The 72,089-nt window shown below is 48.8% G+C and overlaps 1 protein-coding gene across 1 annotated transcript; it reads right to left on the reverse strand.

Annotated features, from left to right (window-relative positions):
• Positions 1-19,799: 19,799 nt before the first annotated feature.
• On the reverse strand, positions 19,800-48,942 carry LOC123361310 (nectin-3-like). The gene is made up of 3 exons (XM_045001367.1): positions 48,886-48,942; positions 32,234-32,385; positions 19,800-21,483 (listed from the first exon to the last, which is right to left on the reverse strand). The coding sequence occupies exons 2-3, from the start codon at positions 32,355-32,357 to the stop codon at positions 20,762-20,764; spliced, it is 846 nt and encodes a 281-aa protein (XP_044857302.1). The 5' UTR covers positions 32,358-32,385; positions 48,886-48,942; the 3' UTR covers positions 19,800-20,761.
• Between the last annotated feature and the right edge of the window lie 23,147 nt (positions 48,943-72,089).

The following is a 72,089-nucleotide window of genomic DNA, read 5'->3' on the forward strand; positions in this document are numbered from 1 at the left end:
AGCAGCTCACTGCATGTCCCAGAAAGGGAAGACTCGAGCCAGAGAGGATGGCCTCCTGGAACTGCTCCTTACTGAGAGAGAGAGAGGCCCAGAGACACCACAGGAGTGGGAAAGGCACAAGGCCTGACAGCTGAGGGGGGACACTCCTTTGTCTTTCCTTGCCCATATGTTTACATTCAATTTCTCAGATTAGAAGCTGATTTGGGCAGAGATTGTACTACAACCTAATCAAGGCTTTTAGGGTGCTACTGCAATACCAATCATTAATGAGAGTAGGTTTTGTAATCTGGACTGACCAGGATCTTGTGCACAGTGGACTGCTATGAAACCAATTATAGCGTTATCATTATCATAGTGTGCTGTGCCAGTCCCAGGCATCCCAAAATCACTAATCTAGCCCCCGCCCCCCCATCATGAGATTCTTTTTAAAGCAATAAACTCTGGGAAGAGGCTGCAAGAGACCTCAGGTGAGAGTGGGTCTGGTGGGATGAAGGAGGCAGGATGGAGTTGGAGGGGCGGGGCTGTAAGAGGAGGTGGGGCCTAGGACGGTGTCAGAACTTTAAGTGGGGGCCTAGGAAGAGTAGGGTGAAGGGGGCGTTGAAGTCTGGGAGGAAACCGGGTGGCACTGCAGGGACAGTACTGAGTGGTGTGCAGGGGGCATGGCAGTTGATTGGGCTGTGGGGGCCATACGGAAATGTGGGACAAATGGGCAAGAGCTGGGTGGGGCCTGATGGGAAGAAATGAAGCGGAGAGGAGGAGCCATGGTGTGATGACCCACAAGTGGCCAGCAGAACAGAGCTCCTCCTCTCTGCTGCACTTTCTGCCAGTTTTTCTCCTCTCCCCTTCACATCTCTGCTCACTTCCCCCCTCCTTCACCATCCCTGTTTGCCATCCAGGTGCCCCCCCCCCCAAACACGCATACAGCCCTTTGTCCCTTGCTGTGTCTCCCAGCACGGTTGCTTATTCCACCTTGGCTCCCCGCAGTGCTGCTGCATTGTGACCGGGGGAAACCAAGAGTGATGGTGGGGGAGGATGTGGACAGGGAGTGAGGGGTGCATGGGGAGAGGGGGAATGTTTTGAGTGGAGAGGCTTGCTGGGAAGAACGAGAGGCGAACAGATGGTACCTTGGGGGTCTAGGCAGCGCGCTTGTTGGCACTCGAAGGGCTCTTCATCTGCTGCTGCCTTGACTCCCGAGTGCATTGCGCTGGCAGTACTGTGGGGAACCCCGGTACATCACTGCCTCTGCACAGAAGCACTTGGCTCCTCTGGCTCTGCGCAGCATAGTGAGCCAGAAAGCAGAGGATGGGCTTCCCCTTTTCCTTCCCACCTAAGTCTCCCTGCTCAGTGTCAGATCCCTGCACCCCAGCTCACCCCTATAAATCTCCACACCCCTCATGCACCCCAAAGCTTCCTTCACTGGCCCTGCCCCCTGCCCCCTCCCTGCCACACATGAGCTACTCCAGAGCCCACCCCCATGTTCCCTGCCTTCCCACGGGCTGTGTGAGGAGGAGAGCTAGTGAGTTAGGGAGCGAGGCTAGCAGCAGCCCAGAAAACAGAAGCAGTTGAAAGAATTTGTCCCAGTGTTGACAGCGCTGCAGCATTTAAAGTGTAGACATATCTTGACTCAAAGAGGGAGGGAACAAAGAGATGCACCCACACATCACCAAAGCTCAGATGCTTCCAGAGTGCCAAAACTCAGTGTCCCCTACGCTGTCCCACATTCTGACAGCTCCAACTGGCCCCTCCTCCACTGTGGAAACCTCTAATTTCCCCCTCTGCCAACATCAGCTATACAATTAGGTTTTTGCCATACAAATATCTGCAGCACGTTGAAAATGAAGGGGCAGTGTAAATTCATTCAACACTACACACTGCAAATTGTATTAGTCAGTCAGAAAACTCCATTTTTAGACTTACCAAAAGGTGCCATAGACGCTTGAGTTTGCAACACCAGAGAATCACAGAAACCAGGGACACTTGCAACATAATTTAGATCTAGTTGCTAGAGAGTACGTGGGCTTTTCACATGCAACTGCAATGTGGTTCTTTTCAAAACTAGAATAGGATTATTTAAGCAGTCGGCTGGGGCATTTTGAAGTTAACCCTTTGGAAACAATGGCTAGATGATATAAACACTCAATGACTTTCTCCTCTTATTCTGGTTTCTCTCTCTGGTTTCTCTCTCTCCCTTCTGATCTTGGCTTCCCTTTCACACTTTCATATTCACTACATGAGATTTGCACAGCACTTTAACCACATACAAACTCTATCGTTCCTAAGTATTGGTGATATGTTTCTTAGAGACAGACGTACCTCATCCTACCTTCAATATTGTGTCCCCCATCATAATTCTTTCCTTCTGCTTCTATGCTCCTTGACTACCTCACCCTCCAAACCCTTTGGTCGTCTCCATATCCTGTAGTGTTTTGTACAACTTCAAGGCTCTACACTCTTTTCTCCAGTTCTTCACCCCATAGGTGCATTCAATATTTGTTGTGACAACCCAAAGTTCCTGTGAACCTCCCTTCCTGGCTTCCTAGAGGAAAACATACCATTTAATCACTCCCTAGTTTATCTTTCCATAAACTAATCTTTCTTCTCTGATGAGTGCACTTTCCATGACAGTTCTTACCATAAAATACTTCGGTGTCAGTGGCACTTTCAGTTTCCTGGTCTAAAATAAACCACGTTGCAGACCACATTATTGGATTCTCAGCCTGTGGTCCATGGACCATTGGTATTATATGGAGAGTTGGTTGGTCACATGGTGCTGGCCTTTCCTAGTCTCTAGCTATTAGATCAAATTAGAAACAGCTAAACAGCCAGCCAAATACATTCTTAATATTATACTTCCACATTACACAGGGATGTCAGGCAGTTATGAATGGGAAGTGGAGGGGGTCCACATGCCAGTGAATGAGAAAGGAGGTGTTGTGGAGGCCAGGAAATATTTAATAAGGATTTGAAGGGATCTTAAATGTATGTTAGTTAAGTTAGCATGAGTTAGGCTAGCTGTGACCCTAATGATGTGAGATTTGTAGAAGCAAGATAATGTGGAACAGAGTGAACTGTGTGAAAAGTCATTACGACCTTGCAATATGCAGTTTTGCTTTTTTTCTAGTAGTGAGACAAATAAGATAGCAAATAGGCTTATGTATAAACAAATGCAAATGTTTTCTTTTTACTGTCTCCAGGATTGCTAGCTATTGTCTGTAACAAAGGTATACATGCTTGCTGTGATTGTTTACTAATTGAGAGAGACCTGTCCGGGACAAGGGGCAACCCTGTTTCCTAGGACACTCTCTCCCTCTATTGTAATTACTAGAGAAAGAATAAAGTATTTGATTTTGCTGCACCCAAACAAAAAGCGAGAACTAAGTTTTTCTTCGACAATGTGCATGAGGCACTCTCCGTCAAGCTGTGGTCCACACAAAGACCTCAGTTGAGGACCCCTGTCTCATAGGGTGTCACTAATGTAATATATTGTACCCAGCAGTTCCCAGGATCTGTTTGCTTTGTATCTTTTCTCCATAGGGCACAATGACACCGTCATGGATCCACAGGATCTGGGCAATGCCCTGGCTTTCAAACAGTCCTTGGGAAGTGTCCCCTGAGGGCACTACACCCCCAAGGGGTCCCACTCTTCCACAAGGATAGGTCATGTAGCTTCAACACCTACGACTGAGCCTCTGGCTTCAACACCCCTATTTCAACCTGTGAGTTCTGCCAACATGCCCAGCTGAACAACACTCTTGTTCAGAGACTGTTTGTCATTCAATGCACAGAGCAAGTTTGTGCTGTGACACTGGGCAGAATTTTAAAACAGAGCAGGGTTTATTAGTCAACTGAAACACAGCATGGAAAGTCCTTAGATTAGGACAGAGAAGCAAAGAAGACAATATAGTCCATACTGGCCAATGCCCTTGAGCCACGCTGCTGTAGAAAACAGTTTGGTTTCCATTCACTGTACCTGTCCATTTGTCTTCTCTCCAATAGAGCTTCCTGCGTCTGCGAGCCCAGTTCTTCCTGCTCCCAAAACCATAACGAGTCCATAAATGCTTCACTCAGCCAAGGGGAGATCCTCCCGTGGACAGGTGACAATTATTCCTTTGTCTCTGTCAGATATTCCATTGATGTAGATTGGGTCATTAAGGACTGGCTGAGGCCATTCATATCACCCCATGACAGCTACGTGACAAAACACCTCACGTCTCCTGCTCTTTCTAATCATAGCAACACCAATCAGAGAGGGAAACTGAGGTATGTATTGGCATCATACAAGTATTACCAAAATTCCCACCTCTATCTCACACACACACTGCTCACAGCCATTGGAGAGAAAGCAAAGCACGGGACCTGGAGGTTAGTCCAGTGAACACAATGTAGGAGAAGCTGCAGTCCTCAAACCTGGTCAAAAAGGAGTGGCATGTGGGACCCTACCCATAGAGAGAGGCTGGCTAGAGGCCTGATACCTGAGAGGCCATTCCTTGAGTACACCGTGGAGGCAGGTCAGAGGCTTAGCTATCCCAGAGCTGTGATATCGCAAAAGCACATTCTGGGGAATTAGGAAATCTGGTGATTCAGGTGTAATGGGAGGGAGAATTAAACTCCCCCAGTGTGTGGAGAAGGCTGGGGAATTAAACACAAAAATTCAGGAGCAACAGCCTCTAATCCTTCTGGACAAGGAGAAGGTAAGAAACAAGAACTGGGCCACGCAACCTCAGGAGGAACAGGCTCGAAGATCAAGGAGCCCGGAGGGAAGACAGCTTGTGACTGCTGCAGATGGGGAGAGGGGGGACCAAGAGTCTCTCCAAATTCTCACTCCTATTGACCCTGACCTGATTTTATGATCTTTGACCTAGTCTCAAGTCTTGTGGCCAATTTTATATTCACTAGAGATAAAATGTCATTATCAGAAAATTGCTTATTAGCTTGGAAAATGCATGGAGGGGCAAGGAGGTGAACATGATGAGGAAGGAGAGAAAGAACTGACAGGGATTTGTAGGGGATTTTAATGCATGACAGTCTCTGCTAGCAAGAGTCAGACTAGCTGTAACCCTACTAACGCGAGGTTTGTAGAAGCGAGGATTGTGTGAGGCGAGTGGGAAAGAACTGTGGGAGAAGTTGTTGCGACCTTGTGTCGATAATGAGGGATGTAGACTGGCGTCTAAATAGAAGTGAGAAAAATAAGATATCAAGATGGCCTATGTATAAACAAAATGCAGCTGCTGCTGCTTATTGTATGAAGCAAAAAGTATAAATGCTGCTGGAATTGTTTAACTGGAGAGAGACCTGCCTAGGACTGGGGCAACCCTGTGTCCTAGTGCATCCCCTCCCTCTTTGCAATTGCTTGAGAATAAATAAAGTATCTGACTTTGCTGCACCCAACCAAAGAGTGAGAACTGAGTTTTTCTCCAATAGATAAATGGGCTATTAAGGGCATGTCTACACTACAGCCAGGATCGACGCTCTGAGATCGAGCCACTGGTGGTTGATTTTGTGGGTCTAGTTAAGACCCGCCAAATCAACTGCAGATTGACTGCAGATGGCTCTCCAGTCAACCCCTGTACTCTACCCGACTCTACCCCGATGCGCTCCCATCGACCCCCCGCAGTGCACACCCAGTAGTAACTTAACCTAAGTTATGTTTGCTCCGGCTACATTATTCACGCAGCTGGAGTTGCGCAGCATAGGTCAGCAAGCCGCGGTAATGTAAAGAGAGCCTGAGCTTGCTACAGGTAAGGGTCTTATATTAGGTTGGGGCTTTGTGGGAGTGATTCTGCTGAAGTCTGGGATTTACCTGAATAGGCCTCAGGATAAGGAGAGAATCCCAGGTGAGATATATTGACCCCACATTTTGAAAAACTAACACATACTCACCAACAGGTGCAATACCCACAGGATTCTGAAAGCAGGGGTGGGCTTTAGCAGTTAGGTTGCTATGCAGTTTCTCAGCAGTTGGACTGCATTCATGTATTAGAATTATTAATAAATAAGTGATGTAAATCATGAGTATTAATGCTTGATGCTCAATTATGGACTTCCCAAAGGCCACATATGGGTTGGGGCAGCTATTGACATTACTGTAATCAGAGTAAAGGGGCAGATATAGTATATAGCCATCCTATTACCATAAGGAAGTGGATAAAATACCTCTCTTAGTTACCATTTTGTTAGGTCACCGAGACAGTGTAAACTGAAGGAGGCCTTCTTCTGATGGACTCCCTTGCCCCTTGATCTGTTTCCAATGGTATCCGTAACTTGTAAGTATGCACAGTGCAAGACTCTCTTTACTATACTATGGTGACCAGACCACATGACTCTGAACTCCATTTTGGTACCTGTGTTTTTCCACAAACTGGACTGGGAAGTGAGTTTGGAACCCAGGGTTCCTGCTATATGGAAAAGCTACATAAGGTGGGGTGTGACATCATCTCTTGGCCTCATTCCCCACACAAGAGAACTGGAAACACCTGAGGAACAAAGACTGAACTGGGGGAAGTGCTGGTCCCAGGGTACAGGGATTTCTAGCCTGTGTATGGAAACTTGGTGTTTGTAGCATCAGTCAGGGTGAGAAATTGCTCATTCAAATTCTATCCAGCTAGTATGTTAGGCTTGGTTTGAGTTTTTGGTTACTTGCTAAGTAATCTGCTTTGATCTGTTTGCTATCACTTATAATCACTTAAAATCTGTCTTTCTGTAGTTAATAAACTTCTTTTATGCTTTATCTTAACCTGTGTATTTTGAGTGAAGTGTCCAGGGAAAATCTCAGCTGGGTTAGCACAAGCTTGTTGTGAATATCTGTCCCATATTGAGGGGAAGGTGAACTGTATTAATGAGCTGACATTATACAGATCCCTGTGCAGTATAAGTATAAGTATTTATATTACAGCAGGTGTGCAAGGTTGGGGAGCTGGGAAATTGGCTGTTGTCTTCTCTCTGTCCTTGACTGGCTTAGGTAAAGCACTCAGGTAGCTTAGCCGGGTGTATGGTACCAGCTGCTGTCGTGTTGGGTGATAACAGGGCAGAGCCACCCAGAGGATTCAGGGGGTCTGGGGCAAAGCAATTTCGGGGGCCCCTTCCCAACCCCCACCCACTTCCTGTCCCCGACTGCCCCCCTCAGAATCCCTGACTCATCCTGCTCCTTGTCCCCTCATCGTCCCCCAGAGACCCCACCCCCAACCACCACCCTGGGACCCCACCCCTGCTCCCTGTCCCGTGACTGTCCTGACCCCTATCACCCCCCGCTGAGTCCTGACAGACCCCTGGAATGCCCATGATCCAACCCTCCCGTTCCCTGTCCCCTGACTGCCCCCCCAACCTCTGCCCCCTCCCTGTCCCCGGGGCTCCCTGCCCCTTAGCCAACCCCCCCAGCCCTGGCCTCTTCCCCTGGCTCCCCTCTCACCCGGAGCCTCAGCATATTCAGGAGCCTCGCTCGACAGAAGCAGCATGTCTCCGGTGGGGCCTGAGCTCCACCCCGGTCAGAGCCACGTGGTGAGGGGGCGGGGCTGGGAGCTCAGGGGCCCCGCTGGAGCCACGCTGCAGCTGTCCGGGACACTGCTGGGTGGGCTGAGGCTCTGGGAGAGGGGAGAGGAGGAGACGGGGCCGGGGAGGGAGCCTCAGCCATGCACGTGGGGGCCCCTGCGGAGGCCGGGGCCTGGGGCAAATTGCCCCACTTGCCCCCCCCCTCTGGGCGGCCCTGGGTTTCAGAGTAGCAGCCGTGTTCGTCTGTATCCACAAAAAGAACAGGAGGACTTGTGGCACCTTAGAGACTAACACATTTATTGTAGCATAAGCTTTCGTGGGCCACAACCCACTTCATCGGATGCATGTAGTGGAAAATACAGTAGGAAGATATATATATACACAGAGAACATGAAACAATGGGTGTTGCCATGCACACTATAAGGAGAGCCATCAGTCAAGGTGAGCTGTTGTCAGCAGGAGAGAAAAAGAACAGTTTGTAGTGGTAATGAAAATGGCCCATTCCCAGCAATTGACAAGATGTAAGGAACTGGGGGGACGGGGGGAGGATAAGCATGGGGAAATATTATGCACATGCCTGCGATTTATTCATGCCTGTCTTGTGACTGGTCTACGAATGATGCATTGTTGATGTAGGGTTACCCTGCTTATAGGACTGCAGTGTACAGCTCATACCTTCTAACTCCACATTGAATCTTAGATGGGTGGACATGCCATGTTTGCACTCAAGTAACTGTTTTCTCTTGTAAACAATTCTCGGGGAAATCTTTTGAGGACAAAATTGCAAATGTTTTGGCATAGCTAAGGAGTAGCACCTATCCCAAAAGGAATGAAGAAAGCAGGCAGACTGAACCTGCGTTGATTTGCTGTCAACTTGTCTTTGGAAGGCAAGGAATACTTTTGTTCAGATAATGCTGACACATTACACTGAAAACTTCAGCCTGTAAACTTCAGTCCTGCTGTCCCAACACTGGGATTATTTGGAGTGTTACCCTTCCCTTCATTGGCACGGGGATTGGGATCTCTAGTTTTATTGAAATTCTCCAGAATTCTCCTTTGCTCTCTATGCTAGTGGTACATGCAGTTACATGCGAAATGGATATACATTTTACCAAACCCCCTATGACTTTGCTTCATTTCTTAAGTACCACTGATCACTACACTTACCAATATGCCTCCAGTTTCCATCCAGGACACACCACATGATCCATTGTCTACAGCCAAGCTCTAAGATACAACCGCGTTTCCTCCAATCCCTGAGACAGAGACAAACACCTACAAGATCTCTATCAAGCATTCTTAAAACTACATTACCCACCTGCTGAAGTGAAGAAACAGATTGACAGAGCCAGAAGAGTGCCCAGAAGTCACCTACTACAGGACAGGCCCAACAAAGAAAGTAACAGAACACCACTAGCCGTCACCTTCAGCCCCCAACTAAAACCTCTCCAGCGTGTCATCAAAGATCTACAACCTATCCCGAAAGATGATCCCTCACTCTCACAGACCTTGGGAGACAGGCCAGTCCTCGCTTACAGACAGCCCCCCAACCTGAAGCAAATACTCACCAGCATGGTAAGGGGCCAGGGCCGAGGGGTTGGATAACGGGCAGAGAGTCCTGGGGACAGTCAGGGGATAGGGAGCGGGGTGGGGGTTGGATGGGGCAGAGGTTCTAGGGGCGGGGGTGGTCAGGGGACAGGGAACGGAGGGGTTGGATTGTGGGAGTTCTGGGGGTCTGTCAGGACTTGGAGGGGGGTGGATAGGGGTGTGGTGGAGTAGGGGCTGTCGAGATAGGTGAGAGACAGGTATTCAGCCTGTAACATGAGCTAGGCCTGGGGGAGGGGAGGTCGACACCTCTGCCCGGGAGCTAGACAAAGGAAAGGAGCTGAGTGGAGAGGGTTGGGTCAGCTTTCGGTTTGGGAGCTGGGTGGTGGGATTTCAGGGGAACCTATGCTGGAATCCAGACACCCTGAACCCCCAGAAAGGCCAGAGTGAGGGGTCCTGGCGCTGAACACGAGCTCTGCTGTATCCTGTGTTCCTGTCATCCAATAAACCTTCTGTTTTACTGGCTGGCTGAGAGTCACTGTGAGTCCCAGGAAGAGAGGTGCAGGGCCGGACTCCCCCACACTCCGTGACAACTGGTGGCAGTGGTGGGATCTACTGCACCCCATGGACGGTGCTTCCTGCAGTAAGTGACTGGGGAGCAGTAAAACGAAGGGGCGATTGTAGGGGTGATTAACCCCTGGGAGAGTGTGACCAGAGAGAAGGACTTTGCAGTAACAGGGTCCCTCGGGGGATTGCAGCGAGCGGTCCCAGGGGCGGAGGAGTCTGCGGCTCGACCCTGGCAGAGAGGTGGTGACCTCAAGGACTGGCACACTAGGGGTCCCCCTGGAACCTGTGGGGAGCGGCGAGCACCTCAGCCTGCGAGCGACCAGCAGGAAGACGTATGCCAAGCGGCACAAGTGCGACCTGGTGGAGCTGTGCAAGCGGAGGGGGCTGCGCAGTGGGAAGCTCACCAAGGACCAGCTGATTGCCCAGCTGGAGAAGGGGATCGTGTGAATGAACCGATCCCTGTCTCTGAGGGAAGCAGCCTGGCAGATGCAGCACAGGCACCAGTGTCTGTCCCTGCTGGGAGTGGTCAGCCGGCCGCTGAGGGCTTCCTGAGACCCCCCATCCCTATGCCTAGGGGGAGGGGAAGGAGGAGCCCAGTGACTACCGAGGGCACCGTGACCCCCCCGGCCAGCCGGGGATCATCCCGGCGAAGCTCACCCCCCAGCAGGGGATCGTCCTGGCGACGCTCGGCATCCGTGGAGCACATGCAGCTGGAATGGGAGAGAGAGCTGAAACTGAGAGAGCTGAAGGATCGTGAGAAACAGAGAGAACATGACCGGAAGGAGAAGGAGAGACAGAGGGAACATGAGGAGAGACAAAGGGAACGTGAGGAGAGACAAAGCCAGCGTGAGCTGGAGGAGAAGGAGACCCAGTGTAAATGCGAGGAGAACCAGCGCCAGCAGGAGCTGGAGGAGAAGGAGAAGCACCGTAAACATGAGCTGGACCTGGCCCAGCTGAAAAGCAGGGAGGCCCCGGCTGCAGTGAGTGAGGGGGGACCCAAGCCTACAAAGAGCTTTGATAAGATCTTCCTGGCACGGCATAAGGAGGGGGAGGACATAGATACCTTCCTGACGGCCTTTGAGAATGCCTGCGAGCTGCACCGGGTTGACCCTGCAGACAGGATCCCGTTTCTCACCCCCTTACTGGACTCCACCGCCGTGGAGGTGTACAGCCGAATGAAAGGGGCGGAGGCAGGGGACTACAACCTGTTCAAACAGGCCCTGCTCCGCGAGTTTGGGCTGACTCCTGAGATGTACTGGAAGAGGTTCCGGAGTCAACATAAAACCCGGGAGGTCACATACCTACAACTGGTCAACCAGGCCCAGGGATATGCCCGCAAGTGGACAGCTGGGGCCCAAACTAGAGAGGACCTGCTTGACCTATTCATACTGGAGCACCTGTATGTGCAGTGCCCATCCGACCTGAGGCTGTGGTTGATGGACCAGAAGCCAGAGAACCCGCAGCATGCAGGCCAGCTGGCCAACCAATTTGTGGACAATCGGGCAGGGGATGGCAGGGAGGAGTCTCGAAGGAGCAGGCCTGCCTCAACGCAGAGAGAAAGTCACCATGGGACCTCCCAGCGGGGGCCTATGGAGAACCCCCACCAAAGGGGAACATCCAGCGTCAGGTCCATCCGACCCACTCGAGGAGACCCACGAGACATGGGCTGCTATCACTGTGGCCAACGAGGCCACATACGGGCCCAGTGCCCCAAGCTCAGGGACAGACCGAGCAGACCCAACCCGCAGAGGGTTGACTGGGTAAAGACCCAATCGGATGAGGGGCAACATTCCCAGGAAAGGGAGGCTGGCAGCGTTCCACCTGGGAAGCAGGGAGGAGGGCCCCAGGTCAGCTCCTCTGGGGGGCTGGATGCTCTGGACACAGGGTTTTTGGTCTACAGGGTGGGCACGGGGCTGCCCCTCCAGAAACAGTGCCTTGTTTCCCTGGAGGTGGATGGGAGGAAGGTCACTGGGTAGTGGGACACAGGTGCAGAGATGACGCTGGCCCGGCCCGAGGTGGTGGCCCCAGATCGGATGGTGCCTGACACCTACCTGACCCTGATGGGCGTGAGCGGGACCCCATTCAAGGTGCCTGTGGCGAGGGTGCACTTGAAGTGGGGGGTCAAGGAGGGCCCCAAGAATGTGGGGGTACACCCCCATTTGCCCACAGAGGTGTTAATGTGGGGGGACCTCGAGGCCTGGCCAGGCAATGCCTGGGGTGCCCTGGTTGTGACCCGTAGTCAGAGTCGGCGCAGGGCACTGCGCCCTGACAACGGGGAAGGTACTGTGCCCGAGCCGCAGGACCCTCACCTGGTGGGGAGGGAACGCCCAGAGACACGGCCCAGAGAGGCTGCTACCTCAGACCTAGCTGGTGAGAGAGAGCAGGTCCCCATCCCTGTCCCAGCTGCTGAGTTCCAGGCCGAGTTGCAGAAAGACCCCTCCTTGCGGAAGCTCAGGGACCGGGCTAACCTCAGTGCAGTACAGACCATGAGGAGAGGTTGCAAGGAGAGGTTCCTGTGGGAGAAGGGGTTCCTGTACCGAGAATGGGCTCTCCCTGGGGAAGTGGAGTCATGGGGGAATCAGGAGGCAGCTGGTGGTTCCCCAGAAGTTTCGCCACAAGCTCCTGTACCTGGCCCATGACATCCCCCTCACAGGGCACCAGGGAATCCGGCACACCAGGCAGAGGCTGCTACAGAACTTTTACTGGCCTGGGGTCTTTACCCATGTCTGACAGTACTGCAAATCCTGTGACCCCTGCCAGAGGGTGGGGAAGGCTCGGGACAAGGGGAAAGCAGCTTTGAGGCCTTTGCCCATCATAGAAGAACCTTTCCAGAAGGTGGCCATGGACATAGTGGGACCTCTCAGCATGTTTGGCGACCCGGTCAGGGAAGAAACACATCCTGGTGATGGTAGATTTCGCCACTTGCTACCCCGAGGCGGTGGCCTTGTCCTCTACCGACGCAGACACTGTGGCAGATGCGCTGCTGACCATTTTCAGCCGGGTGGGGTTCCCCAAGGAAGTCTTAACGGACCAGGGGTCCAACTTCATGTCGGACCTTCACCAGTCCCTGTGGGAGAAATGTGGGGTCCGGCACAACTGGGCCTCAGCGTATCATCCCCAGACCAACCTGCTGGTGGAGAGGTTCAATGGGACGCTAAAGATGATGCTAAAAACATTTATGCACCAGCACCCACAGGACTGGGACAAGTACTTACCTCACCTGCTGTTTGCATACAGGGAGGTACCCCAGGAATCTACTGGGTTCTCGCCTTTCGAACTGTTATATGGAAGGCGGGTAAGGGGGCCCCTGGACCTGATGAGAGACGAATGGGAGGGGAAGGCTGCTCCCGATGGAAAGTCAGTGGTGGAGTATGTCCTGACCTTCCGGGAAAGACTTGCCGAGCTCATGGGCCTGGCCAGGGAGAATGTGGCCCGAGCCCAGAGGAAGCAGAAGGTCTGGTACGACCGCACGGCGTGGGCCCGCGCCTTCGCCACCGGGGATCAAGTGATGGTTCTCATCCCTGTGAGGAAAAACAAACTCCAGGCCACCTGGGAAGGGCCCTTCAAGGTTATCAAGCAACTAAATGAGGTAAACTATGTGGTGGAGCTGTCGAACCGGGCGCACCACCGCCGGGTGTACCATGTGAATATGATGAAGCCATATTATGACCGGGGGAATATAGTGTTGGCCATGTGTGGACATTGGGAGGAGCCGGGGGATGACCCTTTAGTGGATCTATTCCCAGGGACAAAGGCTGGTTCCCCCCTGGAGGCGATTCCCCTTTCTGATCAGCTGACCCCGGCCCAGCATGCCAAGATCAGAGGGGTGCTGCATCTGTACCGACAGCTGTTTCCAACCAGCCTGGGCGCACTAATTTGACTGTCCACCGGGTGGAGACTGGGTCACACCCCTCTATAAGATGATCCCCTTTTCGGGTCACCAGGCAAACTTCCCAGGACCTAGAAAGAGAGGTCAGGGACATGCTGGCTTTGGGGGTGATCCAGCCATTCGCCAGCCCTTGGGCCTCACCAGTGGTGCTGGTCCCCAAGAAGGACGGGTCGATCCGGTTCTGTGTGGACTATCGAAAGCTCAATGTCATCACCGTATCTGATGACTACCCCATACCCAGGCCTGACCAGCTCCTGAAGAAGCTGGGAGGCGCTCGATACCTCACCGCCATGGCTCTTACCAAGGGCTACTGGCAAGTGCCGCTGGACGCAGATGCCAGGCTGAAATCGGCCTTTATCACCCCTCTGGGGCTCTACGAGTTTCTGACCCTGCCCTTAGGCCTCAAGGGAGTGCCGGCCACCTTCCAGCGCCTGGTGGATCAGCTACTGAGGGGGATGGAGAGTTTTGCCGTGGCGTATATTGACGACATCTGCGTCTTCAGCCAGACCTGGGAGGACCACGTGTCCCAGGTTAAACAAGTGCTGGACTGACTCCGAGAGGCTGGGTTAACCGTAAAGGCTGAGAAGTGCAAGGTGGGGATGGCAGAAGTATCTTACCTGGGCCATCGGGTGGGGAGCGGCTGCCTAAAGCCAGAACCAGCCAAAGTGGAGGTGATCAGAGACTGGCCCGTTCCCCAGACCAAAAAGCAGGTCCAGGCCTTTATTGGGATGGCGGGGTACTATCGAAGGTTCGTGCCCCACTTTAGCGCCATAGCCGCCCCCATCACTGAGCTGTGCAAGAAGGGGAAGCCAGACAAGGTGGTCTGGACCAAAGAGTGCCAGCAGGCTCTCCAGGCGCTGAAGGAGGCTCTGCTCAGTGGCCCAGTTCTGGCAAACCCAGACTTTGACAAACCCTTTATGGTGTTCACCGATGCCTCAGACACGAGACTGGGGGCGGTATTGATGCAGGAGGATGAAAAGGGGGAGAGACACCCCATCGTGTACCTGAGCAAGAAGTTGCTATCCCGGGAGCAGAACTACGCGGCCATCGAGAAGGAATGCCAGGCCGTGGTGTGGTTAAGAAACTGGAGCCATATCTCTTTGGGCGCCACTTCACTGTGTACACCGACCACTCTCCCCTGACCTGGCTGCACCAGATGAAAGGAGCCAACGCCAAGCTTCTGAGGTGGAGCCTGCTTCTGCAGGACTATGACATGGACGTGGTCCATGTGAAGGGAAGTGCCAACCTGATAGCGGACGCGCTGTCCTGGAGAGGGAGCACCCTGAACCCCCAGAAGGGGTATAGGACTCAAACAGAAGAGTGACACACTTAATGAATCAACACACCCCTGGGCTTTTCATTACAAGGTTTATGTCTCTTACCCTGTTTTGCTTTTAAGTTCTAATGCAGCACAAGGTGGTATTGTGACATACTGAAAACCTACAGTTGAATGAAAACAGCAAGGAGTCCTTGTGGCACCTTAGAGACTAACAAATGTAGTTAGACTAACATTTTTTGGCCAAATACATTTGTTAGTCTCCAAGGTGCCACAAGGATTCCTCATTGTTTTTGCTGATACAGGAACTCCTCACTTAATGTTGTAGTTATGTTCCTGAAAAATGCGACTTTAAGCAAAATGATGTTAAGTGAATCCAATTTCCCCATAAGGATTAATGGAAATAGTGGGGCTAGGTTCCAGGGAAATTTTTTTCAACAGACAAAAGGCTATGTTTTATATATATATACTGTGTGTATGTGTACATACATGCATACATACAAAAGGTTATTTATGTGTGTGTATATACACAAACACACGCTCACACAGTATAAGTTTTAAACAATTTAATACTGGTACATAGCGATGATTGTGAAGCTTGTTTTAGGTGGAGGAGTCAGAGGGTGGGATATCCCCCTGGGAATGACTTACTGCTAAATGATGAATGAGGGTTAACCTGTCGGCAAGGGAGAGGGGGGTGTTAGTCACTGTCCTATGGTTTCTTTCACATCCAATGTGACTGAAGTTATTTAAAAAGTTATGGCATGCTATTCCAAGTGAATTTACTTGGTTAGAAAAGTTAAGCTGTTACTAATAGTTTAAAAGGCTAGAAAGGTAGGAAAACATTGGAAAAGCTAGATGTTCATGGAAAAAATACCATGCAGCTTAGGATGGAAAAATACAGTGATTTATTTAAAATCAAACTACCTTAAAAGTCAGGGATTTTGTCATGGAAATCAAGGGAGTCTTGTAAATCAAGTAAGGCCTTGATCTGCAATCAGATCTACAATGCCTGGGTAGACCCTTGTGTTTATATGGAGTCCCATTGACATCTGCAGGGCTCCTTGTGGGCATAAGCTTCCTCCCACACCTATCCAGTTGCAGGATCAGATCTTAAATATTTAAGGGCTTAAATAATACACTGGCAATTTACAGCGCCACAACTCTCTTACTCAGGGGTGTGAAAAAACACCCCCCGCCCGAGCACAGCAAGATTCAGCGCTGAAGGAAAACGCCTTCTGATGAAGCAGCTCTCAAAGCTGTTGGACACTGCTCAAATGGATACATCAAAAAAGAGCTCTCCAACCTGGAGACTCTCATCTATAACCAAACTTCCATACAAACAGACTTCACTTCACTTCACTAAAATAAGATGAAGCAGCTCCCAAAGCTGTTGGACATTGCTCAAATGGATACATCAAAAAAGAGCTCTCCAACCTGGAGACTGTCATCTGTAACCAAACTTCCATACAAACGGACTTCACTAAAATAAGACAGGAGATCTACATTACTCACTTCACCTCTCTACAAAGGAAAAAGGACTGTAAGCTGTCTAAACTCCTACCTGCCACATGGGGCCACAACCGTGGTACCCCTAACCCACCCAGCAATATCGTCAATCTATCCAACCACACACTGAGCCCAGAAGAACAGTCTGTCCTATCTCGGGGACTCTCCTTCTGCCCTGCCACCCCCACCAACATGATACAGTTCTGCGGCGATCTGGAAGCCTACTTTCGCCGTCTCTGACTCAAAGAATACTTTCAGGACAACACTGAACAGCGCACTGACACACAGTTACCCTCCCACCAATAGCACAAGAAGAAGAACTCCACATGGACTCCTCCTGAGGGTCGAAATGACAGTCTGGACCTATACATTGAATGCTTCCGCCGACATGCACAGGCAGAAATAGTGGAAAAACAACATTGCTTGCCTCACAACCTAAGTCGTGCAGAACGCAATGCCATCCACAGCCTCAGAAACCATCCTGACATTATAATCAAAGAGGCTGATAAAGGAGGTGCTGTTGTCATCATGAACAGGTCTGACTACCAAAGGAGGCCACCAGACAACTCTCCAATACCAAATTTTACAGGCTACTTCCCTCAGATCCCACTGAGGAATACACTAAGAAACTGCACCATCTACTCAGGACACTCCCTACACTAACACCAGAACAAATCAACATACCCTTAGAGCCCCGACCAGGGTTATTCTATCTACTACCCAAGATCCACAAACCCGGAAATCCTGGACGCCCCATCATCTCGGGCATTGGAACTCTCACTGAAGGACTGTCTGGATATGTAGACTCTCTGCTCAGACCCTATGCTACCAGCACTCCCAGCTATCTCCGTGACACTACTGATTTCCTGAGGAAACTACAATGCATTGGTGACCTTCCAGAAAACACCATCCTAGCCACCATGGATGTAGAGGCTCTCTACACAAACATCCCACACACTGATGGAATACAAGCTTTCAGGAACAGTATCCCTGATGATGCCACAGCACAACTGGTTGCTGAGCTCTGTGCCTTTATCCTCACACACAACTATTTCAAATTTGATGACAATATATATCTCCAGATCAGTGGCACCGCTATGGGCACCCGCATGGCCCCACAATATGCCAATATTTTTATGGCCAACCTGGAACAACGCTTCCTCAGCTCTCGTCCACTCACACCCCTTCTCTACCTATGCTACATTGATGACATCTTCATCATCTGGACCCATGGGAAGGAGACTCTGGAAAAAATCCACCATGATTTCAACAGCTTCCACCCCTCCATCAACCTCACCCTGGACCAATCTACACGGGAGGTCCACTTCCTAGACACCACGGTGCTAATAAGTGATGGTCACATTAACACCACCCTATACCGAAAACCTACCGACCGCTATGCCTACCTTCATGCCTCCAGCTTCCATCCCGGACACACCACAAGATCCATTGTCTACAGCCAAGCACTGAGGTACAACCGTATCTGCTCTAACCCCGCAGACAGAGACCAACACCTAGAAAATCTCCACCAAGCATTCTCAAAACTACAGTACCCGCACGAGGAAATAAGGAAACAGATCAACAAAGCCAGACGTGTACCCAGAAGCCTCCTACTGCAAGACAAACCCAAGAAAGAAACCAACAGGACTCCACTGGCCATCACATACAGTCCCCAGCTAAAACCCCTCCAACGCATCACCAGGGATCTACAACCCATCCTGGACAATGATCCCACACTTTCACAGGCCTTGGGTGGCAGGCCAGTCCTCACCCACAGACAACCTGCCAACCTGAAGCATATTCTCACCAGTAACTGCACACCACACCATAGTAACTCTAGCTCAGGAACCAATCCATGCAACAAACCTCGATGCCAACTCTGTCCACATATCTACACTAGCGACACCATCACAGGACCTAACCAGATCAGCCACACCATCACCGGTTCATTCACCTGCACATCCACCAATGTAATATATGCCATCATATGCCAGCAATGCCCTTCTGCTATGTACATCGGCCAAACTGGACAGTCTCTAAGGAAAAGGATAAATGGACACAAATCAGATATTAGGAATGGCAATATACAAAAACCTGTAGGAGAACACTTCAACCTCCCTGGCCACACAATAGCAGATCTTAAGGTGGCCATCCTCCAGCAAATAAACTTTAGGACCAGACTTCTAAGAGAAACTGCTGAGCTTCAGTTCATTTGCAAATTTGACACCATCAGTTTAGGATTAAACAAAGACTGTGAATGGCTTGCCAACTACAGAACCAGTTTCTCCTCCCTTGGTTTTCACACCTCAACTGCTAGAACAGGGCCTCATCCTCTCTGATTGATCTAACCTCGTTATCTCCAGCTTGCTTCTTGCTTGCTTATATTTACCTGCCCCTGGAAATTTCCACTCTTGCATCCGACGAAGTGGGTATTCACCCACGAAAGCTCATGCTGCAAAACGTCTGTTAGTCTATAAGGTGCCACAGGATTCTTTGCTGCTTTTACAAATGGATACAGTCACACACTGCTTCAGACAAACATTATTGGGCACTTTTGGTGGCCCTAAACTATGACCCTCCTGGCCTTGTCATTACTCCACTTTATTTTTGCCAAAGCTTGAGATGAGTATAATTTTTCTAGGTGATTACAAGGTACCTTACCAACACACATAGCAGGGAGCTACTTTCCTTTTATAGTTAGAGTTAGTGACCTCACTAACACTTAAGAGAATGAAAACCTCCACTCAGGAATTGTTTGTTAGATAAACACCTATTTTTATTTGCAATTATTAATAACCATGTAAGACACGCAGTCATTTGGAATCTGTCAAAAGTCTAATACAGATACTGTATTTGTTACAAAGCTCTAGATACTGTCATTTTGCAGTGCTTTTACTACTAAAGGAAACATTCAAAAAAGTAGCCATCCAGCCTCCTTAAAATTCTGGTCCAAGCTTGATAATTTTTTATTTGTGTGGCAATATTCCCCCCAACCCCAGACAAGTTTTTTTCATTTCTGGACTTCAACATTAAGGCAAGTTTTGCTGAGTAAGAGTTTAACTCATGAATGCATGTCAAGTTGAGAGCTCAACATAGGATTTCACCACAGAACTATTTCTCACCTCTCATTGTTACCCTCAAACTGGATTACCCTGAATTAATTTCATTCAGATTCCATTCTATTCATTTGCAGAGATGAAGCAGTGAACCTACTACTGAAGGAGAGGCAACAAAGCAAACCAATGCAATACAAACAAACCCAACTGAGTAATACATACAACTGCTGTTCTGCGAATCCTGGGGATTCTGGTACAAATTATTTTTCAACAGCATCAAATAGCAATAGTTATTTCCCTACTTGCTTTATTTTAAACAGCACTTTTTTTACGTTAACCCCTTTCATAAATATGCTTTTTTCAAGTATGCTCAACTCTTAAAAGCAATGATGTAATCACAGAGCATCATAAAATGTGCCCTTTTACCTTTTATGTTCTGCAACCATGTTACGCTGAATTCTGCTAAAATCTTAAACTTCTATATCTTAGCTACATTCACTCCATTTGTTTCCCCCATACGCTTAGAATTTGTATCTGAAATGAGACCTAACCTTGTATTTCCCAATCCCAGTGAAAACTTTCCTGGCATCATCTTATTTCTAGTTGAAAATTCTCTTAAGTTCAAGAATCCGGTTTTGATCTCATGTGAAGTGCAGGATTACAGCTGACTAATTCTATACATGGACTGTAATCATACTTATTGGAAATGAACTGTAGTGTAACAAATAGTTCTCAAAAATCAGCTACAAGACAAAACCTTCCATATATTCATTGTTATGCCTCTAAAATGCCTTCATTGAGAATTCTAACTTTTTCAATGCAACATGTTTTCTTTTTAAAAAGTTATCACCAACTGTGCATTGCAGGAAGGCTCATTAAAACAAAGAGGTATTCATTTGTGTGTAGAAAAGTAAAATATACCTTTGGAAAAAAAACAGATTTAAGCAAATCCAAGTTCTTTTTTATCGTAAAAAATACTTTTAAGAATTGAATTTACCTCAGATTAACTTCAGTTTTGAGACTAATTCACTCATTTTTTCTCTAAAGTAAGTGTGTGTGTATACACACAAATATATAATAAAGCACGTGCTTAACACAGATTATACTTGAGCATAGTCTCAGATAAACTGTTTTTAAATCGCAAAGCCAAGACAGCTGCTTTTTAACTCTAACATTGTTGTATGGTAACTTTAATTTAGCACTTGGTTCTTACGTGTGCAGTAGACGAATAAAGCATTATGCATCAAAATTCCAATATTTTCAAAGACAGTAGTACAGCATTGAAAAATCATAAAGCAGCTCAGATACATTTAACCCAAATTTTTATAATATCAAAAGCTTGAAAATCAACTTCAAAAAGCTTGTTTTTCCTCAAGTAAAAATATGAGCAACCTGAAAGTGATCAACTAATGAATGGAACTGTATCAGTGGTTACTACACATACCGCTCCCTCCGGGATATTACTGAGCCATCTACATGTAACATAAAGTCTTCTCCATTGTCATCGTAACATTCACCACCCATGTACCCCCTTCCTAGTGTTCCTCCTTCATAATAATCCATTGGTCTTTCATACTGTTCTTGGGATCTCTTAAAACTGACTAAATTGTTCCATTCTGGATTGTCATCTTCATTGTCATTGTAACATTCACCACCCATGTCCTTCCTTCCCAGTGTTCCGTCTTCCATTGGTCTTTCATACCCTTCTTGTGATCTGTTAGTATTGACTAAATTGTCCCATTCTGGATTGTCTTCCAGATGATCTTCTAAATCTTTTGATGTTGGACTGTTCACTGGATGTTTTATTTCTTTTTTTATACTGTCAGGATGAGAGTCCACATCATCTGAATGGAGAACATCTATTTGGGACTCTTTTTGCATATCTGATGGTGGAATGTAGTTCCTAGCAAAGTAGTAACCACAGACTGTCCATCTTCTCCTATAGCAGATAACTCCAACCAAAACACTTACAAGTATCATAAGGAGAGCTCCACCCACTGCACTAGCGATGATGGTACCCTGATTGCCAGCAATGAAGGAAGACAAGGTTGATGTTGGAAAATGCATTAGTTCTGGTTTTGTTGCTAAAGCTCTGATGCCATCAGTTGAAGGATGCCCTGGAAGCATGGGTGGTCGTGTAGTAGCAGTAGGAGGATCTAATGGAAAGAGGAATGGGGTAGACAAGACACAGAAAAGGCAAAGAATGTCAATACAAGCTAAATAAGTAGAGGGTTTATAAGAAAGCCAAGTTGATGAATATGATGTTCTCTACTAACAGACAATAGTTTTTCATTCTTACATTTCTAAGAAGTTTGAGCAATTATAAAGTACTTTTGCAATACAGATGATAGGTTTTTTTCTACTAATTCTGAATTGGCTTCTGTGTATTCATTTTGGGGTATACAATAAACAGAGTGGGGAACTGCTTTTGTAGCACAAAAGCAATCGCTGTCAAATTTTAAAAATAACCATTAATTCTCCTGAAAGAATGGAGAAGTTCCTTTCAGTTTATGTAGATTTTATAGTTGACTATTTCCAACCAGTTTTATCTCATCCATGGAGGATGTTATCTACTGCAAAACACCAAAACCAAAATAAAACCAACCACTAACCAATTCCTCAGCCAAAGGTAAGAATAATACTGGCGAAGGACAAACAGTATCTTCACTTTTTACTTAAAGTTTTATTCAATTTTGAAATTGTTCAGTGCATTGAAGCAAACTCGTAAAGAATGAAAAAAATGCATTGTGTGCTAAGTTAGCAGAAAGTAAGTTATTGATTTTAATTATTCTCCCCAAAACGTTGACTGTGTTAATAGAACCTCAAGAGCTTAAGTGGGAAATGGTGAAGGAACTCAAAGTTAAATTATGTTGTGCAGTTCTTTGGTTATGAATTTCCTTTTAAGAGAATGTCGTCAGTAGTGTAACAATTCAAGTTTATATTTTAAACTGTTTGAAAAAAGAATATTCTACAGAAACCAGCTGAAGTCACTAAAAATAGTTTTCTGCAGTACGTAATAACTAGTACATTTCCAGAATGTTGATTGGTTTAACTTGTTTTTAAGCATTTTTTTAAATTCTAAGTTCCCTGTCTCCTTCTTAATGGCACACGTTCTGAATTTTATCTTGCTCTCAAGGGTATGCACTGAAACATCACTTAAAATCTGCTGCTGGGGTTGTACGATGAGACCTTTTTTCTTTTGATTTTCTAAGTCAACTGGCAATGTACACGCTTCTATATGTAAAAACTGCCTGAAATCATATAAGACTGTCTAATATCTGCAAGTGGTTTAAAATGAAGTGACTTCATGATCTCTTAAACTGCAAAATCACAAACAATATATTGAGTAGGATTTCTTAAGTACAAATTAGCAGGTTATCACCAGCAGCAAGCTTAACTTAATTCATCCAAAAGTTTTTAAAACTGAACGTTTGACTCATGACTTCAGTTTACATTTGAGAGAGAATATTAAAAAAAAACCTGCTTACACAATAGATACCAAAGTATCAAGCTATCTTTAACTCGTTCTTAACACTGTTTGTTACTAAACGCCAACAGTGAAACTCATGAGAATGGTCCAAGTAGCGTTTAAGCTACTCAACCTGAAATGGTAGTAACTGAACAAAACAAAACTAGAAGATCCAAAAAGTTCAGTGCCTCTGACAAATGCAATATTTACAGGCTCTTATTGAGCACTGTTGTTCAATTTAAAAAAAAAATAAGTAATACTAACAATTGTGTAGAATCAGTTATAAATACAGTTATTAATACACACAATACTTACTGCAATTGATTTCTTCATCTGCATTTCATGGATTGTGTCTTGTAGTAATTTACTTGTGTTGCCAAGTTCTGTTCAATGTATTTACTGCTAGTTTTGTAAAAAAAATCTTTTGAACGCAACAAACTGTGGACCACTCAGGTCCATGGTGATTTGTTAACACATCTATATATAAATTACGTGACTTTAAGATAAGAAAGGAGAGAAAATGCATTAAAGTAATGAACAAAAGGAATTCAGATTATGATTTTAGTGATCCAGAAGTTCAACCTGAAGTGAAAAAAAACCTTTATTTTGTCCCATAGTGGAAAAAGGATAGAGCTTTTAACAATCCTAATTTACCAGGATCATCATCATCCTTCGATTTAAGGGCAAAGACTGAAATCAATTCTTTTTTCCCAAATCAAGGCTGACACAACTGTTGGTTCTATTAAAGAAATAAAGGTTAGATTCATATCTACAACACTTCAGATGGCATCAGAACCAGGTAATGGGGGCAAACTCAAGTATTTAAGAAATAAAAGATAGTGCTATAATCCTACCTTAGCTCTCCTGACCAGAGAGAATTGTCTTCTGAAGTTTCATCCTTTAAACTCTTCCATTTGTGGTCACACGTAAGCAATGCTTGCTTCTTGGAAAGCATTTTCCAATTGCCATGAAGTAAAACCAGTGTCAACTGCAGATTTTTTGCTAATTGATTTACATAGTGTTAAGGCATCTATAAGATAGGGTTAGTTGAAAACCTGAACTAGTAAGATTAATTTGAATATGTAATACTGTAGACAAGTTTCTTTGTTATATTCCACAACCAGAATGTCTAAAAAGACTGCAAGATGAGGCTATCTTAAAGTGTCAATTAAAATGGGACTATTGCCTCAGTTTTCATTTGTGTGTGTTCAAGTCTCAAGAAAATATAATCCAGAATATTTGTATTTTGTACCGACTTTTATCTAGGAGCCACTTAGTTTGGAAACCTGACAATTCATACTCTTAACAAGCAACAGCTATTAAAGCTTTTCTAGTATTTTCTAAAATTGAACTGTCTTAAATGTCCTTGTAAATTTAACTTTTTCTGAAATAAAAGAACAACCCCATTTCCCCCCCCCCCGCTCCTTCCTCCCCCAACTACCCAAGGTTGCAGTGAAACAGTGTTTCCTATTGGGCACCTGAAAATTGAGGCACACAAAATAATTAGTCCATTGTGACAAATTTGGCTGAAGACAGTGGATCTCAACCTCTCCAAACTACTGTACTCCTTTCAAGGGTCTGATTTGTCTTGTGTACCTCAAGTTTCCCTTAACTGCAAAACCAATTGCCTACAAAAATGAGACATAAAATTGCAAGTGCCACAGCACACTTACTGAGTAACAGCTTGCTTTTCCAGTTTTACCATACAGTTATAAAATAATCAACTTGGAATATAAATATTGTACTTGCATTTCAGGGTAAAGTATATAGAGCAGGATAAACAAGTCCCTGCCTGTATGAAATTTTAGTCTGTACCAGGGCCACCCAAAGCCCTGGCACTTTGGTTACGGGTCCTGGGGCGGAAGGACCCCCTGCCACCGAATTGCTGCCAAAGAAACTTCCACTCTGGGGTCCCGGCCTGCAAGAGTTTTCCAGGGCCCCCAGAGCAAGTGAAGGCCCCCGCTCCAGGGCCCCCAAAAAACTATCATGGGGGACCCTACCAGGCCCAGGGCAAATTGCCCCACTTGCCCCCACCCCTTGGGCGGCCCTGGTCTGTACTGACTTTGCTAAGTGTGCTTTATGTAGCCTGTTGTAAAACTAGGCAAATCTCTGGATGAGTTGATGTACCCCCTGGAAGAGCTCTCCACACCTCCAGTGGTGCACATACCCCTGGTTGAGAGCCGCTGGCCTAAGAATGTATTGCTAAAGACTGGAACAAAATGATGGGACAGCCATTTCCCAGGATCTGTTGGAAGAATTTAGCTTGGGTAGAAAGGTTTCTGAACTACAAGTAACTTAACTTATCCTGCAATAAGTGGGGGGGTTGCTTTTTGTTGGGGTTTTAAGAGGATGTCAGTGCAGATCCCACTGTACATGACTTTTTTTTTTTAATTAACACTGTCCATGAGGGCTGCACATGTGCCCCGTCCCTCCTCATACTCCTTTGCAAGGGTATAGGGAGTGGAATGGCGGTGACCCTCCATCAGGTCCCTTATAATGCGAGGCCCGTGGTAGCTGAAGATTGAAGAAATGGGTGAAGAACAGCTCATGGGATCCACGCTGATGTTAATATCAGTGAAGTAGTATGGTTACCTAACTGATAGTAACAAATTCTCCTAGGTATTTTGTCCACAGGTTCTGCTCTTGGTATGCATGTCCCACACGAGAGAGAGTTTTTAGTAATAGCATTGTTATCTTGGGGTTGTGCCAGCACTGTAAGGCCTGGTCTACACTAAGGGGGGGGGGTCGAACTAGGGTGCGCAAGTTCAGCTACGCTATCGAAGTACCCTAGTTCGAACTACTCACCCGTCCAGATGCCGCGGGATCGAAGTCCGCGGCTCCAAGGTCGACTCCGCCACCGCCATTCGTGGTGGTGGAGTTCCAGAGTCGACCGGAGCGCGTGGGGAGTTCGAACTATCGTGTCTTGATTAGACGCGATAGTTCGAACTCCGAGAAGTCGAACTCTCCGCGTCGACCCGTGCGGTAAGTATAGACCTACCCTAAGAGCCCTCACAACCATCATAGCCAAGACCACTTCTACTGCTCACAATTCCTTTGGCAATAAGAATTGGAAGTGTCAGGACTCCTTAACTGCAATAGACATGTCATCACCAACTTGGAATCTAACACAGCTTCCTAGGGATTTGATGCTTTGTGTCAGAGTCATAGACTTTAAGATCATCTAGGCTGACCTCCTTCACAACGCAGGCCACAGAATCACACCCACCCACTCCTGTAAAAAACCCCTAACCTATGTCTGAGCTACTGAAGTCCTCAAATCATGGTTTAAAGACCTCAAGGCACAGAGAATCCTCCAGAAAGTGACCCATGCCCCACACTGCAGAGGAAGGTGAAAGCCCACCCCACCCCCCGGGCCTCTGTCAATCTGCCCTGGAGGAAAATTCCTTCCTAATCCCAAATATGGTGATCAGCTAAACCCTGAGCATATGGGAAAGACTCACCAGCCAGACACCCATGAAAGAATTCTCTGCAGTAACTCAGATCCCACCTCATCTAATGTCCCATCACAGGCCATTGAGCATACCTACTGCTAATAGTCAACCATCAATTAATTGCAAAAATTAGGCTATCCCACCATCCCCTCCATAAACTTATCAACCTTAGTCTTGAAGTCAGATGTGTCTTTTGAGACACCCCCTCCCGCACTGCCCTTGGAAGGCGGTTCAGAACTTCACGCCTCTGATGGTTTGAAACCTTCGTCTAATTTCAAGTCTAAATTTCCTGATGGCCAGTTTATATCCATTAGTTCTTGTGTCCACATTGATACTGAGCTTAAATAATTCCTCTCCCTCCCTGGTATTTATCCCTTTGATATATTTATATTATAGAGAAAAATCATATCTCCCCTCAGCCTTCTTTTGGTTAGGCTAAAAAAGCCTCCTTTCATAAGACAGGTTTTCTATTCCTCGCATCATCGTAGTAGACTGTTCCAGTTTGAATTCATCCTTCTTAAACATGGCAGACCAGAACTGCACACAGTATTCCAGATGAGGTCTCACCAGTGCCTTGTATAATGGTACTAACACCTCCTTATCTCTACTGGAAATACCTCACCTCATGCATCCCAAGACCGCATTAGCTTTTTTCACAGCCATATCACACTGATGGCGCATAGTCATCCTGTGATCAAGCAATACCCCGAGGTCCTTCTTGTCCACTGTTACTTCCAATTGATGAGTCCCCAGCTTATAACTAAAATTCTTGTTATTAATCCCTAAATGCATGACCTTACACTTTTCACTGTTAAATTTCATCCTATTACTGTTACTCCAGTTTACAAGGTCATTGAGATCTTCCTGTATGATATCCCAGGCCTTCTCTGTATTGGCAATACCTCCCAATTTGTGTCATTCACTAACTTTATTAGCACATTCCCACTTTTTGTTCCAAGGTCATAATAAAAAGAATAAATAAGATTGGTCCCCAAACCGATCCCTGAGGAACTCCACTAGTAACCTCTTTCCAGCCTGACAGTTCACCTTTCAGTATGACCCGTTGTAGTCTCCCCTTTAACCAGTTCCTTATTCACCTTTCAATTTTCATATTGATCCCCATCTTTTCCAATTTAGCTAATAATTCCCCATGTGGAACCGTATCAAATGCCTTACTGAAATCAAGGTAAACTGGATCCACTGTGTTTCTTCGGTCTAAAAAAATCTGTTACTTTCTCAAAGAAGGAGATCAGGTTGGTTTGGCACGAGCTACCTTTTGTAAAACCATGTGGTATTTTGTCTTAATTGCCATTGACCTCAATGTCCTTAACTACTTTCTTCTTCAAAAATTTTTCAAAGACCTTGCATATTACAGATGTCAAACTAACAACCCTGTAGTTACTCGGACCAGCTGCCGCTTGCGTCTCTACCCTCCCTGGCTTCCCGCACGAACAGCTGATTCGCGGGAAGCGGGGGCAGCAGCGAGCTTGGCCTGACCCGGTGTTCCAGGCGCTGTGCGGCAGTGGCATGGCCCAGCTCCAGCTGAGTGGCGCAGCTGAAGTGCCACCAGCCACCTCCAGGCAGTGCGGTGAGGGGGCGGGGTGGTGGTTAGATGGGGGCAGGGGAGTTCAGGGTGGTGGTTGGGGTTGGGGTGTGGATAGGAGTCGGAGCGGTCAGAGGGCAGAGAACAGGGGGGTTGAATGGGGGCCAGGGTCCCGGGGGGGCCATCAGGAGGGAGGGGAGGGTGGATGGGGTGGTGGGGGGCAGTCAGGGGCAGGGGTTCCAGGGACAGTCAGGGGACAGAGAGAAGAGGTGGTTGGATGGGGCAGGGGTCCCAGGGAGGCCATCAGGAATGAGAGGAGGGGTTGTATGTGGTGGTGGGGGGCAGTCAGGGGACAAGGAAGGGGTTGGATGGGGCAGGAGGTCCTGGGGGCGGGGGAGTGGCATGATCCCCTTGTGGGGTGAGGAGGGAACCAGTTGTTAAGATTTTGGCAGCTCATCAGTGGCGGGGGGTGCGTATGTGACCTGGGAGGGATAGGGGGGCTGAGAAGGCGAGCGGGGGGGCAGGTGAGCCGAGGGAGTGGGGGTCTGAGGAGGCGAGCGGGTGGGCATTGGTGGGGGAGCACGTGAGCTGGTGGTGAGGGAGAAGGGCTGAGGAAGCGAGTGGACGAGCAGTGGCGGGGGCGGGGCAGGTGAGCCCGCGGTGGGGGAGGAGGGCTGAGGAGGTGAGCGAGGAGTTAGTGGCTGCCCTGTTCTACTGATCTGGTCTGGCTCCCAGCCCCTCTCCAAGGGTTGCAGCTGTCTGGAGGTGCTGCCTTCCACAGTCACACCTCATTCATTCAACAGGGCAACTGATTACAAAGTGGGGGAAGATCTTATTCTGCTTCTAGCAAAAAAAGACATTTTTCTTTTACTTTAATTATACTACCTTAGGGGCCCCCTATAACATATTACCAAGGTTCAATACTGCTGTTTCAGCAGGGCGGCGCTGGGGAAGGAGTGTTTGGTTCTGTGGGGTGGGCGGCGCTTGGGAGGAGTTGTTTCGTGGGGGCTGGGCGGTGCTGGGGGAGTTGTTTTTGCAGGGCAGGTGGTGCTGGGAGGGTTGTGTTTCGGAGGGGCTGGACAGAGCTGGAGGAGGCAGGAGGGGTTGGCGGTGCTGGGGGGGGGGGGTTCGGCCCTCAGCTCTTTTCAGCCCTCACCACTTTACGAGTTGTGCAGGCCTGCATTACGGCATTTTAGTGCTAGATATGTGATCAGGTAATATTCCTCACCAACTTTAAGCTCAGTTCTAAATCCTTTTTCTCTTACTACTTTAGGAAACTGCACAGAAACAGATTAACTTGATGTTCAATTTTGATTTTACTTTTCTTGTTTATCAAGTTTATGTTTGAATGAAATTCTTAGTCTATAGATGTTGAATACGTCTATTGACAATTGTGTCTACCTTAATTTTCCTTGGAATGTATATTTGCAATCATACATTAGCACCCAAGCAATTCCTTTTGTACTCTCTGCATAACTCAACAATCTTGCAAATTTCTCCATCATTATGGCTGTTTACCTACAGATTAATGACTGGCTGACAAGTTTTTCTGACCATTCTTCCAGACTGGTATGCACTGTTGAGATTTTAAAAGTTTTTTGATAATCAGTTGGAAGCTTTGAACAGGCATGTTAAGATAACTGAAATAGTTTAAGATACAAATAGTTAATACTGATTTTTAGTGGAAAAAAATAATTTGGACATCTAAGAACCCTTGTTATCTTTGAAATAGAAAAAGAGGAGCAAAGTAATTTTAGAATTTGGTAGTTATTTCACTTTACAAAGACTGCAGCCACGGGTGCCGAAGGTGGCACGTGAGCTGATTTTCAGTGGCACTCACACTGCCCGGGTCCTGGCCACCAGTCCGGGGGGCTCTGCATTTTACTTTAATTTTAAATGAAGCTTCTTAAACATTTTAAAAACCTTATTTACTTTACATACAACAGTTCAGTTATATATTATAGACTTATAGAAAGAGACCTTCTGAAAACATGAAAGCTTAAATTAGAGTGAATAAACGAAGATTCGGCACACCGCTTCTGAAAGGTTGCCGACCCCTGGTCTAAATGATAGAGGCAAGCTGTTCATTAAAAACCATTTTCAAGATCAAATATATTTAAATGTTCAGATTCTATGTATTGTAATCTGTAACAGTAAATTACATTTCTTTTTAAAAATTATGTCTACTTCCAGCTGATTTCTTCTGCACTAGTTAACATGCAACTGAACAGGTTTAAGGATTATAGTTCTCATATGTTAGGTGTTCTTGTCATCAATGCTGCAGGACTAAAATACTTTTGAACTACTATTTTAACAAATAACCACCTCTGTTTTAAATGGTTTATTTGATTTTAAATACCCAGGAAGCTTTCAAACCCTTACATAGGTTTTGTACAGTTTTTCCAAAGCTTCTTAATCAACCTTTCCAATTAAGCATTGGCTGTCTTCAGTAACATAACAGTTCAACGAAGGCAAAAAGCAGAGCATCACAGAACAATTTACAGGGGATTTATCATAGGAAGATATTGATATATTTATTTTTAGGTCACAGAACTGCATATACATACTTACGAGCTTCTTCAAATGTTATTTTGAAAGGGTTTAACACTAATATTTTGCATGATGTTTATACCAATTTGGTTCAAATATTGAAATTCCACCTTTGACAGTATTGTCTAAATTCTCCCCAAGCCAGATTAAGCTGTACTGAGTTCAACGTCACTCACCTTCCCCTCCCATTCGATTATAGTCTATGTGCTCTGAGGTATACAGCCCGTGGCACTCTGCTATGAAGTAGTGAAGCCTGCTCAAGTATGTACTTGGCATACAGAGGGTGTGACTTCAATGTTTTATATGTAGATTGTCTGGTGCCATCTTGCTCAATTTAATTCTCCATTCACAGCCTCCAAGAATGATACTTTTTCTGCTCTGTTAGCCGAAGAGGCAGTTACTTCACTATTCACTCTCAGTGGTCTACAGGCTGAATCTGTAGTGCCACCAGCACAGTAGCTACTGAGATAAGAACGGATTCAGACCTTACCATAAAGATTTTCCCTCAAGAACAGAGAAAGAATAAAACGAATGTATAGTTCATGTTCTGAATTCTGCTACCACCCATTCATTGAAACATTTGCACCTATTGGTAAAATTAAGCAATTCCATTTCGTTTACCCCCATCATTGTGGTAATATAATAATGTTGGGTCTCAGCTCTACTACTGATGCTACTACATATGATCTTCATTAGGCCACGGTACTCTTTCAATATGCTGCTAGACTCAAAGGAACGTGTACTATGATAACATGGCACTTCTGTCTGCTCCTGAGATTCTTTACCATCGGAAACCCTGGAATAAGTGCTTTCCTGATTTAAATACTAACAAAAAGTTTGCCAGCAGCAATACCCCACCCACAAGAGAGTACCACACAGACGGGAAGAGGCAGGTGGAGCCAGGAGCGCTGACAGCCTTTTTGGCACCCTAGGCGGCGGAAAGTCCTGCCCCCAAAATACCGCCAACGACCGCGGCGGCCGAACATCCAGCCGCCGCCCCCCAAATGATAGCGCCCTAGGCGACTGCCTAGGTTGCCAAATGGGTTGCGCTGGCCCTGGGTGGAGCAAGGTGCGCTAACCATTTCTGCCCCTTGTAATTAGCTTTACGCTTGCTCCATACGAGTGTATGAGCTGTGAGAGGCATCACTGTTATTCTGACCGGCTCAGCTGAGGATAAAGGAATAAAACCAGACTCCCGCAGGACAGTGTTTTAAGCTTGGGTTGTATAACATTTCTTCCCCCTGCCCCCAACTCTGCCATTTTATTTAACTCCTTCCCAGCTAAAATCTCTTCCATTTGTCAACGGATCACAAATTAGGTAGCATGGATGTTGCCAATAATGCTGTCTTCACCGAAGAGGGAGGGAAACACTTTCTCTTAGGGCTAATGTATCATCTCAGACACTACTGTGGTCCTGTTAAGTACGACGACGGACAGACGGCATGCATGATTGAACAACGGTATTAGCCCCTAGAAACAGTGGCAGTACTAGTAGGGTAGTGGTTTATTTCATAGACTCTCAGGGTTGGAAGGGACCTCAGGAGGTATCTAGTCCAACCCCCTGCTCAAAGCAGGACCAATCCCCAACTAAATCATCCCAGCCAGGGCTTTGTCAAGCCTGACCTTAAAAACCTCTAAGGAAGGAGATTCCACCGCCTCCCTAGGTAACCCATTCCAGTGCTTCACCACCCTCCTAGTGAAAAAGTTTTTTTCTAATATCCAACCTATTAGATTTCCCAGTATTATATTATCTTTAATCAAAGACTGAGTTTTAGGTAATCTGTTATAGAACATGGCTAAAAAACACATTCAACTAGACACCTAATCCAATTTCTGACACAGTATTTTAAACTAAGCATGCTTAGGAAGTGAAGGGAGAAACAACAACTCACCTAAAATGTAGATCGTCTTTTGATCACTTGTTTGTCCAAGGGAATTGGTCACCTTACAGACGTAAGTCCCAGCATAATTGTAAGTCAATGGACGGTTGAAATGCAGAATATTATTTGAAGACATTAAACCTTCAGGCCATTGCCCATCCAACCTGAGTTAGACAATATTTGGAAGTTTAAGCATTCTCAGAATTTACACAATAAAATTTAAAAGCAAAATGTATTATCTGACCTGGCTGGTGGTTCCTATCCTGAGCTGGGCTCAGCTGCTAGTCCCGGCTGGGCTTTGGAGGATGGAACTTCCTCTTCCCCTGCATGGCATCTGGGGTCATGTTAGACCCATCCCCAGATTTCTCCCCCAGCTGTCGGAAGCTCTGCCAACTCCCTCCTCTCCCTCCCCGTCTCGTCCCCCATACTTCCTATAGCCATCGCTCCTCAGCTGCAGAGAGAGGAATCGCTGCACAGGGAGCTGCTCCCCGTGCATCCAGATCCCCTTATACCCAGAATCTTCCTGACTAGCCCCACTCCCCCTGCACCTGGATCACCCCAACAACCCACCCTACCAAGCCCCAACCAGCTGCACCTGGATCCTGACTCCACTGGATCCTCACACTGAGCACCCACCCACACCTCACACTGAGCCCCAACCATCTTCACCGGGACCATCCTGCAGAGTTCCATTAACACTGCACCCAGAACTGTCCAACAAGTCCCTGTGCATCGAGATCTCTCCCACCCCACACCCAGATCCCCCACTAAGCCTCCCGCACCCAGATTGCCCCACACAGAACCCTCCCAACCCACACCTTGATTCCCCCACACTAAGCCCCTCCCCCCTTGGATCCTGCCTGCCCTACTGCACCTGGCACATAGGGTAGGGCCCTGGGGTGTTTCTGGGGCACACTATGTCACAGTTGGGTGCAGCCTCACTGCTCAGTCTGTGTCAAATTTTTAAGAAAAGACTTTTTACTAGTAACAATATAGTTTTACTGCCAATAGGACAATTTAACTAATTCAGTCCTTCAAATCACCATTTCTGGAAATCTGAGAAACAAAGTCAGGTTAATACATTTGGGCTTAATAAAACCTGAATTTATGTCTCAGGATTTCTCTGAAAGTTTAGACGAGGGAGCAATATTTTCAGAAAAAACAGACAATTGTAGGAACAAAGTTACAAAACCCAAAGGACCACCTACAGCTTCCTGTCTTGTTAGTACATGCAAGGCTGATGCACGTGGAAATGCCTATCTTCCGCACGGCTATCTCTAGAGGAAGAGAGACGGACTACTATCAAGGGCCAACAATTCAAAGATGTGGAGGAGGAAGAGCTTTCTGAGTATATTTGCAGCATTCAGTGTAGCGCTTAACACAAATTCATTTGTATCTTGAACAGCCTGTATGATTTCACATATGTATTGGCTCTGCCAGCTGTTTCTTGTTAATGTGCTGAGAGACTTTTGTTTAGGGGGATCTTTAAATGATCCTTCACTGTTAATTGAGAAATTAGATGGTTTTAGAGTGTACAGGGATTATAACTAAACAAAAAAGGAGCAGAGAGATTATTTACCTTTTACAGTAACTGGAGTTCTTCGAAGGGTGCCCCCTCCCCGCAATGTGTGCTCCACATCAGGATATGCACATGCCCTTGCTCTCTTGATAGGAGTTTTCAGTCAGCAGTGTCTATGGATCCACATCTGGACCCTGAACACCCCTGTGCCTTGATTCAAGAATATATAGGGAGGGCACACCCAATGCCAGTGCAGTTTCTTCTCAACCACCAATGTTTCAAGACAGGCTCCGAGGCAGAGGGGAAGGATGTTGGGTAGTGGCATACCCTTGGGGACATACGTCTGGAAGAACTCCAGTTACTATACAAGGTAAACAAAGCAGAGAGATTATCTGAGTAATGTCCCTATGGGTGCTCCATGTCAGCAGACTCCCCCATCATGGAACAGGGTGCTGGGGAAGTGGATTCTGTATGGATCACAGGACAACATCAAAGGCCATGTCAGTCCTGGAGAGAGGCAGGAAAGAGTGTAATGCTGGTAAAACATGGGGGACAAAGACCAGGTGGCTGCCCTGCAAATGTCTGAACTGGGCTAGAGTGGGGCTAGAGTGAGTCCTGGTGGAATGAGCAGTAACTCTCAGGGGAGGAGGGCAGATTAACAATGAAACTTCGTAGAACGTGATGGTGCAACCTTCAACTCATTTGGACAGCCCCTGGGTGCAGATCAGATGTCCCCTTTCATTCCTTCTGCAACAGAGATGAAAAGTCAAGGGGAAACCCAAACAGCCCTACTCCTGTCATGGTAAAAGCCAAGAGCTCCTTAAACATCAAGTGTATGGTGGTTCACTTCTCTGTAAGAGTGAGGCTCGGGGTAAATACTGGGAGATTAAACTCCTGCTTAACTTGCAATTCAGCAAAAATTAGGGACTGAGTCACCTTATTTTGGGAGAACACTGTATTCGGTGGGTCCACCATCAAGGTTCCAAGCTCTTACACTCCTGGGCATAGTAATGGTTATGAGGAATAAGGTCTTAATGGCCATATGAAGGAGGGAACAACTCCCCACAGGTTCGAATGGAGGTTTCCTCGAAGCGTTGATAACTCGAGTGAGGTCTCGTGCTGGTGTTAGTTCCTGGATAGGAGAGAACAGGTTGAATAGGTTCTTGATAAATTTGGTGGTGCAGAACCTTTTTATGGGAAAGTGGTCCTTGCCTACACAAAGCACAGGAATTGCTTGTGTGAGGGATGAATGGTGACATGGAAACAAGAATCCTGAAGGTTCAAGGAATGAAGCCTCCCAGACAGAGGGAAAAAAAGGTTACCCACCTTTTAGTAACTGTTGTTCTTTGAGATGTGTTGTTCGTGTCCATTCAAAGTAGGTGTGCACGTGCCGCGTGCACACCAGGCGGAAAATTTTCCCCTAGCAGCGTCCGTAGAGTCAGCCCTGGTGCCCCCTGGAGTAGCGCCACTACGGCGCCCTATAAAGGGGCCCACCGACCCTCCACCCTCTCAGTTCCTTCTTGCCGGCACTCCGACAGAGGGGCAGGAGGGTGGGTATTGGAATGGACATGAACAACACATCTCAAAGAACAACAGTTACTAAAAGGTGGGTAACCGTTTTTTCTTCTTTGAGTGGTTGTTCATGTCCATTCACAGTAGGTGACTCACAAGCCTAACCTTAGGTGGCAGGGTCGGAGGTCACTGCTGACTGGAGTACTGCACGACCGAAGGCTGCATCATCCCTAACCTGGTGCGTGATGGCGTAGTGTGACAAGAACATGTGGATGGAGGACCACGTGGCTGCTCTACAAATCTCCTGAGTTGGGATCTGAGCCAGGAACACCACAGAGGAGGCCTGTGCCCTAGTGGAGTGGGCCGTGACCGGAGGGACAGGGGCCTTAGCTATGCAGTAGCATTTCCGGATGCAGGTCGCGGTCCACGAAGAGATTCGCTGAGAGGAGATCAGGAGCCCCTTCATCCTATCCGCCACTGCGATGAAGAGCTGAGTTGAGCATCTGAACGGCTTGGTACACTCGATGTAAAAAGCCAAGGCCCTGCGGAAATCCAGGGAATGTAACCTCCGTTCCTCATTGGAAGAGTGTGGTTTCGGATAAAACACCGGGAGAAAAATATCTTGAGCCATGTGGAACTGTGAGACGACCTTGGGTAGGAAAGCCGGGTGAGATCTAAGTTGGACCTTGTTCTTTCAGAAGACAGTGTACGGGGGCTCGGATGTAAACACCCTGAGCTCTGACACCCTCCTGGCTGAGGTGATCGCCACCAGGAAGGTGGTCTTATACGACAAGTACAACAGGGAGCACGAAGCCAGAGGCTCAAAGGGAGGTCCCGAGAGGGCAGAGAGGACCAGACTCAGGTCCCAAGTAGGGGCCGGCTGACGAACATGTGGAAATAGACTGTCTATACCTTTGAGGAAATGCCCGACCAGCGGGTTTGCAAACACCGAGGTACCCCCCTCTCCCAGATGGAAAGCCAAGATGGCCGCCAAGTGAACACGAATCGAGGAGAGGGAGAGGCCCAGTTGTCTGAGGTGGAGCAAATAGTCTAGGACAATGGGGATTGGGACCCCCAGCGGATTGGGACCTCGTTGACCCGGAGAGACCACTCGTGAGCCCAGAACAAGCGGCTGAGGGTGTCTGCCAAACCGTTCTGCTCCCCCGGAAGGTGGGTAGCATTGTGGATGCAGAAATCCCACAGCGCGAGAGCTTTCTTGCACAGGGGAGAGGAGCGTGCACCCCCCTGTTTGTTGATATGAAAGACTGCTGCCATGTTTTCCGAGAGTACTGAAACACATCTGCCGGCCAGGTGGGACTGGAAGGTCAAACAAGCCAGGCGAACTGCTCTCAGCTCCCTGACATTGATATGCACCTCGAGGTCCACCGGTGACCACAAGCCCTGTGTCCTGAGGTGTCCCAGGTGCGCTCCCCAACCCCGATCTGAGGCATCCGTTACCAGGGAGAGGGAGGGCTGAGGGGCAGCGAAGGGGACACCCATGCACACTTTCTGCGGGTCGAGCCACCACCACAGCAAGCTCAGCACCGAGTGGGCAATGGACACCACTGAGTCCAAGGGGTCCCTGGCCGGGCGATATACTGTCACTAACCAGGACTGTAGCGGGCGAAGCCGGAGTCTGGCATGGTCTACCTCATAGGTGCATGCTGCCATGTGACCCAACAGCCGGAGGCAAACTTGCGCCATGGTAATCGGGGTGTGGTGCAGTCCGAGGATGAGCTCGGAAATCACACGGAACCTGGATTCCGGCAGGTACGCTCTGGCATGGGTGGAGTCCAGAACTGCTCCCATGAACTCTATTTGTTGTGTCGGAGACAGGGTGGACGTGGCTTCGTTCAAGAGGAGGCCAAGATCGAGGAAGGTCCGCCTGATGAACGACACCTGGGTCTCCACCTGCTCCTGGGAGCGGCCCTTTATGAGCCAGTCATCCAGGTAGAGGAATACCTGGATGCCCCGCCTGACCAGGAAGGCCGCCACGACTGTCATGCACTTCGTGAAGACCCTGGGAGCGACTGACAGGCCGAACGGGAGCACCGTGAACTGCAGATGGGCATCGGCCACGACAAACCTGAGGTACCGACGGTGTCAGGGAATTATGGCAATGTGGAAATAGGCGTCCTTTAAGTCGAGGGTGGCATACCAATCCCCTGGATCCAGGGAAGGAATAATCGAGGTCAGGGAGACCATGCGGAACTTGAGCTTTCGCACAAACTTGTTCAGCCGCCGCAAGTCTAGGATGGGTCTCAAGCCCCCTTTCGCCTTTGGTATTAGGAAATACCGGGAGTAGAAGCCTTTGCCCCTGAGCTCCCGAGGGACTTCCTCCACCGCCCCTGCCTCCATGAGGGACTTAACTTCTTGAGTTAGAAGTTGCTCCTGAGACGAGTCCCTGAAGAGGGATGGGGAGGGGGCCTGGTGGGGCGGGAGGGAGGAGAACTGGATAGAATATCCCCTCTCTACTGTGTGGAGCACCCAGCTGTCCGACGTGATTCGGGACCAGGCACGGTAGAAGTGGGACAGACGTAACCAAAAGGTAGGGGTAGAAGGATCTAGAGTCTCGATAGGTAGGTCGTCCTCGACCGTACCATCAAATATGGGGTCTAGGCCCTGATGGTGGTCTCGATTGACCGGACGCCTGGCCGGAGGGGTGGCATTGGTGACACCTCCTGCCATTTCTGCCCCACCTGCGCCCCAGCTCCTGGCGAGTCTGAGGCAGGTAGGAGCATGGGGCCGTCTGCGGCCTAAACAGCCTGCGCTGGGTCGTAGGGGTATGCAAGCCCAGTGAGCGAAGCATGGCCCGCGAGTCCTTTAGGCTATGCAGACATTTGTCCGTCTTTTCCGAAAGTAACATCTGCCCCTCGAAGGGGAGGTCTTGAATGGTCTGCTGGACCTCATAGGGCAGGCCCGAGACCTGGAGCCAGGCTCCCCGCCGCATGACCAGGCCCGTGGCCAGGGTGTGCAAGGCTGAGTCCGCCGCATCTAAGGTGGCTTGGAGGGAGGCTCGGGAGATTAGCTTTCCCTCCTCTACTAGGGCCGAAAACTCTGACCTTGAGTCCTGGGGAAGGAGCTCCATAAACTTCAACATGGCTGAACACATGTTATGACCATATTGACTTACAATCGCCTGTTGGTTGGCAATGCGGAGTTGTAGGTCTGCCGTGGAGTACACTTTTCTACCAAAGAGGTCGAGTCTTTTAGCGTCCCTGCTCTTTGATGTTGACCCCTGAAACCCTTGACACTCCCACTGGTTGGCCGCATCCACCACCAGGGAGTCCGTGTGTGTGTGTGTGTGTGTGTGTACACAAGTGTTTGTGCCCTTTAGAGGGAACAAAATAGTGCCGCTCCGTTCTCTTGGCAGTAGGGGCCAGTGAGGCTGGCGTTTGCCATAAAGACTATAGCGGATACATCCTGCATCTTATCAGTGGGAGAGCCATCCTGGATGGCCCTGAGGGAGCCAGGATGTCTACTACAGGGTCCGCGTCCACCTTGATTTCCTCAGATTGGATTGCGAGGCTCTGAGCTGCTCGCTGGAGCAACTGTTGGAGGATTTGAGTGTCCTCCAGGGCCAGTGTCGCAGCTATGCCCGAGACCGCTTCGTCCGGGGAGGAAGACGAGGAAATTACATAGATCGGCCCTTCCTCCGGTGCGTGCAGCCTTTCGGAGTCCTGCAGCACACGGTACTGTGGTTGCGGTGCCGGTTCCGATTCTAAATGCGGCACCACGACTGGTACTGGGCGGTGCTGCTGCCTGGCTAGGGGGTGCTGAACTTGGATATGGCACACCCCTGCCCGGCGACGGTGCTGGTGGAGGAGGCAGCTGCGCCGGGGCCACCGACGCCGAGGAGACCGAGGCCGACCTTGATCGAGGACCAAACGCCTGGCCTACCGACTCCTGCTCCGCGACCGGCTGGAGTGGTAGGAGTCTGCCTCTGAGTCTGAGGTCTCTGAGTACGAGGACCTGCAGGGAGCAGCACCTGATGCTGTTGGAGAGCGGTGCTGAGGCGGCGGGGAGCCTCTTTTCTGGTCCGGTGCCGCCTTAGCGGTGCGGTGAGGGAGGCGACAGCATGGCCAGCTTGCCCCTCGATTGTACCGGGGGACGGGCTGCGGTAGGCAACTCCCTACGGTGCAGGGAGACCTGCGCCAGGAGTCCCATCAAGTCTGAGGCCGCCTCGAACACCTCTGGCGTAGAAGAGAGGCGCAAGTTTCTGCTGAGGTCTAGGAATCTAGGCCGGTCCGGACTCAACCGCCCTCTCTGTGGTGCAGGAGTCGACGGAGCAGCCGAGGGCTGTAGCCCAGCCTGTCCGCTTGCACCCGCGGACGGCGTCGGCCTCAGATCCTGGTGGGGTGACCGTTCTCTCACTGGCTTTCTCTTCTTGGCGGGCACTGGCGACGGTGAGCGGCGCCGCACTGAGGCCGACTTCCTATGACCCAACTCCGTCCAGTGCCGGGTTTTAGATGACTTGGGCAGGGCCCTAAGTCCTGATGTTGGTGCCAGGGCGCTCCGCAACGAGGAAGACGTGCTGGGCACTGCCTTGGCCAGTTCCAGGTCCGAGGGTAGCCTCAGGGCAGCCTCCATCAGGAGGACTCTAAGTCTTTGAGCTCTTGTGACGAACTGGGAATGTTCTTAATGTTTTCTCTGAATACTGTGTTGGTGCCTCAGTGTCCCCTCTGCAGTTCTTAATATCTAGGTGGTGGGATCAGGGTGTGTGATTGCTGCAGAGGAAGGGGCCAGTGCACCTAAATGCCTGGCACTCTGTCTCCTAGCAACTGATGGCCTGGGCCTCTTCTCTGCAAAGGTGTCAACTGAAGGTGTTGGAGACAAAGGGACAAGGTGACCTCCTGGCCCGGGAAAGGGACAAAGCCCAGAGAGGAGGGGCTGGAGGGGGTTTGGCAGGCTGGTGCTGGATGGGGATGAGGAGTGAAGTGCAGACATGGAAGTCTGGCTCACTGCCCGCCAGAATGGACTCAGCCGAGGGGTCCGGTTCGCTGTACCTACAAGCTCTGTGTTAGACACTGTTCCTGTCATCGAATAAACCTCTGTTTTACTGGCTGCCTGAGAGTCACGGCTGACTGCGAAGTGGGGGTGCAGGACCCTGTGGCTTCCCCAGGACCCTGCTGGGGCGGGCTCACTGTGGGAAGCGCACGGAGGGGCAGAGGATGTTGAATGCTCCAAGGAGAGACCCAGGAGGTGAAGCCATGTGAGCTTCTTGCCCTGAACAAATCTGCTCCAAGGGAGAGGAGGCTCCCCAAAGTCCTGCCTGGCTTTGTGGGGAGCAGTTCCAGAGCATCGCCTGGGGACTCCGTGACAGCTCTGTCTTTGAGAGTTCTCGGGCGGAAGCCACTGCAGATAGAGCACCGGTCCTATCGGTCGCTCTCTCCAAGGCACCTCAAACAAGCAGAGTGCGGGTCACTCTTGGGCATGAATTTCCCGCAGTCCTTGCAGAGTTTAAACCCGGGGGACCCGAGCATGCCCCAGCGGGAGACAAAGACTTGGGGGGAGGACCCCACAACTATGAAGAATTATATATAATAATACAACTATATACATGGACTATACACAAGGATAGGACACTGCTAATTTGCTATGCGCAAAATAAGTTCCAGCTAGCCGTCACCGACAGTAAGAAGGAACTGAGGGGGTGGAGGGTCGGCGGGCCCTTTTATAGGGTGCCATAGTGGTGCCACTCCAGGGGGCACCAGGACTGACCCTACGGAGGCTGCTAAGGGAAAATCTTCCAGCTGGCATGCACGCGGCGCGCGCACACCTACTTTGAATGGATATGAACAATCACTCGAAGAATTATTGTTCCTAGGGTCATATTTTGAATGATCAGAAGTGGATGGAGGTGTTTTAAGTCCTGAGGTCCAGAATTGGTCTGCTCCCCTGACCCCTCATGGGGTGCCTTCTGAACAGGAAAATGCCAAAAAGAGAATTCTATCCTGATGAAACAGAATCCTCTCACAATTAAGTCTGATGGGACATGTTCAATCTATCCCAGAGCCAGAAGGAATTTCACCTCCTGCCTTAAGAAGTCCTTGTGAGACGGGTCCCTAAACAGGAATGGGGAGGTAATGGACTGGATGGAGAAGCAAGTGAAAATTGCTTCTAGGATCCATCTGTCCAAAGTGATGAGCTCCCAGGAAATTAGGTAATAGGAGAGAGAATCCCCATAAGGGTGGGAGGGGAATAAGTGTAATGTAAGATACACAGCAAGAAGTACCTTACCACTATCAACCAATGGATCAAAACAGACATTGAAGATTATCACTGGCTGGGAGGTTGTGGAAGGGGAAACCCCTTCCTTAGGGAATTTGTTTTTTTTCTGTGTGTGCAAGTGCAGGGGATGTTCAGCCATTCTCATAGGTTGGTAGTGGACTGGGCAAAAATGTTGAGTTCTCTGTAACCTGATGTGTTTTCTTTAGTTGCAGGTATACAGCTGCCTAGAGAACTTACTGTCACCCATTAGTTCTTCAGAGAATGGAAGGACCCATCCAGGTTGTCACTCAACAACTTCACGGCCCTCAAATGAAGGTCCTCTATAGTATTTTGTACCTCCCAGGGGAGGCCTGAAAACCACAGCTAGGAAGGTTGGCACAGGACTACTGCCATAACCATAGACAGTTATATGCAACTGACAATTGTACAAACCCTGGAGAGATGCCTTGGCAGCTGTTTGACCTTCTGCAATGAGGGCCTGAAATTGTTCTCTCTGCTCCTGAGGCACATATTCAGTAAGATGAACATTTTTAATAAACTGAAGTCACATTTAGCCATCAGGATTTGATAACAAGCCTCTCTGAACTACCAGGAGACCAACTAGCAATTCTTATGACCCAGCAGATCCAATCATTTTAGATCCTTGTCCAATGATGTTGAACAGGACTAATGCAGTCTGTGCCATTCATTAGAAGTCTTGACCACCACAGAGCTGAGAGCATAAATACTGAGCCTCTTGGAGGGATATAATATGTTTTGTAGACTCATCTATACAGAAGTGCAACAGTGGATGGAGTTCACCACTTCTGTACCAATAAGGACTTTGCCTCCGACTCTCAAAATGAATGCTGAGTCAGATGCCAGTGTTGGAAGCTCTCTAGATGACTTCTAGGTATGCTACTGTGATCACAGTACCGCAGGAAAGGGAACCTCAGCAATATCTGTTTGGACATGAGGTCTCTTGAGACCCAGATCAACGAAGTGACTTTCTCTTTTTTGTCTGATTCTGGAGAATGGGGTCTTTCCTTGGGAAGTCTAGTGTCTTTGGTTACTGCCAAAGCAGAGCTGGACAATAGAACCAATATAGTTGGGGGTGACTCACCGCCTGGGTCTCAAAAAACACTACATAAATAGGAAAGCATGTTTTTCCTACCTCTATTTTTTAGATCTGTTTTTAAATCTTAAGTAGACTTTACATTTAGAGGGAATGTGGATTTCTCCCAAGCAGCAGAGAGGCAGGTTGAATCTCCATCACTCCAAGGGAAGGACTTGTGGCACATATGGAAAGGTTTGAAGTCCAGGGTCTTCAGCATAACCCACACATGGGGATGCGGATGAGGGCCGGGAGTTGAGGGCGGAGGTGAGGGAGAGAACAGGGACCCAGAGGAAAGAAGGGGTTAACCCTCTCAAAGCGTGAACTTGTGCTAACAGGAAAAAAAAACACTAAGAAGAAACTAAAATGAGAAAGGCAGAAGAAAGCAAAGGATAGCCAGCTGCATAGTTCATTGCGTGAACACAACACACAGCCGCAATACACACTTGTTTGTCATCTCCCCAGCCAAACAAGGATTCATTAACCTCATGTATGGATTTGTCTATCTACTTCCAGGTTATTAAGATCGCTCAGGGTGTGTTATTACTATTACTGAGAATATAACCTAGCCCCTTTACCTTAAAATTCAGTGGACAAAATGTAAAAATACAGCTATTCTGCACCAGTTCAATTCAAACGCATTATTTAGAATTTAAACTGGATTTGAAATCAACTTCAACTGAATTTTTTTTTTCTGGGACAAAGGTACAGATGAGATTCTAACTTTGCCTTCCCCAAATGCCACTACATTTTTCAGAAGCAAATACAATACCCTACATGTGACCCAGCTCTCCAGCCTTGCATAACAGTGGTCTGACCCTCTGCACTGTAGCCCAGTATCCTGCAAATAAATTGCAACCTCAACTTTTTAAGTCGGCATTCTTCTAATGATTAAGTTTCTGCCAAAAAGTTTATTACAAGAAATTTGTATACAAGTTCATCTACAATTTTTTGAAATTAAGTTTCTCTTCTTTTACAAACCATGTTAGACTTGCCCAGGGGCGGCGAGTTATATGGGCCCGTGGGGCCCAGGCCCCACCAATAATCCAGGAGCTGGGCTCAGCCCCACCAATGTTTGGGCCCCAGGCCCTGTGCTGGGGGTCCCCGCGTTCCAACACCCGACGCTCTCACTAGCGGCAGCTCCCGGGAGGGGCCTCAGGAGCGACTGGACTCCCAGCCCATTGGCTGGGAACCCCAGCCAATGGGAGCTGCCGGGGGCGGTGCCGGAGCTGCCTGGCCGCGCCTCCACAGCAGGGAGGGGGAGCGAGCCACAGGCAGCGGCTCTCAGCCCTGGGCATTGTGAGCAGCAGACAGACACAGACGGTGAGCTGTGGGCAGCCAGACACACACAGCCGGGAGGGGGGGTTGGTGGGGACAAACACACACAGCCAGGGGGTTGTGGGACAGACACACACGGGCGGGGGACGGACAGACAGACAGACACAGCCTGTGAGCTGTGGGGGCAGACACACACACACATACACACACAGCCGGGGAGGGGGGGGTTGGTGGGGACAAACACACACAGCTTGGGGGTTGTGGGACAGACACACACAGCGGGGGGCAGACAGACAGACAGACACAGCCGGGGGGGGGTTGGTGGGGAGAAACAGACACAGCCAGGGGGTTGGGGGTTGTGGGACAGACACACACAGCGGGGAGCAGACAGACAGACAGACAGACACAGCCGGGGGGGGGGGTTGGTGGGGACAAACAGACACAGCCAGGGGGTTGGGGGTTGTGGGACAGACACACACAGTGGGGGGCAGCCAGACAGCCAGACACAGCCGGGGGTTGTGGGACAGACACACACAGCGGGGGAGAAGGGGGACAGACACACACAGCCGGGGGTGGTGGGGGCAGCCAGACACACACAGCCGGGGGTTGTGGGACAGACCGACACAAGGACACAGCCAGGGGGTTGTGGGACAGACAGACGGACACAGCCGGGGGAGTTGTGGGGACAGACAGATGAAGCCGTGGGTGGGGAAAGGAGCAGCAATGGGCACCCCGGGGCTGGTATAAAATACACAGGATGGGGGGGGTTCCTGAGGGGACTATAGCAACACCCCCCGCAGAGCAGACCCAGATTGCAGCTGGCTCCGCCCATCACAGCCCCCTGCCCCACAGAGACCCACACAACCCTCTGCCCCCTCGAGAGACTCCCAATGACCCCTGTGCCCCTGTCACTCCTCTCCAGAGAACCCTCCCCTTTGTGCCAGCCCACTCCCCTCCCCCACTGCCTCCCCTCCTCCAAAGCTCCCTACAATCTCCCCCTTTGGCTTCCGCCCCCCAGCCCAGCCCAGCCCATTCCATTGGCCGGGAGGCTCCCAGTCTATTGGCTAGCAGGGCCCATGGGAGCTGCACCTGAGGCAGGGTGCCTGCCTGCAGATGCAGACCTGCCTGGCTGTGCCTCCACAGCACAGGGAGGGGGAGCCACAGGTGAGCAAGCCCTGGTCATCATCATCATTACAGGCCCAGTAATTCTCTGGATATTTAATTTCACTGAGGCAAAATGTGTGCAATTTTATGGGTTGAATGATTGAATGACATAATACCCACCTGCCTGCATTGTCCGTCACTAAGTCCAGTAATTTTGTCTAGTGTTTGTTCCACAACATGGTGGTGCCTACCCCTACCTTGTGCTTCAGGGGGTGATGGGGTCAGGGCAGCCTGTTATAGAACTACCTGATTAGTAATTGGATATGTTGGCTGGCATCTTTTTTAGTAATTGGATATGTTTGCTCCCCCTGATGTTAGAACCTGGCTACACCACTGGGGAGGGGAGCTTCCTAGACCTGTGCAGCTGGGGCTTAGGTGAATTTTGTGATACTGTGCCCCTTCCCAGCTACCACCCTGCAGTCCCCACTCCTGCACCATGCTGGGCAAGGGGCAGCCCCATCCCCAGTGAGGCTATGGTGAGGGGTGGCAGCAGGGGAGGCCATACGTGATGGCAACCTCCCCCCTCGGTACCCACCATAGGGGAGCCGAGTGGGCTTTCTGGACCTGAGAGGGACCCTAGGAGCATGTGCAGTGAACTGCGGGGGAGAGGAGGGGTCCCTCCCCTGGAGCTTGCTGCTGCCAGGGAGGGTGGAGGGGAGTCCTCTTTGGCCCTAGCCCTGGGGCAGCCTGTCTGCACCCCAAGTTCCTTATCCCCAGCCCTGCCCCAGAGTCCTCACCTGACCGGAAAAACACACAACTTAAATTTGGTGGTCAGTTTAGAGTATCATAGAATATCAGGGTTGGAAGGGGCCTCAGGAGGTCATAAGGTCCAACCTCATGCTCAAAGGAGGACCAATTCCCAACTAAATCATCCCAGCCAGGGCTTTGTCAAGCCGGGCCTTAAAAACCTCTAAGGAAGGAGATTCCACCACCTCCCTAGGTAACCCATTCCAGTGTTTCACCACCCTCCTAGTGAAAAAGTTTCTCTTAATATCCAACCTAAACCTCCCCCACTGCAACTTGAGATCATTACTCCTTGTTCTGTCCTCTGCTACCATTGAGAACAGTCTACATCCATCCTCTTTGTAACCCCCTATCAGGTAGTTGAAAGCAGCTATCAAATCCTCCCTCATTCTTCTCTTCTGCAGACTAAACCATCCCAGTTCCCTCAGCCTCTCCTCAGAAGTCATGTGCTCCAGCCCCCTAATCATTTTTATTGCCCTCCACTGGATTTTCCAATTTTTCCACATCCTTCTTGCAATGTGGGGCCCAAAACTGCACGTAGTACTCTAGATGAGGCCTCACCAATGTTGAATAGAGGAGAATGATCATGTCCCTCGATCTGCTGGCAATGCCCCTACTTATACAGCCCAAAATGATAGCCTTCTTGACAAAGGCCAGAGGAGGGAGTGTTAGTGCCTGTGCGGACTTCCAGGAAGCGCATGGTGTGGAAGGGGATGCTGGGATACTCTGGAGGAACCACTCCTTCAAAGCCAGTCAGGACTCTGGGGGAGCCTCCTCTCTGAGCAGACTGTCTCCAGGGCAAGAAGCTTACACCTTCCTGGGTCTGACCTCAGAGCATTCAGCATGCCCTTCCACACCATGCACTTTCCGCAGTGAGTCCGCCCAGGCGGGGTCCTGGGGCAGCCAGAGGTCCCTGCACCCCAACTCGGCAGTCAGATGTGACTCTCAGCCAGACTGTAAAACAGAAGGTTTATTAGATGATGGGAACACAGTTTAAACAGAGCTTGTTGGTACAGAAAACAGAACCCCTCGGTCAGGTCCATCTTGCGGGGTGGGGAGCCCAGAACCAAGTTCTGAGTCTCTCCCCATTTCCCCAGCCAGCTCCAAACTGACACTCCTTCCTCTGGCCTCTGTGTCTCTTCCGGACAAGGAGGCCACCTGATCTCTTTGTCCCCAACACCTTCAGTTGGCATCTTGCAGGGGAAACTGAGGCACCCACACAGTATTCAGAGAAAATATTAAGAACATTCCCACTTCATCACAACAGGTACAACAAAATATAATACTGTATATTGAAGTAGGCAAGTGCTGACTTTCCACTTTTAATTGACCCTTGTAATCTTGTGGCGCTGACACGTTGTAGCTTCATTTTATATCAGCTTACAGGGCGGGAGCGGGGGGGCACCACCATTTTGGGCCCCACCAAAAATTATACAAACCTGCCGCCTATGGACTTGCCTATACCACATGAGGAATGAAATTAAATCTGGGAATTGGTTTAAGTGTTATGAAAGCCCCTTTACTGAGAAGGTTAACAAAGCTTTTAAAACTAGATTAGTTATTTGTCCTTACTACTTTTAACCTGCACCACAACATGTTGGAGAGGATAGGAGGGAATTTTTTTTTAATCCAATTGGTTTAAATGTGATCCGATTGAGACTACTTCATTTGTTTCTTCATTTTGAATGTAATGCTTGGCTAGCATGTTTTGTTCCGTGTTTAGGAGGTTTCATTCAAGAAACGGTTGTATGTTTATTATTATTAACCCCGCATTTCAAATACAATTTTTAAAAGCTTTGTCTACACCACACAGCTTTTAGCGACATTCCTGTGCCGCTACAGCCGTGCCGCTAAAAGTCGTGCAATGAGTGACTCCTGCCGACAAAGCACTGTTCACACTGGCGCTTTTCATCGGTAAAACTTCTGCTGTTTGGTGGGGGTGTGTGTGTGTGCGCGCGCGCGCAATACTGCTAAATGACAAAAGTTTTGCCAATGAAGTTCCAGTGTAGACAAAGCTAAAACTGTTAGTCTTTTTTCTTCTAACTGATCCAGGAAGCAACTTGAGCCTACAAGGTCATACCACAGCTGATCTTTAATGCTTCTTACAGCACTATTACTATCAGTGATTTCATAGCACTATTACTGTGCATTACATACACTTAAACACTCACACAAATTCTTTTCTTTGTTTCAGACCGACCGACCAAGTGAAGTTGAAGTAAAAGGGAAGTTACCTTTTGGGGCCATATATTTGCTCCGGAATTGGCTCCCTCCAAGAGAACGTACTTAACATGCAAGAGTACAGATGGCAGGCAGCAGGATTCTCAGTAAACGCATCCAATTCATATTGGAGTCATGAAATACTGCTTTTATCACACAACAGGAAGCCATACAGAGATACCAGATGTCAACACGGGTTGACTTAAGTTTTGAGTCATGAGGGGAGTCATCTCATGCAGCTTATTTGGAAGCAGATACAGTGGCTTACTCTTCATTAGGACATGGTAAATCTGATGACTGAAATGAGACTTCAAGTGTTTTCCATCCCCATTTTCAATGTAATATCAATTTTACATAATTTTCTTCAAATAATATCCAGGTTTTTTGCGTCTTTGCTTTACACACGTCCCCAGCTCACACGGAGGAGGAAGGCTGAACAACTGGTCTTTGCAATGTCTTACACTAAGCCCAAGAAACTCAATATCACAATCACCAGTCAAAGAAGTTATTCCATTTGTAAAAATAAGGGGATTTATCCTAAAGCATTGGTAACTGCTCAGACTTCAGAGTAACAATCATTCCTCACTTGTGCTTTCCCACCCCAATTGCTACTGCTTCTTAGGAGCCATCAACTATATAAGGCCAATATTTGTCTTTACAACATCCACATGTCTCAATCCATACGTCTGATGCATCAGTATGGGACATATTTCAACAGCAGTCATTTCTAATACATAGAATGTGCATTAGTTATGTACTGAAACCAGACAAGTTAGTAGCAGTCAAAGGGCCTTGTTTCCACTATGTCGTAAGCCAGTAACACCCTTCAAAACTCTCCTTTATTAAAGTACTGATTGTGTATTTAAATGGAAAAATTCATCTTTCATTTTCATGAACACTCACCTGGTCCATGTAAAGTCCGTGGGCAGTGGATTTGCGTTAGCATTACACCGGAGCTGAACATGCTCTCTTCCAACGAACCAGTTTCCATCATATCCAGTTACTGAAACTTCAGGGGCATCTATAAAATATGAGTTATTTCACATTCCAATATTCAAAGTACATTACTAAAAAGGAGATGCATTGCTTAGAATGATATGTCTACATGTTGTATTTAACTAACAGTATGGCAGTGCTTAATCTCCAACGAGCAATGGTAGTCCTACCTGGAAATCTTAGTAAATTACACGTATACATGGGTAGTTGGCATCAGAGACTTAACATAAAACAAATCAGTGGGCCCCATATGTTTTTAGTTTGTCTTTACGTCAACAATGTCAATTTTTAGCATAATGCAGTGCTAACTTCAATAGTTCAAATATACCAAATTCTGTGAATTAAAAAAAAAATCATATTACACGGTAGTAAATGATGAATTGCACATACGACATGAGTAACTTCTGGCTAATGATTTATACTGTAGTAGGTATCTGCACTGTGCTTACTGTGACAGGGTCAGGCCAGAGGGCTACAGGAGAGTGATAGAAGGCAGATATATTAGCCCCAGGTTAAGTAGGTCCCCTTTCCCTGGGTAAGGTAACAGGGAAGGTTCCAGAACAATCAGGAGCTTTCTGGAAACAAGGCAGACAGGCTGATTGGAACACCTGCAGCCAATCAAGAAGCTGCTAGAATCAATTAAGGCAGGCTAATCAGAGCACCTGGGTTTAAAAAGGAGCTCACTTCAGTTTGTGGTGTGCATGTGAGGAGCTGGGAGCAAGAGGCACAAGGAGCTGAGAGGGAGAGGGAGAGTGAGAGTGAGAGGGTGTGCTGCTGGAGGACTGAGGAGTACAAGCGTTATCAGACACCAGGAGGAAGGTCCTGTGGTGAGGATAAAGAAGGTGTTGGGAGGAGGCCATGGGGAAGTAGCCCAGGGAGTTGTAGCTGTCATAAGAGGCACTATAGACAGCTTCAATCCACAGGGCCCTGGGCTGGAACCCGGAGAAGAGTGTGGGCCCGGGTTCCCCCCAAACCTCCCAACTCCTGATCAGACATAGGAGGAGTTGACCCAGACTGTGGGTTCCACCAGAGGGGAAGATCACTGACGTGAGCAAATCAGCCAATAAGCGCAGGACCCACCAAGGTAGAGGAGGAGCTTTGTCAAACTATGTTAATAGTGCTAGTCAAACCAACAAGGAACTTTAGCGTATTCTGCATTTAATTTTGTTTTATTTCTTTTCAAAGGACTCAAAAAGCAATGAATAGTGATCATGGCTCCCAATCTGAATCCCATCTTCCCAACTTCTTTCACCCCCTCAGTCTCGCCCACAGAATCTCACACTAACCCAGCTGTAGAAAATGTCTGACTGTTTTAAATACACATTTACTGGAAGGCTTCAATTGGGATGCTTGAGGCAAATTCACAGTATTCTACAACACAATGTAAACACTCAAATATAATTGACACGCCAATTGAAAGGGTCTGCTACAGTGAAAAGTAAAGGCATAGCAACTTAAGTAATATGAGGTCAGAATTCAGAGTAGGATAGTTGTGCTCAGTCCAGGACAGCAGCTCAACTACTTCCTCCAAATGCAGGTGTCCCGAAGGTCGAAAAGGAGAGCAGGGTTTGAAATCTCTCTCTCTCTCTTTTCCCCCTGAAGCTACATATTCCCAACTCTTATATAGTTTAGCGTTACTATTAATTTATGTTTGAGGCATATTATGGATATTGATTATTGCTACTGGGCTAGGCCAGAAAGGTTACATTATAGGAACTGGCAATTTCCTATTAGGCCAGTCTCTCTTCAGCTATTGTCATCAATAATGTAAGGATGCAGCTTTTTTCTCTCCAGACTGCACACAAATGCAAACAACATGTAGGGAGTAGCAGTTTAAAAACTGGTAGTCTTCCTCAACAGGACTGCCTTAATAGTCAGTTAATCTGTAGTTTATATTTACCCATAAAAAAACCACCTTATGATAATGTCCTTCCTTATTCGCGTATCAGGGCACAGGGCCTGGATGGAGTATTAACAGTTCTCACAACTGGCTTCTTATTCTTATATTTTATTTATGAACACTCTGGTACAATACTCTACTCGGTTCAGGTGCAGAGATTCAGAACTCAGTTGAAGACTGTTAGTATACGTTGAAACAAAGCACTAAGCAGAACTGCTTCTCTATTCATGCTCAACACAATTTTAAAGACCACTAGGCAAGTTCTCATGAGTACGAAGTCCCGTATCTTTTTATAATTTGTTTTGGAAGGTGTTAACATTTCTTCGTTTCTAACTAATACTCGGGAAAAGATGTGTAACAGTCTAAAGTTCTTTCCAAATTCAATCACAGACATTAAAACCAGCCAATCCTCCAATACAGACTGTTCTAAAATTGTCAAAAGTTCATTGATTGAATAGAACATACTTGTCTTTTAAAAATATTCTTTACAATTCTTACAAGTTGTTAATAGTGGGTTTACTTGATAGGATACTGTAAGACTATGTTAAAGGAGGTTGTGTATTACTTGGAATAGGTCATAATTTTAGTCTTTTAATACCATTTCAAATGTTTCTTGATTCCATGTTAACAATTTTACTATCAATGGCATTCTCAGACCGTAAGTTTATTTATTATGGTATTTCCCCAAGATGACTGAAGGCAAAAAATCAATAATTATACTAAAGTCTCAACATCATTCCCATCCCTAATAAACCAAATCAATTGCCAGTGGTAACCATAAAAAGAAACGGTTGTTTACATTTACTGAACATTCTCTTTTGGTCATGTGTTTATGCCACCAACTAGTAACTGATGGTAAATATTTAATTTTTTGATAGAGCAGATTACAGCAAGGGACCTGATGTTCAGTAAGGAGAGAAAGTATCTTTAAAATATTTTTACCACTCAGTTGCTTTTCTGAAGTAGTAATTAAGTTACTCTAACCCATCAATATTTTCTATTCTGCGATCTACATCCTACACTTCCTTTTCCTCCTCTCCTGCACACCCATTAGTGTGTTACAGTTTGCGTTTGAAAATCGATGCCTAAAGCTAACATTTTGAATCCTTAGGAACCCCAATATGTTCTGGACTTTTGAAAATTCTGGTCATATATTTGATAGCCCAATGTTAGGCATCCATTTTGGGTTACGTGGACTGAAGTTTGTAACAGCACATCGAAACGACCAACATAGCATACAATGTAAAGTTTTAAGAAATTCAACTTCTTTATGGCAAGTTACAAATTACTCTTCAAAGGGGAGAAACTGACTGGAATTTATTTTGGGGGCAACTCTTGTCAAAGTCAGCAGGCCATCAGAGCACCGCATTATTAGTGGTCAATCTAGGGAGATATGCTAAGGCTATGTCTTCAAACTGCAGTTTGCACTATAGGAGAGTGAAAAGGACTGCACGCCAAATGCTGTACTTCAACTCCCCTGCGTGGATGCCGTGGGTGTGAACGAAGAGGTTCCGAAATTCACATGGATGTAGTCCTGTTTTAAGAACCTCTTCGTTCACACCCACCAGTATCCACATGGGGCAGCTGCAGCTCAGCACTTGGTGATCAGTGATATTCACACTCCCACAATCCAAACAGCAAGGCATTGTAAACAAGCCCTACATTTGTTAGGGCTTTAATCTGTGACCATCAAGACAGAGTTTTTCAAGTAGCCAGAAGTTCACCAGCAAAGGGCTAGAAAGAGGTCTTTGATTGTTGTATTTGTTAATGAACTGAAACTGAAGTAGAACATGTGCCACACTTTTTGCTTGTGATATGCTAACAATAGTAAAGATGTCAAGTGTCAGAGGGGTAGCCGTGTTAGTCTGGATCTGTAAAAGCAGCAAAGAGTCCTGTGGCACCTTATAGACTAACATGTTTTGGAGCATGAGCTTTCGTGGGTGAATATCCACTTCTTCGGATGCATGATGTAGGATGTAAAGGTGAAGAATCCAAAACAATCTGGTCATACACAGAAACTTATTTGCTGCAATAAAGATGCAAACATTTTATAATTGGAGATATACCTACTTCCTAGGACTGGAAGGGACCTTAAAAGGTCATTGAGTCCAGCCTCCTGCCTTCACTAACAAGACCATGTACTGATTTTTGCCCCAGATCCCTAAGTGGCCCCCTCAAGTACTGAACTCACAACCCTCGGTTTAGCAGGCTAATGCTCAAACCACTGAGCTATCCTCCCCTGCCACAACATTGCTTGCTGATGAAAGTGCTACACATTTCTACAGCTGAGATGGCAGGTGCAGTTATGAAATTATAAAGATTATTATTACAAGGTAGACCTCAGGATCAAATAATGAGAGGGGCTTGGTAATTTATCATCTTCTGTCACTTGTTTCTTTTATGGACATCAAGTTTAACAAACCAAAAAAAAAATCTATATTAAGAAAGAAAATAAACGTCCAAGTGGAGGGATTCTCAAATGATCCCTGCTCTCTCCAACACTCTCAGTAGTGTAGTGAGAGATCTGGTTAAGCGCAGTTACCCCATAATATTTTTCATCACTGAAGTTCTTTGGCAACATCATGACTTGTATTATTCCAAGTGTGAAAGAAATGGCAACCACCAGTCCCTGTAGAGCTTAAAGGGAGGAACTGAATTTTCAGCTTCAACATCTGAGGTTTAGTCACATTTGTTAAAAATAATAAGGGTCCATGAAGAAACATAGGAGGAATCTGAATGGGTAATTAAACCAAGTTAATGAAAAAGTAAGTGGCAATGTGTCTCAGCAAGTAGGGAAACTGACTGGGTCTCAGCAGTCCTGGATTCTACTCCCAGCTCAGCCAGTGGCCTGCTGCAAGTCCTTGGTCAACTCACTTCACCTCTCCCTAGCTCTGTAAAAGCAAGAGTTAACATGTTGTATACTTACATAGTATGTCCAATGTGAAAGGATATCTCAGCTCCTTTTCCAAAGCCGGATGCCTCACAACACAACTTATGCGTCTTCCTGTGGCAAATTTGGTGGGTATGAGTTTGTACCGAGCAACAACTGTCACGGTTTCATTTGGAAATAAAGTAGAAATGGATTCCACTTCTCCCAAACCTCCTTCCCACTCAATATCTGCACCAGGTTTTCCAGTGGCTGCTGTACAAATGGCTGCTATTTTTTTATTTTCACCATCTATTAAAGAGTTTGGTCCCTTTGTTAGGCTCACAATGGGTTCAACTATTGAAATAAAAAAAAAGTATGTTTTCAGTCAAGGCAGAAAAGTTGCATTAACCTCCCTTCAATTCCTGTATATAAAAGGACAAGAGCAGAGTCCTGCACTTAGGACAGAAGAATCCCATTCACTGTTACAGACTAGCGACCGAATGGCTAGGCAGCAGATCTGCAGAAAAGGACCTAGGGGTTACAGTGGACGAGAAGCTGGATATGAGTCAAGAGTGTGCCCTTGTTGCCAAGAAGGCTAACGGCATTTTGGCCTGTATAAGTAGGGGCATTGCCAGCAGATGGAGGGACGTGATCATTCTCCTCTATTCGACGTTGGTGAGGCCTTATCTGGAGTACTGTGTCCAGTTTTGGGCCCCACACTACAAGAAGGATGTGGAAAAATTGGAAAGAGTCCAGGAGAGGGCAACAAAGATGATTAGGGGGCTGGAGCACATGACTGATGAGGAGAGGCTGAGGGAACTAGGATTGTTTAGTCTGCAGAAGAGAAGAATGAGGGGGGATTTGATAGCTGCTTTCAACTACCTGAAAGGGGGTTCCAAAGAGGATGGATCTAGACTGTTCTCAGTGGTACCAGATGACAGAACAAGGAGTAACGGTCTCAAGTTGCAGTGGGGGAGGTTTAGATTGGATATTAGGAAAAAACATTTTCACTAGGAGAGTGGTGAAGCTCTGGAATGGGTTACCTAGGGAGGTGGTGGAATCTCCTTCCTTAGAGGTTTTAAGGTCAGCCTTGACAAAGCCCTGGCTGGGATGATTTAGTTGGGAATTATTCCTGCTTTGACCAGGGGGTTGGACTAGTTACCTCCTGAGGTCCCTTCCAACCCTAATATTCTATGATTCTATGATTTTTATCCCCAATAGCTTGCAGCTACTAACTCATTTTCAAGACAAATTTGTTAACCAGCAGGTAAAGTTGATGACACAATAGATATTTAAAAGTAATCGGCACAACTGACAGCTCTGACATCCCTGTGCTGCACATTGCCAGGATGGACTGATTTAAAATCAAAGTCATAGAAGTCGAATTTCAATCAGCAAGCAAGAAATCTTGTTTTAAATCATTTCTTTTAATCTAGCTTTGTATCTGTACTTTATTTCCCCCCACACACACCAAGGTAAGGTTGATGCTCATTCGTTGGTAACCATTAGAACATGTGAAGTGCAACTAAATATAGCCTTTAGGCTACATTTGGTGGGATTGGTTTTACTACCCAGGAAGAGACGCTATATTTTACACATTTATTTAAACAATTCTATAGTTCAGCTTACATTTGTTCAGGTTTGTTTTTTTTTAAATAGCATAGAAATGTATGATGCACTTATTTACAACTACACATCTCCAGTGTTCTCTTAGAACCCAAATCTTCTTTGCTGTGTACTTCAAGTGCTATCACCTAACTAGTTTCACAGATACCAGGGTGGGTTTTTTTTTCTTTTGGGTTAGTTTGTTTGTTTAGGTTTTGTTTGTTTGTGGTTAAAGAGAAAGTAGTACTAAAGATTCTTGCTCCACAAGCTGTTAAACAAATCACACCTCGTTATGTCCTTCAGCCTACTTTCCTTGGTAGTTAATAGTGTGACTTGCAGCATTATGCTCTGGCCACAAAACATTCTTTTCACTTCTCTCTCTCTCTCTCTCTCTCTCTCTATATATATATATATAGTGGCAAACCCAAGACAAATGGCTACAAAGAGAGGGGTAGTAATTAGTCCCAGGGGGCGTTAAAAGGCCTCTCCCTGTTCACTGAGGAGAGAGAGCCATGGGGAAATAAGGTTCAGATGGAACAGGAGTTACCAGGGAACTAATTAGGTTCAGCTGGCCCCAACTGCTGGAGACCTTTTAAACCCTCCCTGGCATGGAAGCAGGGGGGAGAGAGAGAGAAGCTGCCAGCAAGTTAGGTGCAGCAAGGCTCTGAACCCTTCCAGCAAGGAAGGCTGCACTCTGTCCCCAGAAGGGGAGAAAACCAGCACAAGGACTGACTGAGGGAGGGATCAGCCAGACCCTGTGCGACCTGGAAGGATTTTGCTTTGCCCAAGCCTGTGTTTCCAAGGCAAAAAAGGACTGAGCCTGCGGAGGAGAAGCAGGTACTTTGCCACACTTGGTGTCAGAGGTGGGATGAGATAGTGAGTGAGGCTCTGTGGCAAGCCATCTCAGGGCAAGGTAAATCACACACAAAATTTTTTTTAAAAAACAATTAAAAAATGGAGGACGTAGTGAAGGCGTTGATACAGGCCACTGAGGCTAGCAAAGTACAGGTGGTGGCCCAGCAAGAGTCAGTACGTGTCCAACAGGAGACAAACCAGTTGCTGATGAACCAGGCAGCCCAAGATTGAGCCACCCTGAATGAAGTAGTGAACCAGGGGACCCGGCTGCTACGGGCGAGCAACTATTTACAGAAGATGACAACAGATGATGATATAGAGGCATATCTCCTTGCATTCAAGAGGATGGCACTGCGGGAGGCCTGGCAGGCCTCCATTCCTGTGTGGAGAGGCCCAGAAGGCCTACTTCAACATGACCAGAGAAGCAGCTATGGATTACCCCCAGCTGGAGGCGGAAATCCTGGCGAGGTCACGCGTGACGCCGACCATAAGGACCCAGCGCTTCCATGAGTGGAAGTACTGGGATGACAAAGCACCAAGGTCCCAGCTATTTGACTTGATCCACCTCGCCCGGAAGTGGCTCTGCACCGAGACCCATGGGCCGGAGAAAGTAGTGGAAATCCTGGTATTGGACAGGTACATGAGGGGGTTGCCGCCAGATACACGAGGGTGGGTCTGCCAAAATGATCCCTCCTCTTGTGATGAACTAGTTGCTCTCGTAGAGAGACACTTAGCAGCCCAAGAACTTTCTTGGACCACCGGGGAAGGAAGGCACCAGAATTGGAGACCAGTCTCTGCGCCGAGGCTCCGGTTTGCCCTAGTGCTAGGCTGGACAATGGGAAGAGCAGACGGCAGTCCTGGAGAGACTGGAGGAGAAAGACTCGGGATAAACCCCAGTAGCCTGAAAAATAGGGGGGTGTCCCGAGCGGGGTACCGATGTTATGCCTGTGGCGAATTGGGGCATATCGCTGCCCAATGCCCAAATCTAGGAAAGCCTATGCAATGTGAACTGGGAGATATAGGGGGACTATGTGATCTAATAAGTCTAGTCGGGGTTGCAATGGTCCCTCAGATACACTAGGCCCGTTAAGGTGAATGGTATAGAGACCACAGCATTAATAGACTCGGGAAGTGCAATCACGTTAGTCTCAGGGAAGCTGGTCAGGCAGGACCAACTATCCCAGGCCAAATGCTCGGGAATATCCTGTGTGCATGGGGATGTCAACTATTATCCAACCATCCCTGTAAGAATAGAAGTTCTCGGAAACCCCACTAAGTTGACGGTGGGAGTAGTTCCGAAACTCCCCTACCCTGTCTTTATCGGACGAGACTTCCCGGATTTTGATGGCCTACTCCCCAGGGACGAGGTCAAAGAAAATGATGACCCTGGGACCCAGGGTGTGGCTCAGATAGGTGATCCTCCTCCAGCCTTCCATGAGTTTAGCCAGAATTTGTTCTCCCCGCCGGGGAAGTCCAGGAAGACTCGGAGGGAACGGAGGCTGGATAAAAGGAGGGGGACGGGGATCCTGACCCAGTACCAGAAGTCTACACTGGAAGGAGAAAGAAGGGGCTCAACTGACAGTGGGACTGGGTCGGCCATCAACAACCCTATCATTGGACCTGGTTCCCCAGGGGCTTTTCCCGAGTGGGAGACGGAGGTAGATCCCCCCAGAATTTGGACAAATGGGGACCGTACGTGGGAATTTTGGTCAGGATCAGGCCAATGATCCCATATACCACAATATTCATAAAGAAGTAGTCGAGGTAAATGGGGTCCCTGTGGAGGGGCGAGTTAACGGCCCAGGGCCATATTATATGTTTAAGAAGGATCTGCTATATAGAGTAGTCCGGGTCCAAGAGCAAGTTATAGAACAACTCTTGGTCCCCCGGAAGCATCAGAGGGCTGTAATGGATCTGGCCCACAGTCATCTGTTCGGGGCCCATCTAGGGGTAGATAAGACCCTTGATCGGATTCTACAGAGGGTTTTTTGGCCTGGCATTTATGTGGCAGTCTGGCGATATTGTACCTCCTGTCTGGAATGCCAAATACATGGGCCCCGACCATACATAACGGCCCCTCTGGTACCTCTGCCAATTATCGAGGTTCCATTTGAGCGAATAGTTATGGACATAGTAAGGCCATTGGAGAAGTCAGCCCAGGGCCATCAGTACATTCTGGTAGTACTAGATTTTGCCACCCGATACCCCGAGGCCGTACCCCTACAGAATACCATGTCCAAGACCATAGACAAAGAATTAGTCCAGATTTTTTCCAGAGTAGGAATACCGAAGGAGATCCTGACGGACCAAGGAACCCCCTTTGTGTTTAAGCTGATGAAGGCCTGTGTACAATGCTCCACATACGGACCCTTAGAACATCGGTCTACCATCCCCAGACCAATGGCCTTGTCAAACATTTTAATAGGACATTGAAAAACATGTTACAGAAAGTGATTAGTCGTGACGGAAAAGACTGGGACGCCCTGCTGCCTTACATGCTGTTTGCCATACGGGAGGTTCCTCAGGCTTCCACTGGATTCTCCCCCTTCGAGCTGTTATATGGTCGCCACCCCAGAGGCATACTGGACCTGGCTAAAGAAGACTGGGATGAACAGCTGAATCCGGGGAGAAACGTTGTGGAACATGTGCTGCAGATGAAAGACAGAATAGCCCAAGTCGCCCCCCTTGTGCGCGAACACATGGAGAAGGCCCAAGGGGCACAACGGACGTACTACAATCGTCAAGCAATGACCCAGAAGTTCCAGGTAGGGGACTGGGTGATGGTGCTCATACCCACAGTGGAGAGCAAGCTCCTGGACAGGTGGCAGGGGTCATATGAGGTAATAGAAGCTATAGGAGACGTCGACTATTAGGTCCGACAGCCAGGTCGCTGGAAGCTGGAGCAGATCTACCATATAAATCTGCTGAAACCTTGGCAGGATAGAGAAGCTCTGGTGGTTGCACTGGGGGCACCATCCCTTAAAAGCAACCAGCCCGACCTGGTGCGAATATCCCCGGAGTTGACTCCAGAACAACGATCAGAAGTGATCAACCTGATCAAACGCAACCAGGATGTGTTCTCGGAAAAGCCAGGCAGGACGACTGAGGTTCACCATCACATCTTCACAGAGCCTGGAGTGAAAGTGAACGTCAAGCCAAACCAGATCCCAGAGGCCAAGAGAGAAGAGATTAGGAGAGAGGTCAGGAAGATGCTGGCCTTAGGAGACATTGAAGAATCTCATAGTCAATAGTCCAGTCCCGTGGTTTTAGTGCCTAAGCCGGACAGCAGTATGAATGACTGCAATGACTTCCGCAAGCTGAATGAGGTGTCCCAATTTGATGCATACCCTATACCCAGGATAGATGAACTGATTGACAGACTGGGAAAGGCACGGTTTATGTCTACCCTTGACCTTACCAAGGGCTATTGGCAGATCTTCCTGGCCAAGGCCGACATGGAGAAGACAGCCTTTGCAACTCCAGAAGGACTATATCAGTACACTATTCTCCCCTTTGGGTTGCATGGGGCCCCCACTACTTTCCAACGGCTAATGGACAAACTGTTACGACCCCATGGAAAGTACATGGCAGCTTATCTTGACGATCTCATCATATATAGCCCCGACTGGGAGATGCACATGGAGAAGGTAGAAGCAGTCCTGGACACCCCGAGGAAGGCAGGACTGACTGCAAATCCCTCCAAATGTTCGATCGGGTTAGCTGAGGCCAAGTACCTTGGGTATATAGTGGGGAGGGGCGTGGTGAAGCCCCAGCTCAACAAGTTAGAAGCTGTATAGAAGTGGCCCCGACCACTCCAGAAAAAATAGGTCAGAGCATTCCTGGGACTAGTGGGGTACTATAGGCGGTTTATTCCCCACTTTGCCACCAGGGCATGCCCATTAACGGACCTAACCAAAGCTCGGGGCCCAGACATAGTAAAATGCTCTGTCGCAGCCGAAGGTGCTTTTGTGGATCTGAGGACTGCCCTCTGCACAGACCCTGTACTAGTCGCCACAGACTGGAGGAAGGAGTTTATCCTACAAACAGATGCCTCTGAAGTAGGGCTGGGGGCAGTGCTTTCACAAATGGTCGGAGATGACGAACACCCCGTCCTCTTCCTCAGTAGGAAGCTCCTACCTAGGGAACGGAAATATGCCATAGTGGAGAAGGAATGCTTGGCAGTAAAATGGGCCATAGAAAGCCTCCACTACTATCTACTTGGATGGAGGTTTACCCTGGTCATGGACCATGCCCCTTTGCAGTGGATGCACCAAAACAAGGGCAAAAACGCAAGAGTTACAAGATGGTTTTTGTCGCTCCGACCCTTCCAGTTCACAGTACAACATGGGTCTGGAATACAACATGGCAATGCGGATGGCCTGTCGAGGGTGCACTGCTTTCCGACCCAAGTTAGCCCACCCCATAGTGTTGGGCGGGAGGGGGGGGCAGAGGGATATGTGGAAAACCCAGGACAAATGGCTACAAAGGGAGGGGTAGTAATTAGTCCCAGTGGGTTAAAAGGCCTCTCCCTATCCACTGAGGAGAGAGAGCCATGGGGAAATAAGGTTCAGCTGGAATAGGGGGCTTACCAGGGAACTAATGAGGTTCAGCTGGCCCCAATTGCTGGAGACCTTTTAAACCCTGCCTGGCATGAAAGCAGGGGGGAGAGACAGAGAAGCTGCCAGCGAGTAGGTGCAGCAAGGCTCTGAACCCTTCCAGCAAGGAAGGCTGCACTCTGTCCCCAGAAGGGGAGAAAACCAGCACAAGGGACTGACTGAGGGTGGGATCAGCCAGACCCCGTGCGACCTGGAAGGATTTTGCTTTGCCCAAGCCTGTGTCTCCAAGGCTAAAAAGGACTGAGCCTGCTGAGGAGAAGCAGGTACTTTGCCACTATATATATATATATATATATATATAGCTATCAAGATAATCAACATGCAAAAACTCAAGATCAGAAAAGACCCGAGAGATGCCCAAGAATCAATGATGTCCAGGAGGTTGAACTCGTATACATTAAGGGAAGTCTCTGAAGAAATTAAACTTTTAAGTGCAAGGAAATTTAGTCTACTTATGAATGTCAAGCCAGTTACAAATAAGAGATTGATTTCACTCACATGCTGCAAGGTACTAACAAGGAATATCCAACTGCCCAACATTTTGTGAACTCAGGTGTCCAGAGCATCTCTACTGCAGTTTAGATTTAAAAGAAAATAATTCTTACAGCAGTTAGTATTAACTTAAAGTCAATTTGTATATTTTATTTATAAATAAGGTTCAATTATGCATCCACCCACGGAATACAGTTAGTCATCCACCAATTCTTGACCAAATGTAGAATTCTTACTTAATCCAAGTGTAGTCTACTGTTTAAATAATGCCACTTGTCGAGTGAGAGGTGAGTTACTATACAAAGTTACTAAAGTTCTTCAAGGTGCATCCCCCTACATGCACTCCACTTCAGGCACAACATTGACATTTTCGGTATCAGTGCCTGTTCAGCACACGCAGGTGGCTCCAGACCACCTCATGTCCTGTCTCAAGAATACGGGAAGCCATGCAGGCAAATAGCCCTCAGTTCCTTTGCTATCACCAAAAGACAGACTGCAAAGTAGAGGAGGAAAAGGGCAAACAGTAGAGCACCTATCAAGACGTCTCTAAGAACTTCAGTTCCTGTAAAATTAAACCACCTTTCCTTTCTCAAGTGGTGTCCTGATAGGTGCTCCACTTCAAGCAACTGCCAACCAGCATCCATAGGAGGGAGCAGCTTTGGAGTCAGATTTAAGACTGCTGACAAAACAGCACTGGCAATAGCAGTATCTGACCTGGAAGCCTGTACCAAGACATATTGTTTGGAAAAAACTGAACTGGTGATCAAGTTACGACCCTGCAAATTTTAATGACTTTTCAACAGTGCCATAGAAAGGGACAGAACACTAGTGAGCGTATAACAACTCAGAATATCCCCAGAAATGCATTTCGAAGTCTTTTGGGTGGAAAGTGTATATTCTTCTGATCGAGCCACAAAAGAAAAAGACGGTTACTCACCGTAGTAACTGTTGTTCTTCGAGATGTGTTGCTCCTATCCATTCCAATCAGGTGTGCGCGCCGCGCGTGCACGGCTCTTCAGAACATTTTTACCCTAGCAACTCCGGCGGGCCGGCTGGCGCCCTCTGGAGTGGCGCCGCTATGGCGCTGGATATATACCCCAGCCGGCCCGTCCGCTCCTCAGTTCCTTCTTGCCGGCTACTCCGACAGTGGGGAAGGAGGGCGGGTCTGGAATGGATAGGAGCAACACATCTCGAAGAACAACAGTTACTACAGTGAGTAACCGTCTTTTCTTCTTCGAGTGATTGCTCCTATGCATTCCAGTCAGGTGATTCCCAAGCCTTACCTAGGCGGTGGGGTCGGAGTGAGACGTGGCAGAGTGTAAGACTGCTGAGCTGAAGGCTGCATCGTCTCTGGATTGTTGCACCAACGCGTAGTGGGAAGCGAAGGTGTGGACAGAAGACCAGGTGGCCGCTCTACAGATGTCCTGGATGGGGACATGGGCCAGGAAGGCGGCCGACGAGGCTTGCGCTCTCGTCGAGTGAGCGGTGAGGCGGCATGTTGGCACACGAGCAAGCTCGTAGCATGTCCGAATACATGCCGTCACCCAGGAGGAAATCCGCTGCGAGGAGACCGGCTCGCCTCTCATGCGGTCGGCGACCGCCACAAACAGCTGTGGCGAACGCCGGAAGGGCTTCGTCCGCTCGATATAAAACGCGAGGGCCCTGCGGATGTCCAGGGTGTGAAGCTGTTGCTCACGAGGTGAGGCGTGCGGCTTCGGGAAGAAGACCGGAAGGAAGATCTCCTGGTTGAGGTGGAAGGCCGACACCACCTTAGGGAGGAAGGCCAGGTGTGGACGAAGCTGCACCTTGTCTTCGTGGAAGACGGTATAAGGTGGACCAACCGTTAGGGCACGGAGCTCGGACACTCGTCTTGCCGATGTTATAGCGACGAGGAACGCCGTCTTCCACGACAGGTAGAGCAGGGAGCACGTGGCCAAAGGCTCGAAGGGGGCTCCCATAAGCCTGGCCAGAACGAGGTTCAAATCCCAGGCTGGGGCAGGACGCCGTATCGGCGGGTACAACCGGTCCAGGCCCTTAAGGAAGCGGGATACCATCTGGTTTGAGAAGATGGACCGACCTCCTATGGATGGACGAAAGGCGGACACGGCTGCCAGGTGCACCTTCAAGGAGGAGACTGCGAGTCCTTGTTCCTTAAGGAACCAGAGGTAGTCCAGGATTGTAGGGATAGGGACTAGAAAGGGATTAAGGCCGCGCTGGTCGCACCAGAGCGCGAAACGCTTCCATTTCGCGAGGTACGTGGAGCGAGTGGAAGGCTTTCTGCTTTCAAGCAGGACTTGCTGCACCGCCACCGAACAGTCCCTCTCCGCGTGGGTCAACCACACAGGTACCAAGCTGTAAGATGGAGGGACTGTAGGTTCGGGTGGCAGAGTCTGCCGAAGTCCTGCGTGATGAGGTCCGGCCATAACGGAAGGGGGACGGGATCCCGAACGGAGAGCTCGAGCAGCAGGGTGTACCAGTGCTGCCTCGGCCAGGCCAGAGTGACGAGTATTAGGTGGGCCCTGTCCCTCCGAAGTTTGAGTAGCACCCGGTGTATGAGCGGGAACGGAGGGAAGGCGTAGAGGAGGTGATCCGTCCAGGAGCAGAGGAATGCGTCCGACAGGGAGCCTGGGGAGCGACCCTGGTACGAACAAAACAGGTGGCACTTCCTGTTCTCCTTGGAGGCAAACAGGTCTATCTGGGGAAAACCCCACCTCTGGAAAATCGTGTGCACCACATCTGGACGAAGGGACCACTCGTGGGAGAGGAATGACCTGCTGAGATGGTCGGCCAGCATGTTCTGCACTCCTGGAAGAAAGGACGCTTCCAGGTGAATCGAGTGGGTCACGCAGAAGTCCCACAGGAGCAACGCTTCTGTGCAGAGCAGGGAGGAGCGGGCTCCGCCCTGCTTGTTCACATAGAACATCGCCGTCGTGTTGTCTGTGAGTACTGCGACACAGCAGCCTTGCAGATGGGCGCGGAAGGTGTGACACGCCAAACGGATCGCTCGCAGCTCCCGGACGTTGATGTGGAGAGCGAGCTCTCAGGGCGACCAGAGACCTTGGGTGTGAAGGTCGCCCAGGTGAGCCCCCCATCCCAAAGCCGAGGTATCCGTGGTCAGGGTGACAGACGGGCGAGGAGGGCGGAACGGGACTCCTGCACACACGACCTCTGGGCCCAGCCACCAGCTGAGCGAATCGAGCGTCGGCTTTGTGACGGTGACTACCATGTCTATCGGGTCGTGGTGCGGACGGTATACAGACGCCAGCCAAGATTGAAAAGGGCGAAGGCGGAGCCTCGCATACGCGGTGATGAACGTACAGGACGCCATGTGGCCCAGAAGGCGTAGGCAGGACCGAACCGTTGTCGTGGGAAAGGTGAAAAGGTCCCGGATGATGGAGACCATTGTCTGGTGCCGAGATCGAGGGAGGCAGGCCCTGGCCAAACTGGAGTCGAGGACCGCTCCAATGAACTCCACCCGTTGTGATGGAGTTAGGGTGGACTTCTCGGCATTGATGAGAAGGCCGAGGAACCGAAATAGGGATAGTATTTCTGTCATCTGGTCCATTACCAGCTGTCGGGATGTCCCGCGCACCAGCCAGTTGTCGAGATACGGGTAGACATGTATGCGACGACGGCGGAGGGCTGCGGTAACCACTGCCATGCACTTGGTAAAGACCCTCGGCGCGGTGGACAGGCCGAACGGCAGCACTGCAAACTGGTAGTGTGTGCTGCCGACCACGAAGCGCAGGTAGCGTTGGTGGGGAGGGTAAATCGCGACATGGAAGTACGCGTCCTTCATATCAAGGGCGGCAAACCAGTCTCCCGGATCCAGGGAGGGAATGATGGTCCCCAGGGTGACCATGCGAAACTTGAGCTTGAGCAGGTACCTGTTGAGCTCCCGGAGGTCCAGTATAGGACGTAGACCTCCTTTTGCCTTGGGGATGAGAAAATATCGGGAATAGAATCCCCTGCCCCGCATGTCGTGCGGCACCTCCTCTATGGCACCCAAGCTCAACAGAGTCTCGACCTCTTGTAGGAGGAATTGCTCGTGAGAGGGGTCCCTGAAGAGGGACGGGGAAGGTGGGTGGGAAGGAGGGGGCGAAACAAACTGAAGGCGGTAACCATACTGGATTGTACGAAGTACCCAGTTGTCCGTTGTTATTTGGGACCACGCCGGGAGGAAGTGGGAAAGGTGGTTGCAAAATAATTGGGAAGGATCCGGTATAGAGGCTGATGGACCGTCCTCGGGCCGTCCTCGGGCGTCCCATCAAAACGCCTGCTTGGGGCCCTGAGGGGCCTTCGAAGGCGGGTGGGTCTGGTTGCGCCTGTTGCCCGACGGTCTACGGCGATTCAGGCCGGGTCGCCGGCTATTATAGGGTCGCGACCTGGGCTGATTAAAGGGCCGGTAGGGTTGCTGTCAGAATGACCTTCGCTGGGTAGCCGGTGTGTGCATACCCAGAGTGTGAATGGCAATTCGACCGTCCTTGAGGGTCTGAATTCTGGAATCCGTCTTTTCTGAAAACAGACCCTGAGTGTCGAAGGGGAGGTCTTGTAAAGTGTACTGCACCTCTGGTGGCAAGGTGGAGGACTGTAGCCAGGAGATGTGCCTTATGGACACTCCTGAGGCCCGGGTTCTAGCACCGGAGTCCGCCAAGTCCAGAGCGGCCTGGATGGAGGACCTGGTGGATTTCTTGCCCTCTTCCAGGAGGGCCGAGAATTCCTGGCGTGAAGCTGTCGGGATCAGCTCCGAGAATTTCGCCAGAGACACCATGATGTCGAAGGTGTATCGGGCAAGGAGGGCCATCTGGTTGGCGATCCGGAGCTGAAGACCCCCCGCTGAGTAGACCTTGCGGCCCAACAGATCCATGCGCCTAGCTTCCTTGGATTTCGGCGCTGGAGCTGGCTGGCCATGTCTCTCCCTGTCGTTGACCGACTGGACCACGAGTGAGTCTGGTGCAGGATGGGTATATAAGTACTCGTACCCCGTGGGGGGAACGGAGTACTTCCTTTCTACACCACGAACGGTGGGAGGGACGGACACTGGTGATTGCCAGATGGTAGTGGCGCTCTTTTGAATAGTGCGGATGAATGGTAAGGCCACCCGCACTGGGGCTTCCGCTCCAATTACATTAGTGACCGGGTCGTCATCCTCAGCGACCTCCGCCACGGGGAGGTCAATGGCCTTCGCCACCTGGCGAAGAAGGTCTTGGTGGGCCCACAAGTCAATAGGTGGAGGGTCCGCCGTAGAAGCCCCTGCCACCGCCTCGTCTGGGGAGGATGACGAGGACAGACCCTGGACCACGGCCTCCGAAGGTGGTTCTTCTAAGGGGTGGGCCGCTGCCTCGGACAGCGGATGCTCCGCAGGACCTGGTGGCAACCGGGTCTCGCCTGGTGGTGATGGGGGCGGCCTGCTAACTGTGGCTTCCGGCACCCTGCGTTCGGAGGCTGGGGTCCGCGGGGGGAGAGGGAGCCCTTGAGCTTCATACTGGGCCCAGGGGACCCAAAAGCCCCACTGCTGCGCACCGTGGACTTGTCCTTGCGGGGCAGCCTGAAGATGGCCATTGCTGTCTGCCCGCAAGGCGACGGAGGAGCAGAGGCACTCACGGACTGTGCCGTCGATGCTGGCAATCTGTCCCCAGACGGTGCCGAGGATTGGTGCCGGTCCTCGCGGTGCCGGGATGGAGAATGGGACCATCGACTGCCGCGGTGCCGGGAGCTCGACCGGGATCTCGACCGGCGGTGCCGGGAGCGGCTTCGGGAGTCACGGTGCCGGGAACGGTGCCGGGATTCGGACCTTCTGCGGTGCCGACGGGCTGGCGACCGGGACCGGGAGCGTCTCCGGGAGTGCGACCGGTACCGCGATGTTGAGCGGTACCGGGACTGCGACCGGCGCCGAGAAGGTGAACGGTACCGCGATGGTGAGCGGTGCCGGGACCTGGAGCGGCGCGACGGCGACCGTCTTCGGGACCGGGATCGAGACCGAGACCTGGAGCGCCGTCTATCCCGTCCGTCAGGGGAAGGAGGCCGCATCATAGCCGGCTTACCCGCTGACTTAGCCCGCACCGGCGGTGCCGGGGGCCGGAGGCTCGGTGCCTCTGTGAGCTCGATGAGCTCTCTCGCCGTCGAGAACGTCTCGGGCGTGGACTGGAGCTGTAGCTTGACCACGGTTGGCACCGGGGAGCATGGTGGAACCGGACTCAACGGCCCTTGCGGCGCCGGAGTCAACGGTATCATGCACGGTCTGTGCAGCGCCACAGCCGGTACCGGAGGCGTCGGTGGTGGCTGGGCTATTGGTCCCGGAGGATGCGGCTTCGAGGCCGTCTTCACCGGCTTACGTTTCCTCGCTGGTGAGAGGGAACGGTGCCGGGTCGCCGGTGCCGGTTGCGGAGGTCGAGGAGCCTCGGTACCGGAGCAGCTCGGGGCCGCCGGTGCGCTGCGCGCCGATGATTACTTCGGTGCTGCCGGGGTCGGTGCGGGAGGCTGGAGCGTTGCCTCCATAAGGAGCTGCTTTAAACGACTGTCCTGCTCCTTTCTTGTTCTGGGCTTAAAGGCCGTGCAGATAGGACACTTATCTGGACGGTGGGTCTCCCCGAGGCAGCGCAGGCAGGAGTCGTGCAGGTCCCCGACAGGCATGTGCCGCTGGCAAGTCGCACAGGGCTTAAACCCCGGTGCCTTGGGCATGAGCCCGCACCGGTTGCGGAAGAAGAGGGGTAAACCCCCCTTATTCCCTTATTCTATACTATAGTTAACTAAACTTAATCAACTAAACTAACAACTAAGTAAACTAAACAACTATTTACAATCAAAAGTAGAGAAACGCTAGGGCTGTGGAGGAAAGGGAGCACTCCACTGTTCCAACTGGCCGTCACGGGCGGGAAGAAGGAACTGAGGAGCGGACGGGCCGGCTGGGGTATATAATGGGCGCCATAGCGGCGCCACTCCAGAGGGCGCCAGCCGGCCCGCCGGAGTTGCTAGGGTAAAAATGTTCCGAAGAGCCGTGCACGCGCGGCGCGCACACCTGACTGGAATGGATAGGAGCAATCACTCGAAGAAGAACAGTCAGAGTTTCTAAATGGTCTGGCTCTGTCCAGATACAAAACTAACACCCTTCTGACATTCAGAGTATGGAACGCAGATTCTGCCCTGGACTGGTCAGGCTGGGAAACGGATGGGGGAGGGGGAATCACACATACAGAGGAAGGTATATGGCCTGGTTTGAGCAGAAATGGAAGAATGGTTTAGGTAGAAGTTTGAGATGAGGTTGTCATGAAACTTTTTCCTTAATACTGTAAAGGGGCTCCAATATTTATGCCCCTAACGATCAGGCCCAGGTGCAGAAGTGATGCTATTTTAATAGGCAAGGGGAATAGAAAACAACTACTGTACCTAGAGGCACAAATGAAGGTTCCATGAAGCTGTTAAGAACCAAGTTCAAGCCTCATACCAGAATAGATTGGCTTATTGTGGGAATAAATTTATGAGTGCTTTAATGAACTCTGTCAGTGTGGGCTAGGCAAATACTGAACCCCCCCCCCACCCCCACCCCTCCAGTAAAGGGAAAGTTTTGATTACTACCAGATCTTTGACAGAACTCAAGCTAAGGTCTGACCTTAATTCCAAAAGATTATCAAGAACAGCAAAGAAGGGAATGGGTAGGAAAAACTGCCAGTGAAAACACCAGTGATGAAATCTCTACTTGTCAAAGTAGCTAGCTCTGCTCCAGATCTTTCTGCTGTTTAATAGAATCTGCTGTACCTCTGTCGAGTGTTCACTATTCCCCAAGAACCATCGAGGAGTCAAGCTCTGGGAGGAAAAGTGCCCAGAACTGTGGGATAACAAACGGGGAATAACTGGAAGGAGAAAGGACAAAGTGAGACAAATCAATTAACGTCTCTTGGCCAACTTGGTGCAATTAGGACAACCCTGGCTTTGTCCTGCTTGATCTTGTTCAGCACCTTCAGGGGCAGTAGTGTCAATAAATATGCAGAGAGAAGGCCCTTTGTCCAATAGGTGGGAAATGCACCCCTATGACCTGATGATCTCCTCTCCACACCCACCCTACACAGAGCAGAATTTCACACTATTTTCACAGTGGTTGCAAAGAGGTCCACACTTCCAGGAATCACCAGGTTATGAAAATATGCTTGAGTTGGAGAGTCGCGCTCCCACCTTCAAACCTGGGAGAAGTGCCTGCTCAGGTTGCTGGCTCTGGCGTTTTGTACACCTGGAAGGTAAAAAGGTGAGATGACCTTGTTCTTCATTGTACACCAGTTCCATAACTTCACTGGTTCAGCACAAAGGGATGCTCAGCACAGCATCTCGCCCCTCACGTCATGGCTTATGTAATACCACCAATGCAACATTGTCTGTCATGACCGTGACAGACTGGTTCCTGAGGAAGGGAGTAAGGTGTATTCAGGCATTCCTGACTGCTCTTAATTCCAGGAAGTTGATATGGAGACAAGTGCTGGGCACACCATTTGTGCTGAGCAGTGTCCCCCATATATGTGCTTCGCACCTCATGAGGAATAATCTGAAGTTATAGTAATGGCAGGAGGTTGGGTGAAGGGACCTCCTGCACATACTCTGGACAGGTCCTTCCACCACCGGAGTCAACCCAATACCCAATGAGGGACAGATACGATCTTATCTAGACTGCACCTGTTCTGAGCCATCCTTGCAAGCAGACACAATGTAACTTGGCATGCTGCAGCACAAAAGGTACAAGCTGCCATGTGTCTTAACCAGACAATTTCTTGACAGTCTGTGGACTTAATTCAAATAAGTGTGGTTTGTTAGTATCAGATCTGTACCTGGTATGGTAAGCTTTGGCTTTTATGGCACGCAGAGAAGATCCTATGAATCCAGTTGCAGTGGGGTCAAAGTGGATTTTTGTTTGTTTGTTTGTTTAGCTCAACTCCTAACCTGTGAAAAAGGGACACAGCTGTTTTTACTATAGAGACAACTTTGCTGTAAGAGTGTCCATTGAACAGACAACCATGAAGGAATGGAAAGACAACTATCCCAGGTCAATGAAGTAGTAGCTACTACTACCAGGGCCTTCAAGAATACCCTCTGAGCAGAAGGAACTGATGGGAAGCACAATACTGCAAGTGATCCTGGCTGACTATTAAACAAAGAAAACATCCCATGGGAGGGGTAAATCATGATGCAAAAATTCTCATCCTCAAGATCAAACCTAAAAACCAATCCCTAGAATACAGCAATGGAAAATACCAGCAAGTGTCACCATCCTGAATTTCTGCATTTGCACAAAGGTGTTTAAGGGCTGGAGATGGAAATAAATTGCTCTCCATCCGGGGGGGGGGGTGGGTTTGGACCAGAATCCCTTCCCTCCGAGCTGGACTCAAACAGCTTATATAACTCCTACATATGACAGAAATTACTTCTAGTCTCAGCAAACACGCATGAGATGGGTCCCTTAAAAGGAACAAGGCAGGAGGGTGAGCTGGGGAGATGGAGATTAAATGTACAGAATAGCCTGAGGTTATAAACTCCAAAACCCGTTTCTCGACAACCAAGGCATTAGGCAGAGGGTATGCAAACAGAAATCGAGTTATTGGCTAAATGTAATAATTTTAATCTGCACATTTATATATGTAGGTGATATTGTCCCTGGGGTCTACTGGAACCTTCCAAGACCATCTAGCAAAGTCTCATTTACTCGCAACGCTGTTTGATAGAAGACTGCTATGTGTAGAATGTCTAACCGCTTATGATGGGACTCTTCAACCTACTCTAAGGCCTGGTCTACACTAAGGGGGGGGGTCGAACTAAGGTACGCGACTACAGCCATGTGAATAGCGTAGCTGAAGTCGAAGTACCTTAGTTCGGGCTACTCACCCGTCCAGACGCCGCGGGACCGAACTCCGCGGCTCCCAGGTCGACTCCGCCACCGCTGTTTGCAGTGGTGGAGTTCCGGAGTCGACCGGAGCGCTTCCGGAGTTCGAACTATCGCGTCTAGATTAGACGCGATAGTTCGAACTCTGAGAAGTCGAACGCCGCCCGTCGACCCGGCAGGTAAGTGTAGACCTACCCAAAGTAGATCTTGACTTAGGCAATTCATTCAATTAGCTCTTGAAACAGCTTGGCACAGTCTGTCAGAGAAGTTGGGGGAGGCAGCACAGCCTCATGTGGTGAAGATAAGGAGATATTAGTTACCAGAGTGTCCAACCTGTCTGCTTCTGCCCTAAGAAAGACTCTTCCTGTGCTTGAGGCAGAAAAGATGGAAGAGAAAAGTAATTCCCTTGGTGATCCTCATGAGAAAGGCAAGGAGCTCCTGAAAACTGTTGCTGACATGGATCCCAGAGAATGCACTTTTCATTTTATCACTGAAAATATCAGCTTATTCTTAATGGAAATCCTTGATGGTGTTTTGGACCTCTCTCGGGAACGAGAAGTGTGAAGCCACGAGTCCGGTGGCCAAGTAATGGGTACTTCTGAGGGCACTGTGTGACAAACCATTAAAAATTCTGCACACAGTATTTTAAAATTCTGCAAGTTTTATTTGTCAATAAATAAATGCAGAGGATCCCGCAAAGGTAGGAGATCACCTTGCAGCTCCCCCACCCTCCAGACACAGACTCAGTGGTGAGGCTTCACCTGTCCCTGACACAGCACAAGGCCTGGGCTTGCCCCAGAAACACCCTGGAACCCTGCCTATCTCCCCTCTGTGAGGCAGGGGTCTCCAGATGCAGGGGTTGAGAAAGTCCAACATGGTGAGGTTTGCGTATGGAGAGCTAGGGGGATCTTG

The sequence above is a fragment of the Mauremys mutica genome, unplaced genomic scaffold (genome assembly GCF_020497125.1).
Source record: "Mauremys mutica isolate MM-2020 ecotype Southern unplaced genomic scaffold, ASM2049712v1 Super-Scaffold_100463, whole genome shotgun sequence".
NCBI classification, from domain to species: domain Eukaryota; kingdom Metazoa; phylum Chordata; order Testudines; family Geoemydidae; genus Mauremys; species Mauremys mutica.

Excerpts from the sequence above, each read along its gene's own strand:
- LOC123361310 (XM_045001367.1), bottom strand. The coding sequence starts at position 32,357 with ATGTCTTCAAATAATATTCTGCATTTCAACCGTCCATTGACTTACAAT. Across the intron at positions 21,484-32,233 it reads AAAGACGATCTACATTTTAG|ATCCTCCTACTGCTACTACA; the intron begins GTGAGTTGTTGT and ends TCTTTCCATTAG.